This window comes from Puma concolor, chromosome C1, assembly GCF_028749965.1.
Source record: "Puma concolor isolate L17-30 chromosome C1, mPumCon1.1.hap2, whole genome shotgun sequence".
Classification (NCBI taxonomy): Eukaryota; Metazoa; Chordata; class Mammalia; order Carnivora; family Felidae; genus Puma; species Puma concolor.
In genome coordinates this window covers 190917181-190989269 of record NC_141674.1, presented here as the reverse complement: position 1 = coordinate 190989269, position 72089 = coordinate 190917181, and the positions used below count along the sequence as shown (strand labels likewise).

Here is a 72089-nt window from a genome sequence, read left to right as displayed (position 1 = left end):
ACATCTATTTTTACTAATACAAGCCAGAGACAGGAAGTTATGATGCATTTCCAATGCCTTCAGAACCCATTCTCCCTTTGTGGGCTATGAATTTCTGGAGCAGCACAGTGTCTCTATGGCTACTTGACAAAATTACTAAGGCTGTCAGAGCCAACTCCTATGTAGGGCTGAGTGTGAACTAAAATTACTACAGCCTACACAAGAGAAAGGATCTGTATCTCCAAGCCCTCCAGAGGGAGATGTTGAGCGACCAGTGAAAGCACAACTTTTCTGGCAGTGGCTATATCAAGATTTACTTTGACGCTGGCTGGACCTTCAGGCATAGGAAATAACACCATGGGGTCATTTTTATCCCCCATACCTCCCGATGCTATTCATTACTTAGGGCAACCATACTTACGGCAAAGTTCAAGTTGCACCAGCAATGGGTTTTGTTTAAATCTGCCTCCCTGTATGTTTCTTCTGCTGCTTCAACTCCCTTCCACACAAAAGCATTAGTTACTCAACAGAGACGGTCAATGTTCCCAAAAGTTTTTTTACACATTTTTCATGAAATACCTTCCGTGTCTGTCTAATTCAGACACAATGACAAAATCTTCTTTGAAATATTCCTGTTGAACTGCTATCCACACTACCTGATACAAATTCCCTGAGGGCAGTGTGGCATAGGGTTTAAGTGCACAGGCTTTGGGTTCAGAAAGACCAGAATTCAAATCCTAGCTCTGTCTGTCCCTTACCATCTGTGTGTCATTGGGCAAGTTGCTTAATCTCTCTGAGACTTGGTTTCCTTATCTTTAAATTTTTTTAATGTTTATTTATTTTTGAGAGACAGAGAGACAGAGCATGAGCAGGGGAGGGGCAGAGAGAGAAGGAGACACAAATCTGAAGCAGGCTTCAGGTTCTGAGCTGTCAGCACAGAGCCCAACATGGGAAACCTAGGAGACATGGAAGCCAGAGATGGAAGAAGCTGGAAACCATGGGGTAGAAAGTTACCTGTCAGGCACCTGCCAGGCTTTTGATTACTCATTCAATCTCCTTGTTGGTAATTGTATGTTTCCAGGAATGTATGTATGTATGTATGTATGTATGTATTTAGTGTAAGAAAGTGGTCCGGTTTCATTCATTTTGCCTGTAGCTCTCCAGTTTTCCCAGTACCATTTGTTGGAGAGACTTTTTCCCAATGGATGGTTCTTTCCTGCTTTGTCAAAAATTAGTTGACCATGTATGTGTGGGTCCATTTCTGGGTTTTCTGTTCTGTTCCATTGATCTATGTGTCTGTTTGGGGGCCAGTACCATACTGTCTTGATCACTACAGCTTTCTAATATGGCTTGAAGTCCAGAATTGTGATGTCTCCAGTTTTGTTCTCTTTTTCAAGTTTGCTTTGGATATTCATGGTCTTTTGTGGTTCCATACAGATTTTAGGATTGTTTGTTCTAGTTCTGTGAAAAATACTGGTGGTATTTTGATGTGGATTGCATTAAATTTGTTGATTGCTTTGGATAGTGTAGACATTTTAACACTATTGGTTCCTCCAATCCATGAGCGTGGAATGCTTTTCCATTTCTTTTTGCCCTCTTTCTTTCTTTTTTTTTTTTTTTTTAATTTTTTTTTTCAACGTTTATTTATTTTTGGGATAGAGAGAGACAGAGCATGAACGGGGGAGGGGCAGAGAGAGAGGGAGACACAGAATCGGAAACAGGCTCCAGGCTCTGAGCCATCAGCCCAGAGCCTGATGCGGGCTCGAACTCACGGACCGCGAGATCGTGACCTGGCTGAAGTCGGACGCTTAACCGACTGCGCCACCCAGGCGCCCCATTGCCCTCTTTCTTTCTTAAGTGTTCTATAGTTTTCAGAGTACAGATCCTTTACTTCTTTGGTTAGGTTTATTCCAAGGTATTTAATTGTTTTTGGTGCAATTGCAAATGAGATCAATTCCTTGATTTCTTTTTCTGCTGCTTCCTTATCGGTGCATAGAAATGCAACCAATTTCTGTATGTTGATTTTATATCCTGGAACTTTGCTGAATTCATGTATTAATTCTAGCAATTTTTTTTGTATAGTCTTTCAGGTTTTCTATATAGAGTTATCATATCATCTGCAAATAGTGAAAGCTTGACTTCTTCATTGCCAATTTGGATGCCTGTTATTTCTTTTTGTTGTCTGATTGCTGAGGTTAAGACTTCCAGTACTATGTTAAATAGTAATTGTGAGAGTAGATATCCTTGTCTTGTTCCTGACCATAGGAGAAAGGCTCTCAGTTTTTCTCCATTGAGGATGACATTAGCTGTGGGTCTTTTTTATATGGCCTCTATGATGCTGAGGTATATTCCTTCTATCCCTACTTTGGAATTGTATTAAGAAAAGATGTTATACTTGTCAAATGCTGTTTCTACATCTATTGAAAGGAGCATGTGGTTCTTATCCTTTCTTCTATTAATGTGATGTATCACATTGATTGATTTGCTGAATTAAGCCTAGGAAAGAGTATTAATGAAACCCTCAGGATTCTAGTCCCGACTATAGTCTTCTGTCTTGATCCTCTGATCACATTCGTATCAATGGGCTATGTTGATCCATATCCCCTTCTTGCACCAAATCTAATAGCAACACGTTTACACCATATTACCAGTTTCTTTGCCTTCTAGAACTTCTATTTTAACATATACTTCCTAATTCAACCACTGGCTTCATTAACTATGACTCTATTGGTGTAGCTCATTATGCTCCTATACATTTTTACATACATCCATGCAAATGTTGAAAATACAGTAAAGCTCTGACAGGGAAATATACTCTGGAATATTATCTGCAAATGGTCGCCTACAAAAGATCTCTATAAAAATGTTTTCTGTATCTATAAATATTATATTTTTAGAGATCTCCTTACTTGAGTCAAGAGAAAAGTATGGCTTCTGGGCACATTGTTCCCCTGGGCACATTTCTCCCCTCCATTCTTTATAAGTCTTTTTTTTTTTCCTTTTCAAGATTATTTCTTGATTCATGCTGTGAAAAGATCTCCTACACTTGAATTCAATAACTGACCTTAAAATGAGGTTTCCCATGAAGATCTTGTAATCTAACTGTATTGTGCTTCATATGGCTGTACAAACACATTCACACATGCACACACATGGAGGCACATGCATATGTATTAGAGATGAAACCCTTGATTTTGAGAACAGTATTGTGAAATTTTGAATTTCACATGCCATTAAGAATTCTTGTTAAAAACTTTTGGGGGCGCCTGGGTGGCTCAGTCGATTAAGCGGCCGACTTCGGCTCAGGTCATGATCTCACGGTCCGTGAGTTCGAGCCCCACGTCGGGCTCTGTGCTGCCAGCTCAGAGCCTGGAGCCTGTTTCAGATTCTGTGTCTCCCTCTCTCTGACCCTCCCCTGTTCATGCTCTGTCTCTCCCTGTCTCAAAAATAAATAAAATGTTAAAAAAATTAAAAAAAAAAAACTTTTGGATGTGACTATTTAGAAATCCTTCTGGGAGTTAAAAGTTTTATTGCCCTTGTTTGATCCGCGATCCAGTTACCAAATACGGGGATAAAATATTCTGCACTTCAGTAGTGGTGCTTTTTGTGTCCTTTCCTCCCAATGATTAAAGTGTTTAGTTAAAAAAATTTTTAACTGAAAAATCCAAATCATGATAAACATGGAGTCATTATGGAATCCATGTCAATAAACAAAATAAACTATTTTTTCCAGCGTCCATTGGAGATATTGAAGATGGGTGGATTCTGCACCCTTTGGTCTGAACTTAAAGAGTAGCCTGGGCTACTTGTCTCTCCTTAAACGACTTTGGTCTTCTTTTAGATCAATCTCCTGGAGCAAAATATTGGTCTACAGAGAACAGGAAAGCTCTCCACATCCACACATCTGCTCCAGCAGGGAGTGCTGGTTGTCCAGAGAAAGACTAGGACCTTCACTGATGTTTATACAGTTGCACACTTCTCTTTCCTTTCGTCCCATCCAGTTACATATACTCAATCAAGTATATAGATTCATTTTCAAAATTTATAATCGTGTGGTCAGTATGGGTTTGTCATTTAGAGGCAGAAGGCTAAGGTTCAACTCCTTTCTCTTGTACATGTGCTACCATAACAACTACTTAAACCCTCCATGCCTTACTTTCTTCATCTAGAAAAATGGAACAATATGTCTACCTCAGAGTGTTGCCATGAAGATCAATGGAGAAAGTATATGTGACAGCATTTTATAAGCTGAATTGTGCTATAGATCTTTAGTATTAGTATTGGTGTTTTAATTCTCAACTCCAAACCAGATAAGACAAATATTAGCAAACTTCTGTAGAGGCCAAAAGTAGAAACAAAGAGAATCCTAAACTAGCATCCCAAGATGTGATGCAGAACACTAGTTCCATGAGTTATTAATAGATATTGTATATTTAAAAATAACCAAAAGGATCACAATTAGTTGGGAAACATTTGTCGAAAAGGTAAATCAGTTTTTGGTGATCATTAGCATGACATACAGAGTTGTCAAATCACTATGTTATACACTTGAAACTAATGTAACATAGTGTGTCAACTATACTTCAATTTTTCAAAAAGGTAAATCCATTTTTTAATTACAAGCTTCTCAAAACCTTTAATATGCTAACATATATGGTGACTTTCTGAAGGGAATATTATCTGTGGTGTTTCCCCAAATTTTTTGACCACCTTTCTGTTTCCTTTTTGCAAAATCCTATCTTTAACAAGCACAACTTTACCTTTTGCCCATTCTTTTCCATTTCCATACTCATATTTTTGTTACCTTATTCTTAGAACACACTCTCTAATTTTTTGCTATGTTGAATATCTGTTAATATGTGGAGAATAACAGATTTTCCAAAACAATGTTTTGTCGGAGCAAAGACTACATGAGTAAGCCCATTCTATGTAATATAGAATAGCAGATAGGAATGCAAGGGAATAAAGTATTAACAGGAATCCAAAACAACAAAAACATGAATTATACTGTAGTGATACTTACCCCTTCCTGACCTACATAGCAAGTTTTCATAAAGGTAAATAATCATCATAATTTATATTTAATTATTCTGTCTTGTGAAATAATACTATGATATGAAGTCTTAATTGTAGGTCCTTTTACTATAAATTTTCAAGACCCAACATGAAACTACATGGTAGTTTCAAGTTGTATAGTAGTTTAGATGCCTATACTCTATGATATGGGGTTTAAAGGCATGGTTTGCATGCTAATATAAAGACAGAATGCATAGTAAGTTTTTTCATCCAGCACATATTAGGCCTTAGCATAGCTCAAGTGGCACTCAATTCCTTACTGGGGGCATGATAAAGTTCCAGTATGCTCTCAAAGCACACATTTGCTATCCTATATGTGTGCATTCATATCTGACTGAAGCACACATCTTCCCCTTCTCTCAAATGTTTTCATGCCTGTATGAGTCAGATCATAAGTTCTTGGGCCAGACCCTACCCCTCTTTTTTCCTTTTGTATTATATGTAGTACTTGTAATCCTTCCCAAACACCCAGAGGCCACCCAGGTGTAACATATCTCTGACTGTGGTATTGTCTTTCAAAAGATTGCCCACACCTCCCCCAGTATGACCCCCACACTCCTACAGACCATCATGGCTCATTCTCTCCATTCCAGCGAGGGCAGCCAGGCACAAGCTCCACCTAATTTATAAATGACTACATTCTGCAAAGACCCATCTACAGTCAGAAAACAATCTTGGGTTTGATTTGAGTGTGAAAACCACTGTATTCACTTGTTTGTTAAAAGAGTTATGGAGATGTATTAATCACTTCAATTTCTGGACTATCCCCTTCCCCCCACCAAATTATGAAGAAGAGAAAAACAAGTGGGAAGGAAGCCTCATACAGTATTATTTCAAACCCCTTTACTACCATGCTTTGACACAAAAGTTCACAGACTTGTAGAATCTCTGAATTAGAAGAGATCTTAAGGTCAGGATGGTTTAAGCACATAACCCATAGTGACATTAACATGAGCACTAGTGAAAAGAGAGGAAGCTTTGAAGCTGGATGAAATAGTTGGCCTTGCCATTTCTTGTCACATGGCCTTAGACAAGTTACTTAAGTGTCCTGGGTCTCCATTCCCTCAGCTGAAAAATGCTGAAAATAGACAGTGTTCGGGGCTATCATGAAGATGGGAAGTTACATATTTAAGATGCTTAACATTGTGCCTAGCACTAAACAAATAATAGCTATGGTCTTATTCATTTACTTACTTATTTAATTCCTACATACTCGACAAATGATCATCCAGCTGTCTTAACTTCAGAGATGAGAAACTCCTTGCCCGCCGCATCAGTCCATTCCATCTTTGGAAAGTCTTCCAAGAATTACAAAGTATGTCCTTATTGTTGTTGCCAACTGCCCAAGGAGGAAGAGACTGAGGCTGGATGGTAGCAAGAGCTATATTAATGACTGATAGAGGAGGCTGTGGATTCAGATAAATAGGAAAAGAAAATAAAAATTCAGCCTCAGGTCAGAATGCACTCATTAGCCCTCCTACATACACATGCATACCCTATCCCCAAGCCCCATAGTCTTGTTCAGAGAAGGTTGAAAGAATTTGACTATCTAGTTGCTAGCAAAAATGTGAAGAGGCTGGCAGTGCTAAGCACTTGGGAACCTGCAATATCCAAGCAATTCTTAGCATAGTTCGTTCTCTAGGTAAGTGACTTGCCTTCACAGATGAACCTCAGAGAGGAAAATTTCAGATTCACATCTAAGAACAATTGCAGTTTACCACAAGTCACGGACACCAATGAGTTGCAATAAGTTGAAAGAAATATGTAAAGCAAAGTGATTAAGAATGTGGCTCTGGAAATAAATTCTCTGAGTTTGAATCTTTGACAACACACTTAAATTCTCAAAGCCTTAGTTTCATTGCATCTAAAATGAACAAAATAATAATAAAGGCAATCACATAGAAAAGTTGTGAAGATTGGATAAAACCGTGTATACAATGCATGTGCTACAGTGCTTGGTGCTTTTAAGCATTCTCTAGACATTGGCCATACATTATTATTATAGAAAATTCAACTATTAGCTTTTTTTTTTTTATTTTTGTTTTTTAGAGAGAGGGAGAGAACGTGTGCAAGCAAGGGAAAAGGGAAGAGGCTCCACACTCAGTGCAGAATCCCAAAGTGGGGTGAGATCCCAGGACCCTGGGATCATGATATGAACCAAAATCAAGAATCAAGAGTTAGTATCTCAAATGAATGAGCCACCCAGGCACCCCAACTATTAGCTCCTTGAATGCCAACATATGAAAGCTACACACATATATATATTTAGAAGGAATTTATAAGTAATATAGACTACAGATATTCTGAATGCAGATGAAGGATTCCCAACAAATACTGACATTATCTTCCGACATCTTCATTTCCAAGCGTAAGAGAATATAGAATGTTAGGGAACACGCGTGGCTCAATCAGTTGAGCCCCCGACTCTTGATTTTGGCTCAGGTCATGATGTCATGGTCATGGGATTGAGCCCTGAGTGGGATTCTCTCTCTCCCTCTTCCTCTGCCCCTCCCCTGCTCTTTCTCTCTCTCTCTCTCTCAAAAAAAAAAAAAAAACACTACATTTTAAAAAAAGAGAATATACATTTTTAAAAAAGAGAATATAGAATATTAAAGTGATCGTATATAGCAAATTATTCACCAAGTCAAGTCTCCTAATTCCAAATGTTATACCCTTTCCACTTTGCCATGCTTTGTTTCACTACATTGTTGTTGACTTGGGATTTGGGATATGGCTATTTTAAAATTCTTTGCCCCTCTTCCCATCTTGAGTTAGAGTTTAATTCTCCTCCCTTTGAAAATGGGTTGCTCTAACTTCTAAGGCAAACTGTTTCTGCTGAATCTCTCAAGGGATCCTTGCCCTTGGCCCCCAGCTGCCATACTATTAGGAATATTAGCCATATAGAAAATTCCATGTAGGCCAACAGCCCTGGCTAACAGCACCCCTGGAATTCCTAGCCAGACACCATCAGCTGACAGACTACATGAGAAGCTTTCAAGATGGAAAGCCTTGGGAAGTTTTGGAAAGCCTGGAGGTTTTCAGGTTTTCAAGAAGCTCCAGAGACCAAAGTGAGGATCAGCAAGCTTTGTCAGTCGACTTTCAAACCATAAGATTTATTTTTATTATTATTATTATTATTATTATTATTATTATTTATTGGATTGTTGTTGTTGTTTTGTGCCATTAAGTTTGGGAGGGTTTGTTACATACCATTAGATAACAGAATGAAAACAGGAGTACCTTTGGGTGTTATTTGTAGGTATAGGCAACAATCTTCAGAGAACCAATTGATCCCATGTAGGGAATTGCTCTGTCCACACATAAAAGGAATATAGTGCAAGCTCTGATGATTTGTATTTGCCTTTCTGAAATCAAGTCATCCTGTGCATTTTGCACTAAGAGAAGAATTGAAGAGCTTGCTTTGCAGAAAACAAATCCCACTCAGTCCATTTCTTTCTATTTAGTGCATAGTGCAGCAAAAAGATCAGGAATAGATGGTTGAAATGGCCTTTCCCCACACTCTAAAAATAATGGATGCTCAGGGCATGCTGTACAGATATGTATGTGTAAAAGGCAACCAGAATCACTCTCCAGGCCAAGATTCGGGGCTCTAGCCAACCCTAGGTCCCCATCCCCAGCACTACCACCCCATTTTGGTAAGGATCTTTCATCATCCATGACTTTTTCTCTTATCCTTTCAGCTCTCATTTCTCTCTTTCTACTAGCTGCCCTCTTTCCTTAAGCAGCTTAAATTTTTGCCTTCTTACAACAACAAAACTTTCCTTTCCTCTTGCTCTCTAATCAACAAACATTTGAGAGACTGTCATGGACCAGTTACTACATAGTGTGCTGAACTTTGGAGATACCATCAAGGAGTTCCCAGACCAATAAAGGAGCTCAGATGTCAAGAAGCTTCTCTTCAGAAGGAAACTTCTTGCCAGAAATTCACTCTCTTGACCTCCCATTTTTCACTATCTGATAACAATTTTTCCTGCTAGAACTTCACTTCCAGCCCCACTTTTTAACTGCAACTAGTCTTACCAAGGCCCCAGTTGCTAAATCCGAAGAGCTGATTTCATCACTTATCTTACCTAATGAACACTGCTGACCGTGCTGTCAGACTTCAAATTTTCTTCTCTTTTAGAGTAAATGTAATCATTTCTCTTCTTTACATTGAAATGTATGAAGTAACTATCTTTAGCTCAAAAATAGGCAAATAATCAAGACCTTGAGGAAGAAAAGGATGATGGTAGAACTCAGGGAATTTTTTTTAGCAGTCTGAAACTATTCTGTATATTATAATGATGAACACACATCGCTATATATTTGTCAAAACCCATGAAATGTACAACACCAAAAGTGAACCCTCATGTGGACTATGGATTGGGCACAGGAAGAAATTGAACTGTGATGCAGTTACAGTTAAAACAAAAGCCTCAGTCAATTCTACTAGAAGTTGTGGAAAAGGGATGGTTGGCCCTGCTGAGTTGTCCCAATGGTGGCACCTCCAAATTGACCCACCATTGAACAAAGTCTGTTCTAAGGGAGAAGGCATAACTCTGGGTAAAGCAGAGAGCAATTCCTAGAGAAGGTGTCATCTGAAGCAAGCACTCTAGCAGCTCAGAAATGAAGCGTTGATTCTGCAGGGGATCTGGACCGCACATCTTCGTATCCACCACATTTACAAGGGCAACTAAATGGGCATTACATGGTAGAATTGCAAAGTATGTAACATTTATAAAAATATTAATACCATTTACTCAAATCTTCAAAAGAAATTAATAAAACAATTTTATTTTATTTTATTTTATTTTATTTTATTTTATTTTATTTTATTTTATTTTTTGGAGGGAGGGAGTGTGCAGGCACGTGTGCATGTGTGTTTGTGCACACAGGCTAACAAGAGAGAGGCAGAGGAAGAGCGAGAGAATCCATGCTGACAGCGTGGAGTCTGATGGGGGCTTGATCCCATGACCCTGGGATCATGACCCGAGCTGAAATCAAGAGATGGATGCCCAACTGACTGCGCCACCCAGGAGACCCTAAAACAATTTTATTTTAATAAATTTTTCCAATTGTCAAAAGAAAGCCTATGAGAATGACACTAACATGGTTGGAAAGAAAAATGTAGATAAGCCAGAATTTTTGGCCCAAAATACAGAGGTCACATATGATTCATTGTTTTTATTTGGCACTATATGAGATATGGCTTCAAATATGCTGAGAGTGAACTTTCTTTGAAAAAATTCAAAGATTATACACAATATTTTATGGACCTGTCAAAAGACAGAAATCCTCATGGAACAGATAGCAAATTTGACCTTACAACTGCTTCTGAGTACATGATGGGAATGTCAACTAAATACTGTTAAAGCAATTAGACTTAGCTTAGACAAGACAGAGAATCCATTAGAAGAATGAAGTGAAATAACAGAAGATCCTCAAATAAAAAACAAATTGTGGTTGTGTTAGAAAGTGAAGTTACTTCTGTACTTGTTCTGGCTACAGTTATTTGTTATGGACTATTCCTTGTTATTTATTATAAAAAATAAATAGATATAAACATGGATATTTTCTTTTTAAAATAAATTGAAAGCACTTTTTTAGAGTAAATTATTTTTCCAAATGAAGAGAAACTACATGTGCAAAATACAACAAAAGTGGCATTTTAATAAAATAAAAAGAAATGGATATGAAGAAGATTCACCTATAAGTAATCCTATAACAAATTTCTCTACAACTATATTCTGACCATCTGAGATCAAGGCATCATCTCAATTGAGACAAAGAATTACAGTGAACACAGATAAGTTGTCCCATTCAACATTACAGTCAGTGATACACAAATTGTGTTTAAAGTCTTGATTATAACACATATGATTTTTGCTGAAATAAAAACAAGAAAAATAGAATTATGACATAAGTATATGACAAATTCTTAAAACTCTTTGCTACAGTGTAACAATACAGAAAGTACACAAATCATACATGTACAGCTCAGTGAGTTTTCAGAGCAAATAACCAGCACCTAGTTCAAAAAACAGAGCATGATATGTGTCTTAATTTTATTGCTCATTCAGACACCTCAACCCACTAATGGAAGACCAGCCATATGTGATAATAGCAGAATTAAGCTGTAGTCCATAGTTTGCTCTGTCTTCACACTTATTTTTATATTTTGTCATCATGAAATTCATCTCAGTCGGGGAATAGAACATATTTATTGACACTTTGTTGCCTTGATTTATGATGTTTAGGTATTTAGTACTTTATCTTGAGCTCCACGAAGATTAGGGCTTGGCCTGCCCATGACTTCAACTTTAAAAGGCCCTCTGTTCAAGACCTCCTTAATGCTTGGCACTCTCCAGGTCTAGGTATAGAGATGACTTACCTATGCATAATTTCTCCCCTTGTCCCCCCAGTCTAAATTTGTTTTATGCTGTTATTCTAGCTCATAAGCCTTATTCTTTCCTTCATAGCGCCTACCTCAGACTGTATGCATATTTTTGTAAGTTTATGTGTTACTGTTTATCTTCCACCTTTTTGAAAGTTCCAGGAGGAGGAAATTTGTCTGCTGTCATTATTTTATACCCAGCGTGTAGCTCATAGAAGACACTCAACAAATATGTGTTGAAGGAACAAATGAGAAAATGAATAAACTGTGGATGGATGCCTGACTCAAAAATCTGTCTACTAGCCCAGGTCTGACTCTTGAATGCCACAATTCTATGGCCAGCTGCCTCAGAAGGCATCTCTTCCTGGATTCCCAGAAACATGTCCAACTCAACATATCCAAAGTGAAATTCATCATCTTCCTTCCCTGCTAAAAATCACTGTCTCCTCCTACATCTGTGTCTTAGATTGCAAGTACCACCTGCTGTAGCACCAGTCAGCACCCAGAGAGCAACTCTCTCCCTCCCTCCAAAAACTCCTAGCCAGCCACCATCTTAACCTTCCCAAGCACCTTCCGCTAACCCCTCCCTCCGTCCCACATTCTTGTTCCACTTACTATAGCAGCTACCAAACCACCCTTCACACACTAGCAAAATTACCTTTCTAAAATGCAAATCTAATTGGGTCCCCTGTGCTTAAAACTCTTCCAGAAAGTTGGGAGGGTAGGAGTTAGTGTAAATGAGCTAGATCTTCATCTTTCACTGTGGAAAGTATTTAAGTACCATTAAGTTTAATAAATCAAGAAATATGAATATACACATATTTAGGGTTATGAAAATAAATAGAAACTGTAAAAAAATGAAGACTAGTACTGTAGCAGAGGGAACAAGGATGAGGAAGACTTTTAGTGTTTATTGTGTGGCTTTCCATAAGGTAAGGTTATTAATCATAAATTATAATAATTTAAAATGAAGATTTAAAAAATATATATATTTTATTAGCTTTCCAATGCCCTTGGGATAAACTCCAAATTTCTTGGCATGGGTCTGTCATAATATGAAGTCAGCCACACTGCTAGTCTCATCTCTTACATTCTCCCATATCAACCTGCTCTCCAGCCACTCTGAAATCATATGCGGAACTCCTCAAAGGCACCATGCTTGTGTTTTTGCACAAGCTGGTCTCTCTACCTGAAATGTAAATCTCTTCTCTGTGATCTGGTTAAGTCTCCCTTGTCCTTTAAGATTCAGCTGATGTCACGTGTTCCACGAATACTTCCCTAAGTCTCCCCAACTCCTCCCATGCGTAGGTGGTGCCACACCCTTGAGCTCCAATAACTCCCTATGCCTTATTTATAATAGACCAAAAAAACATGGGACTGGTACTGTGTCTCCCACAACCCGGAAGCTTCCTGAGGACAGGGGCTATATCTAACTTCGGTGCCAAGTTCAGTGCAGGCGCAGAATGAGTATTTCGCAGATATTGATGAGGAGCTTGCATCTGCTCATCACTAAAATGAAGGAGTTACAAGCAAAAAGCTACTTTCCTTAAAGAGGTCCTACATTAAAAGGCAATAGTACAGCTGAAAACAAAATGGACAAAAAATGTGAGTAGATAGTTCACAAAAAATGAGATATGAACGACTCTTAACCATATGAAAAGATACTGAATCTGATTCACAAAAAAGGAAATGCAAATTAACTCTGATGAGATACCATTTTAAGCTACCAAATTGGCAAAGATCAAACTGTGATAAAACTGTGTTATTGGTAATAAATAGGATAACAGTCTCTCTCGTACAAGGCTGATGGGAATATATATCAGTATGATCTCTATGCAAAGCAAATTGACAATATTTCTAAAAATTGAAAGTGCAAATACTCCCCCTCAAAGCAATTCTACTTCACACAAGTTTGAAAAGATATATATACAGTAACATTCATTCCAGTCCAGAGCCAGATCTGAAATTCCAGTCCACCATGATCTTTCACCTCTGAATTTGAATTGTATAACATTTAGTTGGAGCTTAGCATATACTGTTTATGTAAATCTCTTCTATTTACCCAACCAGATAGTAAATTTCTGAGATCAGGACTATGTGTTAAACCTCTCTGTCCTTCTCAGTGTCTATTACTATACTGAACATATGTGTGCTGTTTGCATTCTCTTCACATGACACAAGGCTTCCTCCAGGAAAATCCCAAAGCTACTCTAGAAGTTAATGTGTCATCCCAAGGAAGATTGGTGTTACCTGAGTAGCCACTGCAGAAACTAAGAGATACTGAAGTAATCAGGGCTAAGCCTACTAAGCAAACCTACTTTGACCTTTCGGTAGGATTTCAGTAGAAGAAAAATGGGAGAGGTTTTTGTTTTGTTTTGTTTTTTAATTTTAAGCTGCTGGTCTAAATCAACAATGTAATTTTTTAATTATATTTTTAATAAAGTACATTTTGAATTTTTAAATTTAAAATATTTTTAAATATTTATTGTTTTACACCTACTATGACCTCTCTCTCTCTTATTGGTCCCCGGAGTTTAAGGAGCATTAAAAATAGTTTCAAACAGAGAGGGAGACAAAACATAAGAGACTCTTAGATAAAGAGAACAAACTGAGGGTTGATGGGGGGTGGGGAGGAGGAGAAAATGGGTGATGGGCATTGAGGAGGGCATTTGTTGGGATGAGCACTCGGTATTGTATATAAGTGATGAATCATAGGAATCTATTCGCGAAGCCAAGAGCACACTGTATACACTGTATGTTAGCTACCTTGACAATAAATTATATAGAAAGAAAGAAAGAAAGAAAGAAAGAAAGAAAGAAAGAAAGAAAGAAAGAAAGAAAGAAAGAAAGAGTAGGGGGACCTGGGTGGCTCAGTCGGTTAAGCATCTGACTTCAGCTCAGGTCATGATCTTCCGGTCTGTGAGTTTGAGTCCCGTACTGGGCTCTGTGCTTACAGCTCAGAGCCTGGAGCCTGCTTTGGATTCTGTGTCTCCCTCTCTCTCTGCCCCTCCCTCGCTCATGCTCTGTCTCTCAAAAATGAATAAATATTAAAAAAATTAAAAAAGAGAACGTGTCAGAAACTTCAGTTTTTGGCATGTTTATGTAACAGAAAACAATTATTGACAATAAAGGCATAAACAGGTAAAAAGAGAAACAAACAAACAAACACAGGGATAAAAAGAGACTAGTCAGCTAGATTTTACTGGCGTGTAGTGTCCTACACTATAAGGAAGCAAACCAGTGTTCTTATATTTCACATATATATTTAATTCAAGCAAAAATAATATAAAAACAGGGAGGGGGACAAAATATAAGAGACTTTTAAATATGGAGAACATACAGGGTTACTGGAGGGGTTGTGGGAGGGGCGATGGGCTAAATGGGTAGGGGGCATTAAGGAATCTACTCCTGAAATCATTGTTGCACTATATGCTAACTAATTTGGGAGTAGATTAAAAAAGTAAAATAAAATAAAATAAAATAAAATAAAAATATATGACTATAAGTTCCCCAGACTCCTTGTAGGAGGTGCTCCTTCTTATCAGTTAAGTCTTACTGATCTCTTGTGAGTTTCTTGTATCTTCAGCTATTCTGCAATCTACAACACCCCAATAGGCAGTGTGTTCAAGGCAGCAAGTTTCCCAAGTTTCCCATGTCAGCAGGTATGAATACTGTCGTAAGTATACATCTAGCATAACATTTAGTTATTCACAGTTACCAGAGACTAATTACTGAGCATGTCAACAAGACAAGATACTAGTGAGTCAAGTTCTGTGTATACCAAGTAATATAATCTGAGTGTTTATGAACATCAATAAGCATAAAGGAGTTACTAGTTAAATGCTTTAAGCTTCATGCAACAGAAAAGCCAACTCAAATGCCTTAAATGATAAAGTTATTTATTGTTTCATATGACAAAAAGTTGAAGGAAGAACAGCTTCAGTGTTGGTTCATTCTACAGCTCAACAATGTCATCAGAACACAGGTTCCTCCTCTCTTCCCGCTCTGTGTATCTCTGCGTGTTCTTTTTGGGTTAACTCTCCTCTCCTCACAGTCCTAAAATGACTGTTCCAGATGCCACTTACAGACACAACACTCTGTAGCAGGAAAGAGACTGTTTATTTCCACCGACCTCTTTTAAAGAGCCAGGAAAAAATTTCCCAGAGACCTCTTAGAACACACTGCCTTGGCTCTAGTTCAGAATGTTGTCACATGCCCATGCTTAAAACAGTCACTAATGAGAAGATAGGACCACTATTCCGGCTTAAACCAATTATTACCCACTCCCTGGAACGCCCCAGAAGCACAATGGGGGTAGATACATGAACACAATTAGAGTTCTGTTTGTTGCCAAGGAAGGGGAAATGGGTTTTGCTTCTGAATGTCTAAACAATGTCTGAAAATGTATATATTAATAGAATACATTTTGACAATTTATGAAATTCTAAATCTTTATCAGTAGTCCTCAATTTTCCCAAGTCTTTTCACAGTAGCTAGTTCATCTAATCTGTCAAAGGCCAAAACAGCTTGCAGATATTTATCAAATGACAGATGTTCATTCATCCATCCATTTATTCATCCAATTAAGATGTGCTGAGTGGGGTACCTATGTGGTTCAGTCAGTTAAGCATCTGACTCTTGCTTTTGGCTCAGGTCATGATTTCATGGTTTGTAAGTTTAAGCCCCACATTGGGCTCTGTGCTGATAGCGCTGAGCCTACTTGGGATTCTCTCTCTCTCTCTCTCTCTCTCTCTCTCTCCCCCCTCCCCCCCGCCCTACCCGGCCATCTGCTGCACAGGCATGCTCTCACTCGCTCTCGCTCTCTCTCTCTTTAAAATTAAATTAAATTAAATTAAATTAAATTAAATTAAATTAAATTAAAACAAAATGTTAACAACAAAAAAAAAAGATGTGCTGAGCACGTATCATATTCAAGATAATAGTTCACCATGGAAGACTGAATAATGTAAAGTTTATGTCATCAAGAAGTTTATTATTTGGAAAATGATAAACTCTAAAAATGATGTAATAGTTTCTTGTGCTATAACATGAAGGTGCTTTTAAGATTAAATTCACACAAGAAATCCATAAGTTCCAAAAAGTTTTCAAGATTTCTGACCTAAAATGTATGAATAAAATTCATGATTTTAAGAGAAAGTAATGGAAACCTTTATGATCAATTATTGAATTTAAGAGTTATAGGAAATTATAGATTTATTCAAATAATCCTTACTGAAAAATACCAAACATAAAATATTTATAGCTATAAAATAGGAATGTGGTGATGGAAAAAAACCCAAAGCAATGAATTTATTTGGGGATGATTATTTTGGCAGAGTTATAATCAGGAATATGATTATACCATACCTATTATAGATATCAGACTTGAAGTCCAAGCCCCTCATGTACTGAGAACTACAAAATAAGAATACATTCTGCCATTAACAGAAAAGTTCCAAGGACAGCCCAGGAAAGAACTCCAAACCTGGTGTTCTCCAGGGCACAGGTTTTTTTCCTCTGAGATCTGAGCCAGGAAGTTTCTTCTCACATTACTCCTAAACCACCCTCCCCCCACCAAGAAGTATTTCAGAGAAAACCACCCAACTGAATTAAATTGTGCAGAAAAATAAATAAATAAATAAATAGTGAAGAAAAGAATAAAGAAGGGACCCAAGAGAGAAATTTTTATGGTATTAAGAACAATTCCACTTTTTTGGTTGATTTTTAACTCTTGCTCATCCTAGATAATTCCTGTTTTGAGAATGAGGACCTAATTTATTCTATAAGGAATTCAGTCACCAAGTAGCAGAAAGGTAAGCATTCTGTCAGGACCTCAGCAGTCCATATGTGTGGGCAGTAGAGAAAGGCACTCTCTGCAGGTGGACATAGCTCTTGCAGGTGAGTAGCTTAAGGGGATCCAAAGGGATTTCAGCCCCCTCCACCCCCTTTGGCTAGGGGCCCTGTGCAGGGCACACAACACATAAATATACACAGTGGGCCTACATGACGGAAAAGAAAAATCTTGGAATTCCTGAGGCTGTTCATGTAGACCCAGAACTTGAATGCCATATACAAAGTCAGGATAAATTCATTCTGCCAGAATCTTTATTCATTACTGACATGCTAGACTATTGGCACAATGATCTTAATAATCTGACCTTTTAGAGGCAATTTCCTCATCTTGGCTGGACAGATCAGACTAAATGCTACATTTGGCTCTATTTTTAAATTGCCCAGATGGGTGTATGACTTGGGGTGCCCACATATGCTGGACTGCTTCCAGAGACTGTTTGTACCTTGGGTGTAACCAGCAGCTGTAGACAAGAGACATGAATGGAGATGAGAGAATGGTAAGGGCCAGGTCAGTGTCCTTCTTATGTAAGTAAAACTGATTTTACCACTTCCCTGTGAAAGTTTGGATTCCAGGGGGTGGTCACTCTTGGTCCCCTATAAAATGGCAGCCAAGTGCAGATTGAAATCATGGATGATGGGCAGAAAGTAGGGGGCCAATTCTGAGACAGCTGCTTCTGATCTCTGTTGCACCTACCCCATGTTGGATTAGATTGTGCTACGTGTGGAAGAGTTCACCGTGAAAGTGGTCCTGTTCATTACACTAAACAAAGCCATATTTTTTGGCCCTACCTGCTGTGACTCAAAATTTGCTTTGTTTCTTTGGAGATTAAAAGGATTTGATGCTTAGAAAAGAGGAGAAAAGGCAAACTGGACTTGAGAGAAGAGTAACCATAATTCCTAAGATTTTTAGGCTTTTAGCAATAATGTACAAGGGACTGCATCATCATTCAAACAGCTTCTCCTCATCTTTACTTTTAATTTCCCATTTCTTCTACCTAAAATGACTTTCCCTCAGATGAAGTTTCTTCTTCCTTCTTGCATGATCCATGTCCTTTCAAAACAGATGCTTAACATTCACCACTTCCAAGAAGCCTTTTTACACATCCAAACTGATTGCTTCCAGCCCTAAAAATGCAGATGGTGACTGGAACTCAAAGACATAATTGCAACTAAAATTGTGGCGTGGGTCTAAGTCAGCAAACTGCAGCCTGCAGGCCAAATGCAGCCCACAGCCTGCTTTTGAACAGCCCATGAGCTAAGAATGGATTTTACATGTATATGTGGTTGGGAAAAAAAATCAAAAGAATACTCATATTGTGTAACATATGAAAGTTACATGATATTCAAGTATCAATGTCTACAAATAAAGGTTTATTGGAATGCAGACATGCTCATTTGTTTACATATTGTCTATGGCTGCTTTTGCACTACAGTGGCAGAGTTGAATAGCTGCAAGAGACCATGTGGTTGCAAAGCCTAAAATATTTACTATCTGGCCCTTTCCAGAAAAAGTTTATCAATACCTCATCTAAGACATTAAAGGTGCTAGAAATGTTAAATAAGAACATCTCAAAGAAATAGATTTCAGGCAAACCAACAGAACAGAGGTTATCAAACAGCCACATGAAAGTCTGAGCCCATAATTAAGACTAAATGGTTACCAAGAGGAGGAGCGTATTTAAAGAAGAAGGAAAAGGGCTATATAAAGTCTACCTTTTACATTTAGTAAGTGTGGAGATAATAATGTCCGTGTTGCTCACTGCCAAATACCCAGTATCTACCCCATTTCTTAGAGCTGAGCAGGTGCTCGTTGAATAGTTATTGAACGAATGAATAGGAAGGAAGGAGGAAGAAGCATAAAACAAGTGAAACAAGAGTTGCACAGGGTTGGGAGTGAAAAAGGGTCCCCAACAGCAATCTCAAGTTTGTCTATCCTTGCATAATATGCCACAGGTTCTCAAAAGTTAGAAGCTAACATATCAATTGTTAATCTGTGCCCAGGAGACGAAAAAATGACCAAATGACTATAGTAATGGCCATGATCCCCATTCAAGCCCACCTTTCCACCCCTTCCTCAATCACCAGACACTTATATATTTAGTCCAGAGACAAAATTGAGACTTGAAGATTAACGAGGGGAAGGAAATCAAAGATAAAGCTCATGAAATAAACATCACCACTTGTTGATCTTTGATTAACTGGCTCTTCTTTCCGAAACAGGGCCTCTTTTTCTTTCTCTCTCTCTTTGCTTGCAGGTGACACCCACACATATCCTTCAGTGTTGGCAGAGATGCTCACTCAGATAACAACTGGAGTTCATGCTGCACATTTTCATCTTCATGTGTCATCATCACCAAGTAAAACCACAACTATAGGAAAACAAAGCTGTTTGCTGCTCTTCTGTTTCAACTGACATTTCCACCCAGCTCTCACAACTTGTTCTTTGGAGCCAGAGGAGTGTTTAAATCTGTCATCAAGACAGCACTATCAAGATGCAATGTAAGGAGAATCTAGTCCACCCCTACTCTAGGATAAATTCACCCTTCTGTGACTTTTCGTCCCCTTGAATTCCTGGCACTCCAACACCTTTCACAATTTAATCAGGCAAACAGGATACGAAGCTGGTCTTTGGAAAGCATACATTCTGGCCTTTTGAGTAGTCTCAATAATGAGGTCAGCTTAGAAAAGACAAAATATTCTTGGATCGCCTGTATTTCATCCCGAGCATTTTTCAAGTATGGAGCCCAAGTGTCCACACACCCTGAAAAGAACAAAAGAAATACCGCGAAAGTGTACTACATTCTGCTCTGGACAGTGGTCTGAGTTTCTAAGATGTGAGAGCCTGTGAATCTTCGAAGGGAAAGCATCCATTCATTTGGGATGCCATCAGAGACAGTGGAGAGATCCACCCATGCAGATTTGTTCCTTAAGAACCAAACTTCTGAGTATCACTGACGAAAAGTCAAGAGTGAGGCAGTGCCTCAACTTAGGAGACACAAATAAGTTACCAAACAAGGGTCTGGTAATGACTCTCAGACCATTCCAGTTGCTGCTGCTGGTGTGGTGGTTTGGCCTCCATTATGATGGATCTAGAAGTTTCTTTGATTTTTCTCACTCATATATTATCTCTGTTACAGGCAAGATGAGAGAGGAGAAAGGATACTGCTTTAAAAAAATCCATATTTTTTATCAGACTAGAGAAAAAAAGGTAATTCAGGGCTGTGAGCAATTATATCATTCAATAGTTATGTAGTTAGAACATGGTGGGAGATCTGTTAGGTAAAGTTATTAAGTTTGCATTTGATTTCACTTTGAACTTGGGTTTCAAGGTGCTAGAACCTTTTTACATAACTAGGTTACACTATTTTTATTAGCCCAATAAAGGAGCACTTATTGAGCAGATACATTTAATGGCTGGTTTTTACCAGTCTTGTCCCTTTCTGATTGAATTGGTTTGTCCAATTGAATTCATGAGTGATTAGCTAAGTTCAGGGTTTTTTGGAGTAGGAGGATGCATATAAACTCATCTTTTTCAAGTTTACCTTTATTAAATTTAATGAGCTCCACTTCAACAAGGAAGAGTCACTTTGGAGAAGAACTCATGGTACACCTATCTAACTTCAGGCCACCTTCAAAGAAGAGTTTGCAATTAAATAAATAGGAGCCGCTATGTAAATTATCAGACAAGCTCTGTGTCTCTTTTTCAAGGGCCTTCCCCTACCTGCAAGATGATAGCCGTGTGTGTGTGTGTGCATGTGTGTGTGTGTGTGTGGTGATTAACATATCTGATTTGAATTTTCAATTTACTAAAAGTGCCACTATTTTGTTTGTTGTTGGTCTTTTATTTTTAAACTGTTACAAGCCATTAGAGTGTTCAGTTATGAGCATGACAGATAAAGAAGCTGAAATTATCTATCCCCAGCATTCTCATCTGTGAGCTCTTTTTGAATCATAGCCAGGCAAGGCATTTATAGAATTTGCTGGGGTCAAAAAAAAAAAAAAAAAAAAAAAGAGAAATGAGTAGCAGTTCATAGTGAGATGGGATTTTAACTACCAAGGCAACAGTGTTAGAAGTCTCAGTCTAAAGTCATGTTTCAAACATGGTCGATACTCTGTTAAGAGTAAATTTGGGAACTACAATGGAAAAGCAACTTACTCTTGTCTGGGGCTTATTTAGCATGACCTTTTAAGATGATTCTAACAGTATTGGTTTTCATCACTGCACAGAAATTTCTAAAATGTGAATGAACTTCTATCTATCAGGTTTTCTTTCATCAAGTTTGGCTGTGTATTATATATGTTTTACCTCCTGTTTCACTGATAAAATGGATTTTTGAACTTATTAATAGAAAAGTAGAAAACAGAGCTGACTCTCTCCTTCTCAGAGTATGATTAGTACATTTAAGCTGACCATTACTACATAAGGTGTATGCAGTTCATTCATTTAATCAATAAATATACATTTCATTCCAGGTACTTTTCTAGGCACTGGGGATATGGCAATAAACAAAGCAGACAAAGTTCCATCCCTCATGAATCTTACATTCTACTTTGGGGAAACAAACAATAAACAAATAAATAAGTTTTTAAAAATCTTGCATAAGAGATGGTGAAATGCTATGGTAACAAGGCAAGCAAGGAAAGTATATAGGGTTGGTGGGGCAAGTGGGGGTATTAACTAGGGCAGAAAGTAACATTTGAGCAGAGGCCTGAAGGAAATGAGGGAGCAAGCCAGATAGATACCCAGAAGAGAACATTCCAGACAAAGGAAAGAGTATGTGTAAAAGCCCCGAGATGGAAACATGCCTGTGATGTTTGAGGAGAAATATGTTGGAAAGTATGCATATACCTCTAGGAGAGATTTCCTGAGCCTCAAATGTGCTTAGAGTGAGAAGTCACTCAGCCCAGGACTTGAGAAAATCCTTGCCACTGTCCTTGACTTGGGTCAATTACAGGTCTACAGCAGTGATGACCCTAGTTCTGGGTCCATCACTGCCACCATCTCTAACCTCCAGAATGTATTTGAATTTAACACTTTGGGTTCAGTCCCAGGTGGGCTGTGGCTCTTATCCAGCAGAGCAAAAAGCTGAAATGAGGGATCTAACATCCATTTAACCATCAACATCCCCATTAAATTAGCCATGATAACTAGTGGATCCGTTAGTTAACCCAAGGGACTGATGGGGTCAAGACTAAAGTTTGATGTCTCTCGTAGAACATTCACATCACACAAAATGCACAGCCTGACATCTCAAAGATCTAAACCATTGGTCTGATGAGAAATTGTGACTAAAGCCAAGTAAACAAACCAGGAGTGTACCTTGCTTGAAATAAAACTACTATCTGAAAGTTTGGGTTTTTTTTAAAAAAGCTAAACTGGAGATTTACTTTAAAAGATTTATCCCACACCATTTTTAAATAGCAAGTTTTCTCCAGATTCATGGCCAAAACTGAAGCATACCTGCTTTGAAAGACAAATACTAAAGCATAAATTTAAAAACAGGTACGTGACAGTTCAGTAATTTTACCACTGAGTACACAGAACATAATGTACACTTGGTCTCTTTAAACTGGCATGCTTAGTCCAACATAAGTGAGTTCACAATCAAAAATTATAGAAATACTGTTAACTATGAGACTCTTACAATAATAGCAGCAAATGGCATTATTTTCTTCATAATTACCTTATGTGAAACTGTAAAAGCATTGCTCCAACCACTGTTTTTAAACCATTTCTTGGCTCACACTAATAATGAAAATGGACTTCCCTGTTAACATTTCTACTTTGGCTCTGTTCAGAGTGAGTAAGAGAAATCTAAAGTGTGATTCATCTTTAGTAGACCTATTTTTCCCATCAGAAAATAAAACCATTTTTTTTACCAAAGATCAAATCTTTCCATTTTTGAAATTTATGTTTTGACATTGCCCTTTCTAAAAATTCTCTAGCTCTATCATTTTCAAATCCAATCCAGTCACTTGGATTAAAGAACTCTGTGTGCCAAGAGGCTGGCAATGCAGCACACGTGCCAGTAAAAATTCAGGAGTTTTTGTCACCCAAGTACTAGCGAGTTTGACCTTCTTTGGGTTAATCATATTCATGGAATGGAAGCCCATTTCAAAGTCAACTGAAGTACAATATTTTCTGTCTGGAATCATAGGATTCCTATCCCTCCCCACATCACACACACACACAAAAAAAAAAATTAAAGAAGACTTCTTTCTGTACATAAAAGTGGGGGGCAGAATGCTGTACATTTCATTACAAGCTAAAATATTCCAAAACAGGAAAATGGCAGAAGTTAAGAGATTCTCAAATTTTATAGCACCTTATCCCTGGGTAGTGGGTTTAAATTTGTGTTACAATATTCTTCCCCTTCTCGGGACATTTCCCAGTTTAATCTTTATACATAATTTATATGGCAATAATAATAATAGCTAACATTATTTGTCAGGTATGGTACTAAGCATCAGGGACAAGCATGAAAAAAGGACAAATTTGGGCCACGCCCTGATGGAGATTATAGTATAGGGACAGAGCAGTACATCACTGGTCCAGTACATTATGATCATTACCTCCATTTTATAGTTGAAAAGCCAGAGTCTTAGAAAGTCAGCAACTTGCCTGAGGCCAACTAGTAACGGGACTTGGACAAGATCTATTTCATCTGCTTCTACAACCTAGACTCCTCTAACGTCTGAATAAATCGAGGCACTGAACAAATTGTAAAGGCAGCAGTAAAGCTCTTCTTCAAGGTCCCCAGGCATACTCCATTTGACCCAAACCGGAGGCAGAAAAATATCTGTGCTCATTACAAGGTCAGGCTTTACAGGGTCAGGCTTTGTTGAGTATCTTGAGAACTTTGATGTGGACTCAAAAGACATACTCCAAAATACTTTTCCATGTCATTGGACCTCCAGGGTAAACACACAGCTGAACCCACAGAGTTCTGGAGCGCTGAGCCCTAAAGCACATAAAGTCTCTGTAAAGGAGTTCTTGCCACATTTCCTTTTGCCTGTTGTCTTCTGGAAATCTTCCACCAGAGGCCAGCCACTCCCTGAGCACACTGGCAAGAGTCCCATCATTCCCTTCTATTCTCCTCCTTTAGAAGAAGCATCTTGGGACTCATCCTCCATATACCCTAATGAGTACTAACACCCCTTTTTCACAGTATCATTGCTGCTCTGGATACGCTTTCAGCATCCCACTTTAGATTTCTGCACAGATAACAAAGAGACCAACCCAGCAAATCTGAAATATATGGAACAGAAAAGCCCCCTCTATGATGTGACTGGAATGATCTGCTAAAGAAATAACACTTCATAGTATTCAAATAATTTTGACATCGGGTGGTTTCATTTCCTGACACATTCTTCTGTGGTTTGGGGGGACTGCTTTATTCTTTTCAAATCATATTGTCAATACTACATTGAATTCCCATTGCAGGGAGTAAGAAGAGCAAGACTGCTTCAAATTGCTTTGAAGGTATTCCACTGGTCCAAAGGACTAAATATGACCAGAATTCAAAAAACAAAAAAACAAAAAAACAAAAAATACAATGTCTATATCTTTCTTAACCAAAAGTATTAAATAGGAACTAGTGGCTCATTTCATGAATGAGAGACAGTGTTTTAATGATTTTAAAAATATGAAGTCTCCCCCCCTCCCCCACCCTTACCTACCCCCACCCTAAACCCCTCTTTAACCAAAAGGAATGGTTTTGTAACCTTTCTTCTCCATCTAAAAAGTCCTTCCATATGACACTCCACTTGGCCACAGTGTTCAGGTGAGTGAGATGAAAAAGAAGTGAAATGGAAAACAGATTTCAAGGCTAACAGAATCCACTGGCTTTTTGTTCTCTACTGTAACCTCTTGATCAAGTCAATAAATACATGGTAAGTTGAAATTTGGGTCATGGCACTACAAGATAGAGCCTGCCACAGCAATATTCTTTAACTTCATTTCAGAGCCTCAAAATAATGTTATTTGGTCTAGTCATTCAAGAAACATTGGCATCGTTGGCCTAATAGGAGCCCCTAATGGGAGCTGGTGGCCGGCTGAAGACGAGGCAGTTTTTTCCTATCCAGAGCAGTTGTGTTGAGCAGGTGAAGCGCTGCCAGCCGGCTTGCATCTGGATAGGCGTCCATGTCAGGAACGGTATGCCGCAAAGTCGCGTGCTGGGGCGTAGGGTTGGTAGTGCCTTCGGGTGGGCCCTGGCCTCCGGGGGGTCATGTTCATATAGTCACTCTGAAGGATCCTACTCCTCTTGGTCTTCATCTGCAGAAAAGAGAAACATCACTGTGAAGGGGGCGGGGGCACAGAAAGAGACGTCATGGGAGGAGCTCTAAGACTTGGGAGCAACTATTCAGAACATAGACTGTCAAATGAAGCTGAATACACCTGACTTCATTGAGCGCCTTGGACCTGGATAGTGACTAATCAAACCTAATTACTTTGGACTCTTCCAAATTGCGAAATCGGAATCAAACAACGTATTTTAGATAAATGTACCCATGTTACCCTTAATACAATCATTTGATCTGAATTCCAAAAGCATATCTAATTAACGTATCCTTTGTTGATATGTAAATACTCTTTAAGGCCCTTCCTCCTATGAAAAGGTTGAGCTTCTCCACTGCAATCTTCTTACATTAGTCATTTGGTTAACAAGCTGTTTTTCCTTAAGTAATCCAAGAGGACCTTAGATTCTGAAATGATCATAAAATTCATAGCAGTGGAGTCCAAATTAGTGGAGAGTTATGGTTCTAGACAACTACTTACATTCCTATTCTTTTATATGCACGTACATTTCTGTAAAGACAATAGTGTCCTTCATCTCTGTTCCTCAGACTCTGCTCCTTCTTCCCCTTTCTATCAGGGGTAAGGGAAGAAAGTAGGGGCAATCCTAAACCCAGAGCAAGAGCATACTTGCCATAAATCTTAGAAAAGTTTTGATTGGGCATTAGGAGCATCTTTTCTGAACCAACGTGATGGTAAAATTTACATATTTGATAAAAGTCCCATAAAAATTCTAGAAATAGAAAGCTACCCAGATTTCTGAATGCAGAATTCTCTATTATGAAAAAACAAAATGTCTATTTCTTGGCACCTAGGCCTGGTGCATAAGTAGATATATTGCATGTGAATGGAATGAACACTTGAATAAATACGTAAGCAAGTGACTTCTGCCCTGGCCTATTTCCATGCACTCCTCCATGAACCATTCATACCTTCGTTGTCAAATGGGCAGGAGCAAGTGTTGAAGGTTGGAAAAATACTGACTCCCACATTACCAAATACAGCTAACATGTTTTCAGTTCTCATCATTTGAATTCTCAGCCACATTCTACACTAATGATTATTCTCTCCTTTTTGAAACACTCTTCCATTTGCCTTCTGTGAGATGGTACCATCCTGGTTTTCATCCTACCTGTCTGGCTACTCCTTGCCTGCTTCCCTTGCAAGCTCATCCTTCTTTAAGTAGTCATTCAATGTGAGTTCCCCATAGACTTCTACTCACTCCTTCCTCTCTCTCTATAGGCAATCTCATCCCCATTTGCAACTATTCACCCAAATTTATATCTCTGACCTAGACCTCAAAGGCATTAAAACTCAACATGTCCAAAAGGAAACTCAAGAGCCTCCCCTAAAGTCTGGTCCTCTCTCATTGTTTCTGATCTCAGCGGGTGATATTACCATATATACGGTTGCCCAAACCAGACGACCTAAGCCTCATTCTTGACACAACCAGCTCCCTATCCCCTGTTCCAGGGGACATTTGACAATGTCTGAAGATATTTTGGGTTGTCACATCTAGGAAGAATGCTATGGCACCTAGTGGGTAGAGGCCAGAGATGCTGCTGAATACCCTCTGATGCACAGGGCAGCCCCCTACAACAAAGAATTATCCAGCCCAAAATGTCAATAGTGCCAAGACTGATAAATCATGATCGAAGGAGTCTGATCATGAAAATGAATGGAGTGAAAGGGAAGTAATGGATACAAAATATGTGACCAAATTTAGAATGAATATTATTGGATTGCTTGTCCCTTCCTTTTTGCTCATACCCAGAGATGACTGATGATTTGAGCCTGGGAGCCTGGAAGGATGCTGCTCCATCCATAGATATAAGACAAGACAGTAGGAGAAGTAGATTTGTAAGAGAAGGTTACAAATTCAGCTTTGGTGATTTGGGATTTGAATGATGGGTGAATGATCCAGCTGAAACTAAGAAGACCATACCATTAAACAGACATAATTGGGAGATTCATTCAAGAGAAGTAGCCATGGAAACCAAGTGGGTGAGGGAAGTTGCTCTTCAAACATCTTGGCTCTACATCCTTTCTATAAATGAAAGACTAGAGTTCTCTTGGGCACAAGGTTATGACACGGCAGGAGTAAGGGCAAGGAAACGTCTGCCCCCAAATAAATGTGGAAGGCTGCTAATGATACCCTGGCAAGAATTTTAGCTCTTACTGCAGCTCTGAGGACTTCCCTTGACAGACTCCCAATGGCAGCCTTTGCCTTCAGACACCCAAATAAAACTATAGCTGGCCCCAATAATGAAGATGTCTTGAGTCTGAGGCTCTCCAGGTTGCACAAAGACTATGAAAGATCTGCTCAATTGGCTCCCATGCTTACCCTCATGCTGTTAGCATATAGTGGACTTAGTCCACTTAGCCATAAACATGAAAGTGGGATGGAAATGACACGTGCATGGCTGGGAACACCATACAGAACCCGTAGTGTCCAGCTGCATCTAGCACATGCCTATATGTGTGGGGAGTATTTGCCTTATGTGTCTGTGTGACTGGGTCATCTATTCTGCCCCTTCACCAATCCGCTGTGTCTGCTAAAGATGTGTGACTTCACAATCTATCTTCCCTTGCCCTTCCTCCACTCCCACTCTTACCTCCTTATTTCCTCAAAACAACAGCAAGACAAAAGACAGTTCGCTTAAAGACACAGTCTTCAAGAACACACTGAATTTAAAGGCAGATACTACCTATCCACATACTATCTACGTTCCCTACATTGTGATTGATAGTGGAGAAGACCATGTTTTTTAAAAGGCTCCTTTAAGAAAGAGAATAGGTTTTACCATTCAGCTGAGTGAATGGTGGATTGAGTGACAGTAACAGGTGCTGTTCTGCAGCAGCCTGGCAGAGGATAGCTCTTTATTTATTCAAATGTCAGCAACAGGTCAAGAACAGAGATAGAATGTGCAGCTGCTCCCAGAAACCCACTCAACCTACAACTGCCTACGGTAGCACATCACAAGCACTCAGGAAGTTCCGGGAAAACAGCAGCTACACCAAGGCACAATGTAGACCAGTCAAAAATAGGATCCCAGAATAGGACCCAGGAAATGGCTGAACTCTAGGGATCCCTAATGCCCTGTCTAGCTTAGCAAGTTGGTGGTTGCTTAGATAGTAACAGCAGCAAGAAAGATGAGCCAAAGGTAAAAATGCTGTATTATTCTACAAAATATACATATATATTTATTTCACACCCTTTTGGTCAGAGAGTATAAAGATCTAGGTTGAGATGCAAATAAAGAGTTCTTATTGGACAACCTGACTACAAGAGACCACAGGATATAAGATTATGCCAACAACTGGCTCTTCCTAATTCACGGGGAACCTATGAACTAGAATAAGACTAAAATAAGTTTTATCAAGACAAAGCAAGTAGTGCTACTAAAGAAAAGCCCATAGCATCTATGATGTTTCCAATTTGAAAGTAAACTATTTAAATTCACTGAAAAGGAGAAGCAGGCTTTGTTCCTCTGGGCAGTCCCAGTCACTGAGCCTGGAATTAGTGCCTGATAATAGTAACTGATATTCTAATGCGTATTTACAGTAAGTTTTAAATGATGAGCAACACCCTTCTGACCACTGAAAGTTAAAGTAATTCTCAAAACTACCTCCTGGGAAGCTGGTAAATTACATTGACCTAAGTCAGCATATTATAGGGGAGCACCTGTCTTGGAGATGTACCCAAAAAGCCGCTGCACCTATATTTTAGATTAAGACATTGAAATTCCTAAGGGATAAAAATAAGGACTAAGGTTCTACATTCTAAATCATTGGCAAGTACCACAGAGGTTCAAAAGTGGGAAGGTACCTTGTATGAAAACACCAAGATCCAGAAAGATGAGGGACTCAACTGACATCAGAGGAAGAATTTAGGCAATTTTCTCTACATAAAAAGCTCTCAGGGTTGGGCAACTTAGAGAAGGCAAGACAGGTAAATATCAACTTGATATCTAGTATAAAGGATTTCCAGGAAAAAGTAGCCACTTTGTTCCCTACCCTGCAGAAGGTACAGATTAGGCAACAGGCAGCTTAGCAAATGTCCATCTGCCCTTAGAATCTCTCACAATGCATGTGGGGAATGGGAAGGATGGAGAGGCAAACTTTGGTAATAGGCCAACGAAGTTTAAAAGGATCTCGGGCTGCATCTATCATTGACATGACCATGAATCCGGGGATGCCCTCCTCACCTCCACCTACCACCACCACCCCAACACTATAACAATGCTATAGTAAATAGGATGATTCCACTTGTCATGGTTTTCACTGACCCATGTGTAGATTAGTTAAATGTGTGGAATATGCCTTAAAGACCTTTATGGGGGTTATCAATTCAACAATCTGACAAGCGCTCATTAAGCATTAAATATGCTTAATACCAGATGGATGGTGAATATCAAGAGAAATAATCCTTTGTCCTGGAGGAGTAACATTTCTTATTGAAGACATGACTCATACATGCGTCTGACTTATAGAAAAAAATTCAAAGACAACATGGAATCAAAGCAGGAGATACTCTGTCCCACACCATGTACATGAGAATGGGAGGTTTCTGAGTAAGGGGAAAGACCCTTTGGTAAGGGAGTCCCAATGTAACAGTAAATACAGTCATCAAGATATGTTCAAAACTTCAATTTTGAAGAAGGTAAAGAAAAATATGCCAAGTTTGTTACTTGAACATTTGCACAAGTTGGCAAACTCTAATTCAGTGCTGAGAGCTCAGAAAAGTCTAACTCCCATTATAGTTTCATAATGACAGCAACCATACTTGGCCTCACAAAATTCAACTGCTTCAGAGGAGATAAAAATATGACTCAGATAAACAGACCTAGTTTCTTTGCTAGGTTTGAATGCAGAATGCATAATTTCAGTAGCCAAATTTCTCACAATTTTTGACCCTGAACCAAAATTGTTCATTGGTTTCATTGCCTAGATTCCCAAGTTGCTTAGATTCTTATACATATATGTATATTAAAGCTATTTTACGTGTCATAATGATATTGCAAAATGGGGAGAAGAAAAGTACCTGGCCCTAAGACTCCCAACCATCACCCTCAATGTACCCATTTAGCTTCTTATTCTGCCTGGCCACCTAATTAATGCCTTCTAAAAACTAGAATTCACATTAGGTTTTCATCTCCAATACAGTTGAAAGCTAAAAGAGAGCCTACTCAAACCTAGCAGGGAAAAAATAGCAATAATAGTAACAATCACATGCTAAACAGAAAATAAACCACACAGGCACAGTTCTTGAACATGTTCAGATTACATGTGTAGTGGAAAAGGTACACAAAAGCAGTGTTGCTTCTCTTACCCAGCAAGCACCAAGAGCCACTGTTGCTAGCAAGCTATAGAAACCTAGGATTCCACCAACCACCACCAGTGCCCAAAATGGCTTGGAAGATTCAGGAGACAGCTGAGCTGGACAAAGATGTTTCTCTGAAAAATAGAATAGAGTGTGTTAAATGACATGGGAATGGCACTTGAGTACATTTCCTTCCTTCTGAACATTATGGAAGAACGGGAGATGAATCAAAATATGCAAAATATCACTAGCTTAGAATGTGCAGACTTCCTCTTTGGGAAGTCACTGATCATGACCTAGTTTTCAAGACTGCCATTGAAAACCATTACTTTAGAGTGGTGCACTGGTAGATTTGCGTGTTACCTTTCACGTGGATAATGGTCCCATTGCTCTTCTCATTGTCTATGTAAGGAGGTGGATACATGACTTCAATTTTGCAGAAGTAAATATCCGTTTGGTTAACAAACAAATTTCGGAGGTAGAATGTCACTGTTTCATTGCCCAATTTCCCATCACAGTCGAATCCTGTACTTGAGTAGAACTGAGGCTGATGGGAGTAATTTCCATTCACAACGCAGACTTCCACAGCACTATCTACTCCCTTATAAAGGGATGCCCGGAACTCCTTTGAGAAGAGGTTGTGAGTATACTTGCAGCTAAGGTTGACCTCATTGTTGTACACCACAAGCCTGGGCAACTGCTTCACCAAAATCTTGTTTTCTGAAGGAGGAAAAATCATTTGCTTAGAACAAGGTCATGAGGACTTTTTTATCCCCCTGAAATCAAGATATATTAATGAACAAAATAAACAGATCTCCAGCAAAGGCTTTCTCTTGGCAGAAGAAGATGCAGGAACTCTTCGGAAGACAATACACTGAGAGTTTAAAAGTTTACATTTTTATATTATTTCCATCCTTCTTAGAATGGGACAATGGAGAATGCTTTCACTTGGAGGGCAGAAGGTGGCCTCCTTTTGGCATTGAGCACCACAGCTATGCGTTTGGAATTTTTGAATCTTGACTAAGATTCCAAAGATGTTAATCATGTTTAATTTTGTTATTTTCCTGATTGAGTGGGATACTTAGAAATGGCTTATAACACCTGACATAGATACACAAATAGATTTGTCTTTAAGTTGTGATGCAGGTTTTTGTGAAGGAATTAAAATGTTTTGAGCCATTTGACTTTATTGGGATGAAGAGTAAGAAGGATGAAGTAGGATAAAGAGTAAGAGAAAACATAACCCAAAGAGTTTAACTTACCTTCCATAGCATATTCTGAGAGAAGCCTTCTCAAGAACTTCACATATTTGTTCCCTTAAATCACAGAAGATAGAAGAGATATACAAGAGTTCCCCCTCTTTGCCATTTTTCTACCTTTATGCTATTCCAGTAAATGATCAAAGAATCTGGAGACCATCTAGTTCAATCTTTTCACTTTTAAAGCAAAGAACCTGAAGCTAGGTGTTATAACCTACATGTAGAAGAGACCATATCCATCCCATCTTACTTCCCACTATATCCCCATTGCCTGGAACACAACAATATATATATAATATATATATTATATATATATATATATATATAATATATATATATATATTAATATTATATATATAATATATATAATATATATAATATATATATATATAATGACTGTTTAAGGCCTAGAAATAATAGATGATTTGTCTAAATCACTAAAGAGATGATGAGCAAAGCTAAGACTAAAAAACCCAAGTAAACTACAATAACCTGAGAAATAGACCACTTAAGCATTAAGAATCAACTTTGCAAAGTTCTCTAAATTTTCCATTATTCTAAAACAATGAATTGCTTTGTGTCTCTGACTCAAACTTTCATAAGAACCAAACATTTTTGCCATTATTTTGGGGTATGCTAATAATTGTCTACCTATTTTCATTTTCTTTAAAAAAAAATGTTAGGGGTGCCTGGGTGGCTCAGTTGGTTAAGCGTCTGACTTTGGCTCAGGCCATGATCTCATGGTCCATGGGTTCAAGGCTGACATCAGGGTCTGTGCTGATAGCCCAGAACCTGAAGCCTGCTTTGGATTCTGTGTTTCCCTCTCTCTCTCTCTCTCTGCCCCTCTGCTGTTCATGCTCGTTCTCTCTCTCAAAAATAAACAAACATTAAAAAATATTTTTTAAGGTTATTTGAAGCAACATCCCACACACCCATACTGAAGAGCCAAATAGAATAAAAATCTATTAAAATAAAACCTACAATTTAGCCTGGATTTGAATTCAAGTGCTCAGGTGTTTTGTTTTTGCTTTGGGAAGAAGGAAGATGCATAGAACTAAATCACTAAAAGCTTTTCATCACCTATATAGTTCTAAACACTAGTTGTACACCAGGAACTTAAAAAACAAAAACAAAAACCTATCCAGGTCCCATTTCCAGAAATTCTGATGAAATTTGTCTATGCTGGATGGGAGAAGGGATTTGTATCATGTATTTGCATTTTTTAAAACAACTTATTGGGATACAAGTCATGTACCATAAAGCCACTCTTTTTTTTATAAAAAAAAGTATACAATTATACTTATAAAGTATATTATAATTATACTTTATAATAAAGTATATAATGTATACAATTCAGTGGTTGTGTTTCATTTTGTTTTCTTTGTTTATAGTTGACACACAACGTTACATTAGTTTCAGTTGTGCAACATAGTGATTCAACGAGTTTATACTTTATGCTATGCTCACTACAAGTGTAGCTATTATCTTGTCACCATACAACCATATTATAATATCATTGACTGTATTCCCTGTGCTGTACCATTTATTCCCATGACTTACTCATTCCACAGTTGGAAGCCATATCTCCCAGTCCCTTTCACCCATTTTGCCCACCACCCCCACCTCCTTTCCCTTTGGCAGTGGTTTTTTTACTATACTCACAAATTATGAATGGATTGCCACAATCTGATTCCAGAATATTGTATTTTTCTTACCCCAAAAAAGAAATCCCATGCTCATTAGCAATGACTCTCCATTCTTCCTTCCCTCTAGCCCCTGGCAATCACTAAACTGTTTTCGATCTCCATGGATGTGCTTATTCTGAGCATTTCACATATATGGGATCATACAATATGTGGCCTTTTTTGTCTGGTTTCTTTCATTTAGCATAATGTTTTCAAGGTTCATCTATGTTGTAAAATGTATCAGAACTTTATTCCTTTTCATGGCCAAATAATATCCTGCTGTATGGATATACCAAATTTTTTTCTATTCATCATTTGCTTTCACTTCTTCATTATTATGAATAATGCTGCTATGAATGTTCGTGTGCACATTTTTGTGTGGACATGTTTTCAGTTCTCTTGGGTGTATACCAGGAGGGGAATTGCTAGGTCATATGGTTTAACTCTGTTTAACTTTATGAGGAACTGACAAAATATTTTCCAAAGCAACTGCAGTATTTTACATATCTACCAGCAGTGTATGAGGGCTCTGATTTCTCCACATTCTTGCCAACATTTGTTATTGTTCATCTTTTTTATTATAGCCATTCTAGTGGATATGAAACCGTATCTTATTGTGGTTTGATATGCATTTCTCAAATGACTATGACGTTGAGCATTTTTATGTGCTTATTAGCATTTGTATATCCTTTTTAGAGAAATGTTTATTCAGATTATTTGCCTACTTAACTGGGTTGCCTTTTTACTGTTGAATCATCAGAGTTCTTTACATATTTTTGATGCAAGTTCCTTATCAGATATGTGATTTGCAAATATTTTTCCCATTCTATGGATCATCTTTAGTATTGCCATAAAAATTCCCCCCTTTGATTCTAATATTTAGTTAGGGTTGAAAATCACTATCGTGTAACAGATTTCTTAAGCTGACAGCATATTAGAATCACCTGAAATTTTAAAAACCCTTGATTCGCAGGCCTGTTCAATCAGAATCTCTGTGTACAGGATCCAAACATCAGTACTTTCAGTTTCTCAGGAGATTCTAATTTTCAGTGGTTACAGAACCTTACAGTTGAAAACTCATTTCTTATCCTCAACTCATAGGCCTCCACGGGCTTTTCCAACCTCATTTCCTCAAACCCAAGCCTCCATTAGCCAGACTATTTAAGTCAACATCTCAGCAACGTGCTGTGTGAGCATTGCTCTCTCCATACTTTGTTAACTAATTTCATGGCCTAGAATATCTCCTTTCTCAGGTCTCAAAACGATTACTATCTGTATCATTTGGTCAGGTTCTACATTTTGAGCATCTCCTGTTTCATATGCTTCAAGCTTTTGACTTGTGTGTATTTCCTCTAGCCTTCTAGTTTCCATGTCTTCTTTGAGCAAGGACAACCTTTTATGTTTCTTTGTATGGTACCATGTGAATAATAGGATCTCATTAAATAGTCAATAAGTGAAAGATGGTAACCTGACTGTATCATTGTTATCAGCAGCTAGGTCTGATTACCATCTCACTAAATCCTTATTCAAAATGTGTGTCTCAGCAACTGAGCTTCATTTATGATTCATTCAAACACTCCCTAAAAGCACTGAAAAGCACATGTAAGGAATCAAAAAGTTCAACCTGTTATGATAGGGAAATGCAACTTGTGTTTTGTTTTGTTTTATTTTGTTTGGTTTTAGACTTTGCTTACCTAGAAAGAATCATTGAGGCATTTCTGACGAGAAGAACCAAACCCAGCAAGAAATGCCAGCATCTCCCCTCCTTTTCAAGGAGTACAGGTTAGCTATTGGTATTTCCGCTTACTGAGCCCTCCAGGGGTTGTTTCTCTTACTAATTATTTGGATTCTGTTTTAAGAGACAGTCAAATTCTTCCTGCTCTGCCTTCAAGAGCTGCTATAAGGAAAAAGATGACAACAGGACTTCTTTGCCAAGGTAATAAAAGGGAGAATAAGCAGATAAACCAAGAAAATCTAGAGAGAAACCCTGGAAGGTTAGCCACTTTGGCTTCCTTCTCCCAGCACCCACAGTGAGGTAGAGAGAGGAAGGGAGACGGAAGAAGGAAGAGACGCTCTAGCATTTATACTCCAGTAGTTTGCTTAATATTCTTGTGTAACTCAGAATATGACACCTTCCCAAGATGCACACAGAAGAGAAAATTTCATTTCCCAAAGATGAACAGGGCGCAGTTTCTACCCTTGGGCAGCTTACAGCCTGATGGGAAAGAAAGATACGTAAACAAACGGCTACTTTTAAAATACTGGCACAGTGATCTGCACAGTGTTTCTGGGTGTGACTGGAGAACCAGCTCAGGATTTCTGAAAGTGAGTGCTGACCTAAGTGTTGATGTATGCATACACTTATTCAACAAATTTGTTAAGTAAAAGCCTAGCTAAGATGAGCCTTTGTGTCAGGGGTGGGGTGAAGTAGGAGAATGTGTGGTAGGACACGGGGCATGAAGTAGTGGACTGCAGGGAATATAAGACAAAGAGAGAAAAAGAAGAGTCTAGGCAGAGGAGATAAGGAGGTGAGAAAGAGTATGGCAGAGGTAGAGAATTATAGCTACCTCAGTTTTGCTGGACCATGACTTGTAAAAGACAAGATTGGCAAACAAGCAGAGTTCATAGCTTGGGCTCTCTCTTGCAGGTGACGAGGACCTATTGAAGCATCATAAGCAGAAAGGTGATTTCATTTTATAAAAACTATGGAGGGGCGCCTGGGTGGCTCAGTCGGTTAAGCAGCCGACTTCAGCTCAGGTCACGATCTCGTGGTCCGTGAGTTCGAGCCCTGCGTCGGGGTCTGTGCTGACCGCTCAGAGCCTGGAGCCTGTTTCGGATTCTGTGTCTCCCTCTCTCTCTGACCCTCCCCCGTTCATGCTCTGTCTCTCTCTGTCTCAAAAATAAATAAAAAAAAATATGAAAGGTAAATTTGAAGGGCACAAGTAAGAAAACATGGAGACCATTAGGATACAATCATAGTAGTCTAGGCAAGAGGTGATAAGGGCCTGAACTACAATTACAAAGAAGTGGATGAACTCAAGAAATATTTACAGGTTAAAATTGGCAGAACTCAACCTTTTCTATGAGACGTTGACTTTGTATAACCATGTCCACGCCCAGTCTAGGTGGCCGTGTCCACACCTTGATGCCCGGATGAGCCGGGCTTTGCCTGTGTCATAGTGGAGGGGTCATTTAGGGTTGGGCTTGCCCCACTCCCTTTTTCTGGTTTCTTTTCTAATAAAGATGGAACAGTTAAAAAAAACTGGCAGAACTCAGCATTGGCTTAGATGTGGTGAGTGAGGGAGAAGGAGGAGTTAAAAATGATTGTCCTCAGGCCCACAGACCAACCAAGTAAGTAATACTGTTTTGCCTACATCTCTTCACTCATTATGCTCAGAAACTGAGGTAAAGTTTATACATCTGGGCTATGAAAAGACGTTCTTCCAGCCTAAGAGATCGCTGCAAAGAAAATGTGAGTTACCTCCAAGGTTCCTGGGAACACAGTTGACTGCCTGGAACTTTGTTTGGTGTTTTCTGTTTTCACAAAGGAGAAGTGGTAGTCTTCCTCTCCTGAAAGTGATTTTCCTTCACAAAGCATAATATAGTGATAATATTTTCCTTCTGTTTATCGTGGAGCCTCCAAAGTCAAACCTCAGCATGTTTAAGACTGCTGGGATATCTCCTGAACATATTCTACCTCAGCACTACAAATTGAGAAATTTCTCAGGGAAAAGCAATCCAAGATCCCAGTGTCTTGGCTGGCTGTTACATATTCGGTATTCTCTCGGTTGATGGCACATCCAACAACTGCAAGAGGGAAGGAATAATCCTTTTGTGTGTGACTCCCTGTACTAATACTGTGTCAGGAAAAAGCTTGAAAAATATTGATTATGTGGCCATTTGATGCAAGAGACGTCCAATGTATTTGTCAATGTTTACTTTTCTCTGTCTTCCATGTCATCACATAATTTTAAAATTAGGTGCTATGCTTCAAGTGGTTTGCCAAATATGTGTGAGCATGTGGCTATGATTTCTAGCTTAGGGTTCAACCCAAGTTAAGGATTGGCTGATAGAACTTCTTGTTTTCAACATTTATATCCTGATAGCCCTTGGTTCCACCTTGGTTCATGTCAATCATTCAGAGAAGCCTAAGTGTGAAACCATCTCATAGGACTTCAAAATCTACATCTGCTTTAAAGAGACACTAAGTGAAGGAAATTCACTTTTGGTGGTAGAAAAAGATAACCAATTCCTCTAAGTGATATTGAATATATGTGATCATTACAACTTACAGTAGACACCTTAATTCTGATTCCTCTTATTTTTTCTTAAAATGGAGCACTGTAAAAATGCACACCCCTTCCTCTAGGGGAGTGGGGCAATAACATGGATAAGTCATAGCAACCAATAACGGAAACAACAAATGACATTGGACTTTGATACGTATTTTGGTTCTCTGAGTTTCAGGGAATCCACACAGTACTTCAAATAATTTAAGAGCACATTGTAAAATTTAAGAACATACCTAGACTCACAAAAAAACTAGAGAAATATCTAGCTTCCCCATACTAACATTTATTTGATTCCTTTTTGCTCTTTAGTTCATGCTAGGAGTGAAAAGCATCCTTGTCAGGTTAATTTGGTCTTAGCAGACCAAGCCTTTCCCTGTGGATATTTGGTTTCCTTCTTGCGAGTGCTTAGGCAAGGTCCACCTAGGTCAAACCTACTACATTAAAAGAAAAATACTGTAAATTCAACAATTGTATTTGCTTCTGGTTTCAAAAGATCCGCTTGACTGACATTTCTCTAACTGAATTGACAAGTTGTTTTGATGATGAATTTAGTGCTTTGCTTTCAAAGCCTTTCCTAGCAGCTAAATCAGCTAAAGGTGTGGGGACAGGAAGCTATAACCTCAAACCTCTCTCCCTCACAACTCCTCCTTAACAACAGGCAACATGAAGAATAAGATTGGAGGCGAAAATGTACTTATCTGTTCCTTATAAGCAAGGCAGTGAGAACTAAAAGATTTCCCATAGATAATCTGTGAATCTTGTGATACAGTTGACTTTTGGAAATTTGGAAGTTACATGTGCTTCCATGAGAACTGGTTACAAAAAAACAAAACAAAAGCAAAAACAAAAACCTTTCCCTTTTTCCCTATTGTAAATGGGTCAATTACTACATTAATAGCTGTCAACTCTGCACAGGTGAACCGGATAACCATCTCTAAGGTGTGGTTCCAAGCACCAGAGAAGGAACCCTGACCCTGGAAGGACCCTTCTCACCAGCTCAGTTAATGCTTGGATTTCAAAAGAAGATGAATCCTAAAATGCCATGTAGGGAACATATTGACTTCAATTAGTAATTGTGGCCTACAGTCATAGGACTACAAAATGCTTTTTCCTATTTTATCTCATATGAACTCCATATAAACCTCTGAAGTAAACATATAGGACAGCCATTTTTATGCCCATTTTATAGATAGGGAAACTGAGGTTAAAGAGGCCAAATAAGTTGCCCAAGTTTTAGGACAAGTGACCTTAAGGACGTGGCTCATGCTTCATGACTTGTAATGTATTGTTCTTTTCCCTCTGGGTTGCGTTGTGTAACACTTTCAACACAATTTCGGTGAGTGATCCTAGATCATCGGAAAGCAGGACTGGACAGTTGGATGGTACTAGAAGTGAGAATTAGGGAGGAAAACACAATTGAGTAGGGGAATAAATGGAGTGAGATCAAGATAAAACCAAATTAAATTCAATTTTCTCCACCATTTTGCTGGAGTACCATCATGCAAAAAGTGCTCAGCTGGAAGGAATGTTGGAAATAATCCAAGCCAACCCTTTATTTTATAGAAGAGATAACTGAAAATGAAAAAAGTAAGTGACTTTTTAAACAAGGTCACACAAATAGTGGAACAGCTAAGATTATTTATTTATGTTTCTAGAAATAATGCTTTAAATCATGAATGAATAGAAAACCAACTTTGTGCATTCAGCAGATTCACGTGATTTCTGGTGATTCATGGTCATATTTAGAAAAAGTGTGTTTGGTTTTTTGGGGTTTTTTTAAGGTTTATTCTTTTTTCAGAGACAGAAAGAGACAAAGCATGAGTGGAGAAGGGACAAAAAGAAAGGGAAACACAGAATCCAAAGCAGGCTCCAGGCTTACCTGTCAACACAGAGCCCTATTGGAAGCTCAAACTCACAGACTGTGAGATCATGACCTGAGCTGAAGCCAGGCACTTAACCGACTGAGCCACCCAGGCACCCCTAGAAAAAGTGTGTTTTCAAACTTTCTTTACCTGTAATGCACTTGCACAAAACACTTTGAACATGAACATTAGGTGAAACATAGTCACTTTTCAGTTCAAACCTTACTGGGCAAATTCTTCAGGACACCTGTGAATTACATATATGTATCATGTTTAATTTATGATATGCCATCTTTCCTTTTCCTTATAGCACCACAGAGAAACAGAATAGCACCTAGGGCTAGTGAACTAGAGAGTAGAGTAGACAGCACTCAAGACTGGTATTTGCATTGAGACGTTAAGGAAGCAGTAAGTAGAAATATAATACATCTTTAATTGGCAATGTGATTTTCTTTCAGAACCTCTCAAGAACTTTATTGGGTTCCATCTCTGCACATCACAATCAGAGGTTTTTTTTTTTTTTTTTTTTTTTTTGCAGCTTAAAAATCAGATCGTAAGATCCTAATCACGTCGTTTCCTTTTTTAAAATTCTGACTGAACAGAATTTAACGTGTCAGGCAGGAACCCAAGAAAATGAAAGCTTTCTATTTTCAACTATCTTGCTCCGTGGTGTTTGCGAACGCAGTATGAAGGTGACGCTGATTTCCTTGGGGTACGGCACCTCCCTCCTGACCACAGAGCCGGTGAAGTTACTGTAACTTTCCTCTGAATATATTTCCTCTTCAGGCCTAGGATACTCTTTAACACGTGGCCATCTGACCACTTGCTCCATTTTAGGCTCCATTAAGGGCAGGCTTGCTCACAGGCCAATCCAGTGTTTGCTCAGGGAACTGTAAGACAAACTGTGCTTTCTGGGAGGAAAGTGGCTCTTTCCTCTGTCTGTGACTCTGATAACTCTAGCTGGTGGCTTTGCCTCATACAAATGTGAGAAAGAGGACTACAAAACACTTAGCAGAATTTTGCCATCTTCTTTGAGCTAAAAACAAAGCTAGGAATGACCTAGCATACGTTGAATGGCTCCAGACTCTCTGAAATTCATGTTAAAATGAAAAAGAAAAAAATACACATTACATTTTCAAAATCACGTTGTGGTTGTTCCATCTAGTTTTCTAATGACTGTTGTCTTGAAAATTTCCCCATTTTCACAAGGAATAAAGATTTAAGGAAAGCTCCTCCAAAAAAAGAGCTTTGAAAAAGCATGTTGTATTTTCAAAGCCAGCCATATGTATGTATGTGTATAGAGAGAGAGAGAGAGAGAGAGAGCGCCTCATTCAGGATCCCTGCGGAAAACAAATGGCACGATCAAAATTGGGCAATAGGAGGAAGGCTTATTTATAAAAGGACTATTGTCAAAAGTGTGGAACCACAAGGCAAATGCTAGAAACTGGCTCACAGCAGCAATTATGACCACCCTTAGGTCTAAAAGGGCATGGGCAGGGTAAGCCTACCAGAACCAGAAGGAAAGAGAATCATGAAGAGGAGGCCACCATGACAGATGCAATGACTTTTTTCAGAGAAACCGGCCACGGGACCAGCCCTGCCCAAGACTGTGTGTGTACAACCATCAGTTCTGTCAAGCATATTTACTCGTATCAAAAGGATGATTTGTATACAAAATCCAGATTCCTTAGTTCAAACAAGTACAATGATTATAGGTAGCAATAAAAATAGAAATAGAAACCTGATTAATAAATGTACTCAACTAGCTGCTGTTAACCAGCACCAATCTAAGCTCCATGTTTCACCCTCATCTTTTTATACACAGGCTGGACACTCTAGCATAGAGGACATTTGTTCTTGTCCTTTTGAAAAACTATTGTGCTCCATGCAATTGTCGGAAAGTAACTCAGAGGTCAAGTAGTTCAATAGCAAAAAGTCCCATCTGAGCACCTAGTCATTAATTCTGAAGAGAGAAAAATTATCAAAACGATCAATGAGTACTTTCTGAAAAGAAATTTCAATGTGTCAGAAAATTGTTCTTTGGTATTCTGACTTCTGCCATGACAAAGTCATGCATTTATTCAGCAAATAAGTAATAGAACAAAATGTCCTAGGTTCCTGGGAGATGTAAAAGACTCAGCCTCTTTCTTCTAGGTGAAATCCTAAGGCAAATGCACAATTAGCTATACTCCAAAGCGCATGTGGTGCAGGAGCCCTGTCATGGACAGTCGCATGAAAAAGGCCTTATTTCCAGATGAGATGATTCTGGAGGCTTCTGTACAGACAGACTGACCTTTAGCCGGGCCATGAAGTCTGGGGCAAATTTAGACAGACTAAGATCAAGGGAATGACTTTTAGCATAAAGGTTCATTGGTGACCAGCAGAACATTCCTTTTACATAAAGGGGAAATAGGTAAAGATGGCTGATAGCAATCATAGAGAGGTTTCAATGCCAAGAAAAGGCATCTGGATTTTACTAGAAAGGCAACGGGAGGTATTGAAGACAGCTGAGTTGAGAGCGGTGTGGTAAGTGCTGCCGTGCGGGGTGCACTAGCTGGAGGAGGGTGGAGGGGAGGCAGAGACCAATCAGGAGGCTGTTGCAGTAGCTCTGATGTGAGCTCATGGGGCCAGAGCTGCGGAGGGGGCTGGATGGAAAGGACGGACGTGGAGTTGGCGCTTGGTTGTGCTCACTGATGGTGAACAAGAATCAGAAAGGACACAGAGTTTGTGGGGAGGGGGAGGGTGGCAGTGGAGGCATTGTTAACAAAATTTGGTAAGTGAAGAGCGGAAATTTGTTTGGAAAAAAAAGCCATAGGGTTCAGTTTTAGATACACTGGGTTTGAGAGGTGGGTAAGGCATCCTGAAGGAAAGGTCCAGGAATTAGATGTGCCGGACCAGAGCTCAAGAAAGTCGGAGATAAACACATACATCAGGATGTCCTCTGTATGAAGATAACAGTTAATGTTAAGGCTGCCGAAAGCCATTGCCTGCACTGTCGTAGCCATCCCCATCATCCATCCCCATTCGGACGCTGCCCAGGAGTGCAGAGTGTGAGTGCTCCAGGACTGAAGCTTCCTAAGCACAAAGTGACATAAATGAGTGTGATGTGACCCAGCCCTACAATTCAGAAGTCCTCAATTGTCCTCTCAGCTCCAAATGCTAGAAGGAAAATCTAAGAGGCCAACCAGGAGGAGCACCTTAACTTATACAAACACTGCCAGACCACTCCCAAATATCCAGTTTTATTACCCTAGTAGTAATTACCTACTACTACTACAGTAGTTACCTGTAGTCCAAGTGGTAGGTAACCAGTACTTCACAGCTTTCTACATAAACAGTATGATGATAATTCAATCTTACATCTCCAAGGAGCCTCCTCGAGGCCACCTTGGCACATACACAATCTTCTAGGCAAATGTCATGACCTGGAAGTTTGAAAGTAATTACTATGTTGAACCTTAACATTACACAGGAAGGTGGAAGAGAGGGAGCAAAGACCAAGTCCTGCCATAATTTCTAAGCATCTTAGTACTTAATGTCCTGGCTTGCAGTCTCTCCAAGCAATTTCAGAGATGTCTGCTCTGCAGTTCTTTGTATTTTCTCTCTCAGATCATAAGAGCATCCACAAAGGGGCGGGTGGCTGAGTTGCCTCATGAGGGCAGATAAAAGCCAGCATTTCTTATTCCATGTAAGAAGCATTTTTAAACCAGAAATAGACCTGAGATGTCTTCAAATCCAACCTCCTCACATATCAGACAAGGAAATGAGGGCCTAGAAAAGTTTTGTCACAATTCAACAGACTAAAACTCCTAATCACATCCCCTTTCCTTGAGAAATCAGTGACTTTAGCTTTTAAGTTTGGGGAAAATAAGGGGGGAGGGGGGTTGTAGAATAACAGACATGTCCTCCACAAAGCCAAGGTCAAGCAGCTACATCCTTGTTCTGAAAAACACATGGAGATTCTGAGATTAACTTCCCTGACTGGAAATTGGAGCCCTGCCCATGATGTTGGGCAAGGTTGTTCTGAACCTTGTGACCCTCTTATCTCAGGCATGAGCTGAGGCCAAGTCTAGCCATATTGTTCATTTTTGAAGGCTCAAGCAAATTTAAAATACAAATGGGCTAAGCCTTCAAAGTCAAGGTATGTATTATCCAGTAGCTCTTGTTGATACAGGTTTAACACCAAGGTCTGTTCTGAAAGAATTATACACACACACACACACACACACACACACACACACACATTTAATAAAAGTTTTTAATGTCAGGTATGCCAGCATGGAATCACTCATCTACCCTAGCTCCATACTAACATACATATCTCTGCCCCTATAAATCTCTTCTTTTCTTCCTCATTCCTCTTAGACATTTATCCTCCTTTCTCTAATACTCCCATCCTCTGTGCCCCAAATCTCCCTCCCCATCTGGAGAAAACTGCTTCCATTCTCCTTTATTTTTCTCCCTCTTCCTCTTGTATTTCCCAATGGTCTTCTTTCCCCTCCACCCCTTCAACACTGCACATTCACTTATTCACTCCCTCCCTCAAGAACAGCATTTGGCTTCTTCCACATGTCAAACGTAATGAAGTCATTCAGTTTGCAAACATTTATTACATACCTACCATATATGAAAAAATGGTAGACATTATAGGTGATATAAGCTCCCAATTGTCTCTAATCTAGCAATTTCCTCTCTTTCCACTATCTCTATTTTGTTCCCCTCCACTTTTTCTTGACCTTTTAAAGTGCTACCTTGCTTCCCCACCATTCTGTCTAAGCTCCAAAATTCCAACTGGTCTCCTTTGAGCCAAAACCAATACCTCCCCAAGTCACTATTCACTTCTCCCCTTATACAATTAATGCTATTAAGCACTATCTCTTTTTGAAATTCTTTCCTCCTTTGGCTTTAGTGGTGTTCTATCGAGCCTTATTCTTTTCTTATTTCTCCAAACACATTCTATGTCTCCTTCACTGGCTCCTCATCTTTGTTAGCCAACTCCTAACCAGAGCTGTTTTCCAGGTAAGATTCAACTCTGCTTTTCTATAGTTATACTCTCTCCTTTCTAGTGGCCATCCATTCTCATGACATCAGCTTTACTCCAAAGATGAGGATCCCTAGATGTTTTCTTCTTACCCAACTCCCATAGCTTCAGGTTTGTACTGGACACTTTTCTGCCATCTCAGACCCTTACTTCAAACTCAGTGTGTCTAAAACTAAACACTATTTGGCTCCCAAACTCAGCTGCACAGCAACACCTTCATCTCAGGTGGTGATACCACCATTCCCCTGTTAAGCCAAAAACCTTGGCATCACTCTTAATCCCTCCCTCTCTTTCAGGCACTAAATCCTGGAGTTTCTACTTTTCAATCATTTCGCAGAATAGTTGTTTCTTTCTGTTCCCACCTTTGCTACCCAAATTCTAATCTACCCCTTCTCCTGGCAAAGTGCAGAGTGTTACAACATGATCTCCTTACCATTAATCCCTAGGCATTCTAGACCATCCTGCTTCCAAAAACTTTCCAGCTGCTTCACAAGGCCTTGAAAATGAAGTCTGAACTTGGGTTATCAGTATTCAATCCTTGGTTTGACCTGATTCTACCCTAACTTTCCAAGCCTCCACACATTCAGACTGGCCCTTTGTTCCAAGAACACGGAACAGTATGCCTTGTTTAATTTCTTTATTTGTATTGCTTCTCCCTCCTGAAGTAACATGGAATTGGTAAGAATATGAAGCCTGGAGCAAGAGTGTCTGGATTTACTCACTTATTAGCTGTGTGAGCACAGGCAAGTCACTCTATTTGCTCCATGCTTCAGTGTCCCCATCTTATAGATTAGATAATCATAGTAACTGTTTCAAAGGATTTCAGGGAAGAATAAGTGATATAATATAGGGAAAACCGGGTAGAGCAGTGTCTGGCACATTATAAGTGCTAAATAAGCATTAGCTAGCAATTTTATTAATAACATCATCCATTCAAATCCTATTTTTTAATATCCACTTCAATTCCCACCTCTCCATAAATGCTTATATTCTGCATTAATCTTACTAGCATATTTATGTTATGCTTCTTCATTTTAGTAGTAACTCATTCATTTCCTTCTTCAGGTATTTGTTGAACACCTATAATGCTTCCAGCACTGTGCTGAAATAAGTTATAACTTCAGTGTGTTGTTAAGTTATCAGGATGAATAAGACATGATTCTTCCTGCAAAGAGCTCACGGTCTAGGGGAAAAAAACAGATAAAAAGATGTATAAATGCATAATAACAATTTTGGGAAACCTGAGAAGGAAAGAAGTCCCTCACTTTGCCATTTAGGGTCTCAGAGAAGGCTTCTTCAGGTGAGAGGTGTAAGGGACACTTCAGATTACAAGAATAATATATGCAAAATCATTAAGGCACCAAACAGCATGAGGAAGTTGCCCCGAGTTAGTTATCTGTTTCCAGCTGCCATATCCTGTCATGTATAGTCTTCTCAACTGGATCATAAAGTCAGAGAGAACTTGGTTAATTACACAAGCAGCTCTTGTGTGCTAAGTAAGTCTTTATAATGCTTTTCCTCTTTTTATATTCCTTCAGACTCCAACAGAGATTAAAAAAATAACAGAGGTTTACTAAATATTTGTTAGATTGAGTTATGTTCCCATTGGGACTCTTCTTACAAGTCCATAACATAGGCTGGATGCCCAAGGAGAACTTCCTCAAAGGAGGTGAATCTTGCACTGTATTCTAAAGTGAAAGATGAGTAGGATTTGGATGGATGGAAAGAGAGAGAGAGAGTTCCAGGAGGGATGCAGCATCAGAAAGGGCATAAACACAGAGTTCAGGTAGGTGTGACTATGAAGAAAGCTGCAATATTGGGTTTTAGGATCCTATATTAGGGAATGAAAGAAAATAGACTGGATAAGTGAGATGGATCCGGTCTAAGATCATCCAAAAATGCCAGGACACGTTGCAAAGTCACCTTTCTATGAGCATCGTCTAGGAACCATCAACACAACTTGCTTTTCTATAGCTGGAGAGATGTCTAAGTTCTTGCCCATCTCTAAGTATCTGTGGTTGAATCCACCACTTGCATGGAGAATTCTGTTTGTAACTGTTTGGCATAAAATAAATTACTGTGAACAGAAAATTATTCTCAATGATACTAAATTGAAAGAAAAAAATTCTAGAAAGATTTCACAATTCTCATTTGTACTTCATTGAAACTCAAACTAGATTTTTATATCAGTCACAGAACCTAGAATAGCACATAAAAGATATTAATAAATACCTATAGAATGAGTACATGAATGAAGACCTGTCTTGCTAAAGCACAAGAAAAAGCAGGCACTTTACAGAACAGAAACCTAGTAACAGCCTGGTTTTAGTCCTCCCAGGAGCTCCAACGTGAAAGGAAACAGTCTTTTTATACGTGCCCATTCTCTCCCAGTTTCTATGGGACAGAGTCTGTGGATCAGAAGTGGAACCCTCCTGGACCCGATGTTCCTAAAGCTGGTCTTAAATTATGTGCCCTCTTTTTTAGTAGTGTTCAATATCAAAGAAAGTCATCACATCACATGAAAGCTGCAGATCTAGCAACAGTGATATTCTGCCACTTCAGCATCTGACAAGTGTTCTTAATTAAACAATGAAGACTACAACCTCTACCATCTCAGCAAATAAAAACAACAAAAAAGAAAGAAAAGAAAAGAAAAGAAAAGAAAAGAAAAGAAAAGAAAAGACCCACCCACCTCAGTTCCTAACAAGGGAATCTATGTCACTGTTAAAATGCAAGATATGTCAATAATTCAGATTCTTGTGTGAATGAGTGGGTGAATAGGAGTTCCTGCTATAATCAATACATTACATGGTGAATCATGAGCCACAAAGTTGACTTAGATACTGCAGAAAAGGGGTCCTGATTAGATCAGAGGTCAGAGTGAATTATGAGTGGGTGACATTTGTGACACCATCAGGAACCATTAACCCAGTTACCTTGACAGCTGAAGTCCCACAGATAATGAAGATGATGACAAATGAACAAGATGACGGTAATGGCGATGCACAGATAAAGTTGCAGCTCATAGTTAAGAAATTCTCCACCAAAGTGCAGGTTTCCATCCAGCAATGAAAATATAAACCCACGTAACATGTATGGTGACACACAGACTAAATCAAGATGCCTATGACGTGAGTATTGAAACACTAGGCCAAAGAAGTCTAAACTCTCTTTTTCACATCCTCTAACAAGTAACCAAGGAGCCCTTGACTCCATCCAATGTTCCTCTTTTCTAATGTTCAGAATCATCAAAATGAGAGTGGCAAGCAAGAAGTTTGACCCCTACTTTGCAATCACTTCTCCCTGGGGCCTGGATTGCCTTCTCTCCGGCTTCACGGACCAATTCTTAGGCAACGATTCTCAGACTGAAAGCTCTGGGTAACTTTTTTTTTTTTTTTTTTTTTTTATGACAACACCATGTTAAGACCAAAAGAGTCAAGAAATGACCATAAAAGAGACATAGATTCCTTAACACGTCTTCAAAAACCAGAGACCCCTTCAGTTAGTCACAAAACCACCCAGATGTCATTTTTTCCAAGAGTTCAGCTAAACCATCTACTAAGGAGAAAAGTACCAGCCTCTATGAAGTTACATAAGTAACAAATTTCTTGAAGAAAAAGGCAAGCAAAACTTTAACCAAGATGAAAGGGAAAAATGAAAGATTTTATCCTTTTAAGTGACCTGCTGTAAAATAACTGCTTCGAAAGATTGCCCGCCCTCCAATTTGTAGATGAGAAAGTTTGCAATCGTGTATCCTTATCAATGCCCGTACTAGTTAATAAAGAGCTATTGTTTTAGAGATGATAAACCACAATGGAATTGTCTTCTAGGATATTGGTGGCATAAAAATTTTCATTTTGTAAACGTCAGCACACTGCATACAGGAACTACTTGGAGGAAAATAACCACATGTTGTAAAAGCTGAATGGTAATCATGTGGCATTTCTCCACTCAGGAAAATAAAATGAAGACATTAAAAGGGAAGACAGTCTAAGTCTAAAGAAGAGGCAGCAAGATCCCCACCTCCCATCCATAAAAAGGGTTTTAATGTGAGAGCTTCAGAGTTACAACCACAGATTGATTTCTCTTTCTAATCAGTCTGTGAAAATGACTCATTCTATTCCTTGGTATTGATATATTGATATTGGTTTTATGGTCCTTGCTATAAAAGTCCTGTCTGGATGGTTGTCTTTAAAAAAATAAAAAGTAATAATCCTATCGTATGTGTGGGAGTAGAGTCAAATAAATTCTTAAGCAATGTCTGTACATTTGAAATGTCCATCAAATTTACTTGAGATGACAAAACACCCAGTAGATTCTTTAACAGTCAGAAAAACGGGCTACAGTATAGTGGATGTCATGAGATACAGCAATCTGCCGATTATATAGCATTTTCAATGCTCATCTCTCTATCTTATCTTTCCTAAGCCCAGCCTCACAGCAACACTTTCCTGTGAGAGGTCAATTACTTCTTGTTGTGGACAACGACCTCAGAGGGGTCATTTGCTGAACTAAAAATGAAGTCTTTAATTACCTTGCTTCACTGATGATTTAAAAAAAAAATCATCTTCCTCCTGCTTTCTATGCCTCTCTCATAAAAAGAAGTGCCAAGGGAAATGCAAAAGCATTGGAGAAATCCACTGTGTTCAAACTGGACATTTGGACAGTTTATTTGTGGAGGTTTGGGGAAAAATGAAAAGAAATCCTCACATACAAAAATAAGTGGTGTTTTCCTGATTTTTATCTTCATGCTGGATGATTAGCCTTGGTGAAAAATAACCAATACTGGCTGAAAAATCTATGATCAATGCCATCTACGATATGCACCTTCCTTCTACCATCAATCACAACTTGGTTCCCTTTCAAGGACTGCAATTCTAAGTTGGACTCTATTTGAAAGTCCAACAAAATCCTCTCAATTTGTAGATCTCAACTGCACAGTTGCCCAAATCTGGTAGGAAACATGTAACTTTCTTAAAGGATTTGTCTAAGTTAAGGTTTCCTCATGCTTCCTAAATTATATATTTTTTTAAGTTAGCTGTAAAGATCTTTCTACAGTGTCATTAAAATCATGAAGAATCAGGTTAGGTTTAACCTTCATAGAATAAACATTTTAAGCTATGCTGTGAGCCAGTGAGTTCAAATTTTTTAAATAGTGGAAAAGAACAGTTCTTCACACACACACACACACACACACACACACACACACACGCTTCAACACAGACATACCAGTAATCTCTCTCAATCCTAGGGAGGACAGTTACAGTGTGACAAGAGAATTATTTTATCTATAATTTCTTTATGGAAGGCAAATACAGAGAGGCAAAAAGCATATGGCAGGTTTTGCATCATTGATTAGAATGGATCATGCATCTTTTTATGTTGTATTTTTTCTCATAAGTTTTCTTACCGGAAGAAGCATTTAAAAGCATTTCTACCCCTACTTCATTAGACGGCCACTCAGTATCAAATCTTAAAAGTTATTATGGGGGTGAGTTGGCATTTGAAATGCAGATATATCTCCAAGTAGAAAACAGAGGTCCCACATGTGTATATCCTTAATGACAGTTTTAGCTACTCCTCTTTCAATAAATGTTCTAAAGGAAAAATATAAAGCTTTGCATCTTACAAAAAATACCTTCAAAAGAGATTCAGTGAGTTGATGACAGATGGTTGTCCACAAAGCACATCAGGAGAGTATTTTGTGTACAAATACTTGAATAGTTTCGGTGAGAATAAGGCTTGTCTTTCCTTTCTGTCTATCCTTGACTGTGTAACAAATTGAGAAATTTTAAATATCTTTAAAAATAAATTTTAAAGATCCCTTAAAAATAGTTTAAAGACCTTTTTCTAAAAGAAATTTTTTAAATTCTTTTAAAATATATTTGGTAGTTTTAAATGCTTGGCACCAGATACTGGGGCATAACCTAGCTCATCACCAGCTTATGTCTTTCATTGTATCGGCACGTTTTATAAATACACACAGTTTGTAAATGTGCTCACTGGCACAAAAGGCAATGGAATAGATGGGTGTATATGTAACTATTTCACTTGTGCAGGTTGGGAAATTATACCCTTTGGAGTTCATGCACATGATGTTAAGAACAACATCAAATAATGCAGTCTCCACACCACCAAAATAAATGAGAAAGAACATTGAAGATACTGGCTAGTCAACATACCTTAAAGGAAAAATAATTATCCTATTTAGATGTGCTCACTAATCAGTACAAATCCTGAGCCAAGCGGGACATTTTTCAAATTCTGAGAACGATTCGAATACCCGTCCCCAGCCCACCAAAGCAACAAGCTCTTTCTGTTTGGAATTGTGATTTTCAAAGATAATTTAACCCTGGATATATCTGGAGCTATGAAATCATAAACCACATCACGTCAGGCAGAATAGTATAATCGTCAAGAGCTGAAGAGTCAGGTTAAGGTGGTTCAGACCCTGACTGCAGTAACTCATATCTGTATATCCTCGGACAAATTAACATCCCTACCACCTGATCTCTTCATCTGAAAAGGAGTTCCATTATAATAGCACTAAGTGTACGATCTTCATCATCATCATTGGGAATTTAAAGGATTTTAATCTAAGGTAACAGATTTCAGCCAATTGTAAAAGAAACTAATTCTCCATTAGCATTTGGATTTTGGATTGTGCCACCTTCTGCAATGACGCCAGAATTCATTCCGACACACTGAATTCAATCTGAGTAGACATAGGAACTACGACTAACATTCATCTTGCAAGCCAAGCACTGACTGTGCTAAGAATTTCACACAGATTTTTTTCATTTTATCCCCACAGTGCCCTTGAGATGAGGTTGTTAGTATCCCCATTTTATAGACATGAAAACTGAGACTCATACAGTTTACATACTAGCCTAAGCTCAGCTAGTAAGAAATGGATCTGTGATATGAACCCTAGCAGTCTAAATCCAGAGCTTTCAGAACCAACCCTCTTATAGCAATCGTCTTAATTTTTTTCAAAGCATAATTTTTAGAGCTCCCTGAAACATTGTCAACTACTAGCTAAATAAATCTTACTTAATTCCAAACAATGTTTCTTAAAATATTATACTGTAGACTGAGAATCAATGAGTTCCTAAATAACAGGTTGCCATATTAGAGCAAAACTACATTTCAAATAGTTGAAAAACTACATTTCATCAGTTGTCTGAAATTTAAGATGAGCCAAGCCAATCGAAAACTTGAAAAGAAAAACTGAGAGGAGGAAAGAAATCAAAATTCTTTACCTGTTACTTGAATTGAGGGGAAGAAGTTGAGAGCCAGAAGCAGCCTGAGGATCATTGTGCTAACGGTGGGCCAGGGCTCCAGCCCCTCCTCCCCGAGGAGCCCAAAGTGTGAGGGCAGCTGAAGATGCACCTGCCAGAGTCTGAGTGTCTCCGTCATCCACAGCCACCACCAACTCAGGGCACATGATCAAGGGACTTAAACCACAAGGCATCATGACTGCAACATTTCACACAGGATATTACATTGTTTTGATGACTTTAGACTTTTCCTCTTCTTTTAAAGACAAGCTTTTCTTGTCATTGAAAAAGAATGTCAGTTACTCTATGATGGGCTGATGAGAATTATTTTCTGTACACAGGTATCAGAGCTTGTGGAATAGGTGCTTGAAACCCACCAAGAATTGAAGGGAAGACAAACAAAGTATTCTCAAAAGAGGAAGAGAACCAACCGCAGCAGAGAGATTTTTTTATAGCATGAGTAGAGATTGTGTCCAAAAGACAACAAGAATTACAGGGTTTGGGAAACATCCCTATCGGTGTTGGGAGGAGTTATAAATATTAGGAATTGAACTTTTGTGTTAGACATAGGTAGCTCTGTGGAGCATTCAGCACACCAGCCTTGGTTTATACCAAGCCTCCCCCAACTCCCTTCCAAGAACTTTGAGGAACACACCCCACACGCAGGTGCCAGCCCAGTGAATATCTGGAAAGGGTTCCCTGAGCAGCGGGAAAGTCAAAAAGTTTCACATATGACACTAGTGTAACCAAAAGCCCCTTTGTATCTCCCTAGGTTCCTCAAGGAACCATTCAAGGTTAAATAAGAGGCATGAACACAGGCTCTCTAGAAGGCTCCCCAAGACCAGTCACCATGCTTCCACAACCCTCTGCTGCTGGCCAGGCCTTCTGCATATACGGCCAACCCACTGGTGGAGCCAACACTGCTCTCCTCATCTGGCCATCCAGGTCAAGATCTTGCACTCACTGGCTTTCTCAAGACCTTTCTCGTAATTTTTCTCCTCCTTTCCTGATAATCTAAGCTTTATATGACTACCCTAATTTGGGCTGTTATGTATTTTTTTAAGATAACCTGTCCTGCTTTTTATTCTGTGAAAGGACATATTTCATATATAAAATTTATTAAAAGATTCATTTTACCTTTTTAATTATTAAAAATAATTATTAAAACAAAACTCATCCATAATCTTACCACCCTGATATAAACACTGTTAGTATTCTGGTCCACTGCCTTCCATAGGTTTTTCTATTAAGAGTTTTATGTATTTAATATTATGTTTTATTTATATTTTCAACAGATATATACTATTATCTGTTATACCATAATCATTTTCCCATGACATGTAAGTATTCTTTATAAACATCAATTTTTAATTGATATATAATATCCCGTCCTATGATTATATCATAAATTATTTAAAAATCCCTTAACGTTCGGGATGCCTGGGTGGCTCCGTCGGTTAGGTGTCCAACTTCTGCTCAGGTCATGATCTCACCGTTCGTGGGTTCAAGCCCTGCATCGGGCTCTGTGCTGACAGCTCAGGGCCTGGAGCCTGCTTCAGATTCTGTGTCTCCTTCTTTCTCTGCCCCTCCCCTGCTCAGGCTCTGTCTCTCTCAGTCTCTCAAAAATAAATGAACATTAAAAAAAAATCCCTTAATGTTCTTACCAACTTTTTGCTATTTTTAAATGCTACTGTGAACATCTTTGATGATCTAGCTACAAGTGGAAAAAGTCTTCATGTCTCTTCCTCCTCATCTGGTAAATGACAGATCAAAAGTATTTTGTCTCCGGACAGACCCTCTTTGTCCTCATTTCAATTTTCTCACAAACAGATCTTGGTGACCCTTTTGTACTGACATATTTCTCTGCACTTTGGAACAATTTGGCAGCAGTTCACTTACACTTCTGAACTAAAAGTAAATGATGAAGTCGTGTCCCCAGTCCTGGAGAAAATTCACTTCTAGAATTTGACCCAGTATTCCTGGCTCTGACCCTCTAGATCTTACCTAGGGCCTGATGTCTTTCCAGGAGCAGTCATAGAAGGCAAGGTACCCTTCTCTAAAAGATAACCCCTATTCTGGAGCCACCAGACTACACAGATCTAGAATTTGAGGCTCTGAAACTCATTACCAGGGTTAAAAATATGTATAGTAGAAACGAAGACCACCCAAACTTTCCAATGACTGATAACAAAGGCTAAGATGTGAGTTAATAACTATTTTCAAGTATACCAAGGATGACGGTATAGCATCTAGTTAATATTGTATCTACGGTAGTGTTTAATAGAATCATATTAAGTAGAAAGAAATAGTGCAGTTATCTGGTCTAATGCCTTTATTTTGCAAAGGAGACTAAAGCCCAGAGAGGATAGATGACTTAATTAAGTAATTAAATGTACTTGATTTTATTACTTGACCAACTTTATTTGGTTTTAATTCTTTAGAATAAAAAGAAACACAAACTTTGACTTCTTGTTTTCAACATGTATCACACAAAAAAAGTAAATCATTTTATTAGAATCCTTTCATATTTCCTCCTGAAATTCAAAAGCATTCACATATACTAAGAAGTAGAAATGATAGAGGTCAAATAAGGGACCCAATTGCAGTACATGGGTACAGTACTGAGACTCTAGCGCATTTCCAATAATAGTAGCAAGCGCTAATGTACCAAGCAGCTTACATGCCTGATCTCATTCAATACTCACACAAACTATAAGGAAGAGGCTATTATTATCCCCATTACACAGATGAGAAGACTGACCCTGAGAGAGGGTTAGGAAGTGTCAGGAAGCAGTGCAGCCAGGATTTGAACCTAGATCTTTCAAACTTGAACCGCTATTCCTTAACCACGGCACTTTACTGACTCCCTGCTTTCAACCCTCCCCAGTGTTGTAAATTCCTTCAGGACCAAAGAATAGGGAATGCGTGTTACGTTTCCATTGCAAGGCATATTTAAGAAGATGTGTTATTAGAACCTGTGTGACTGGAGTATGGAGAGGAAAGGAGCTAGTGGGCCAAGACGGCACTGGGGATATATAAATCCAACTGTGTTTCATAAAACAGCACATGTACTTTTCTGGAGAAACTCCAGATTCCTTAAATCCGTACATGCTCTTGAAATGCAAGGACATATGCAACGTGATGAAACAAATGACCTTACTCAATCAACAAGTATACTGAAGTCCCAACTACATGGCTTGTAGAAAAAAATATAATACAAGTGTCCAAATTATATAGGCTATTTGAAACCTAATAGGAAATAAGGCTAGGGGTAAGAGCCTGGGGGGAAGAAAAGAATCTCAGAGCATGTAAGATTGTGATGTAATATATATTTTGGTCTTTGTCCTTGGCTCCTGGCAATAGCTCCTAAAACTCTTGTGATTTCCTAATCAATGAAGTTGCTAGGAGCATCTTCTGTTTTAATATTTGGGTCTTTGACCCTAGTTTCTGACACACAGCTCTTAAATCCTGTGGAATTTCCTGGGTGGTAGGAGCATCTTATATTCTAAGGAGGCAACTTTTGGTAGGTTCCTGGATAGTTTTAGGATGGGGGCAGTTCACCAGAAAGATCAAGCTATGATTAGAAGCTTAGCCCCTATCCTCTGGGGAGGGAAGAACAGTTAGAGATTGAGTTAATGATTGGTTATGCATATATGATGAAGCCTTTGTAAATATCCCTGAAATTCAGGGTTCAAGGAGCTTCTGAGCTGGTAAACATATCACAAGCAAGGAGGGTGATGCACCCTAAATCCACAGAGACAGAATCTCCAGAACTTAGAATCCAGGCCTCACCTTATATATCTCTTCATCTGGCTATTCATTTGCATCCTCTGTCATATCCTTTATTACATAATAAACTGGTAAGTAAGTGTTTTCCTGAGTTCTGTGAGCTGTTCTAGCAAATTATTGACCCTAAGTAAGGAGTCGTAGAAACCCAGTTTACAGGCAAGCCAAACAGAAGTACAAATGGACAACTTGAGACTTAGAATTGGCATCTGAAGTGAAGGAAGTCTCCTGGGACTGAGTCCTTAATTTGTAGGATCTGACACTAACTAAACAGTGTCAGAACTGAATTGAACTGTAGGACATCCAGCTGGTATTGGAGAAATGGTAGGAATAGGGAGAAAATCACACATCTTGAATTCCAATGGCTAAGATTTGAAGTCCTGTGAGTTTAGGGGTCAAATACCTCAGTTGGGCCACTTTGTAGCTACATGATCCTAGAAATTCACAGTCTGAATTCCTCATGTGTAAAATGGAGATGAAAATACCTCACTCAATAAGCTGTTTATATCTCACATAATGTGTAACTCTTCCCACCATCAGGATAGAAATCAGATTTCATGAATCTCCATTTCACCACATTTATAATAGGCTGAATAGATGTTTGTTGGATCAACCAAAATGGATCATTGAATGTATGTTCGGTATATTTATGTGGATTGATTTTACTTCATAGCATGAGCACCACCAGAACTCTTATTTTAGAAATTAGCATAGGGGCGCCTGGGTGGTTCAGTCGTTAAGCCTCCGACTCCAGCTCAGGTCATGATTTGGTCACAATTAGGTCATAATCTCAGGGTTCATGAGCCCAAGCCCCACATCAGGCTCTATGCTCTCAGCATAGGGCCAGTGCTTCAGATCCTTTGTCTCCCCTTCCCTCTCTCTCTCTCTCATTGTCTCTCTCTCTCTCTCAAAAATAAAAAAAAAAAAACATTAAAAAAATAATAATGTTTAAAAAAAGAAATTAGCATAGTATTCTTCCTTGATGCACAATGCTTTAATAGTAACATATACCAGTATAAACTACAAAGTATTACTGAAGAATATAAAGAATTATAGTTGTCAACCCAAACAACGATGAGAAGCCCTGTGGCTCTCTCTAACTCATATAGAGCAAGCCTACCAGGATATTATCTTCTTTGATCTAAATTCCAGCAAGAAACTTGCCTTTCATTTTAGTTTCTAATTCTCCCCAAAACTCTGACTTACAGAGGTTCAAATGCTCACATGGTGATTGTGGGAAAATAATGAAGCCTGAGATTTTCTCTCTGATCTGTGTACTATCACCTCAGCTGTTGGTATGAAAAACTTTAAAAAAATAGACAACAATGACATTAAGAAAGTCATGCATGTTAGCACAAGCCAGCAGGACCAAATCTTGAAAAACATTATGCCTAAAAAAAGGAAAAACAAAAAAATAACTGCCATATTTGTTGACTAATCCCACTGAGTAAAGAGCTATTACAAAAAGATCTTTTTGCAAGAACCATCTAGGAGGTTTTACCAAGGATTACATGAAAAATATGGTAAAAAAATAGCCAAAAACAACTATCTAAAAACCTTTTGAGCACTTAGAGAGGCAGGTCTACCACTCCAAGTGGTAAAAGCTGGAGCTAACAGGGGTGCCTGGGTGGCTCAGTCAGTTGAGCATCCGACTTCAGTTCAGGTCATGATCTCATGGTCCGTGAGTTGAAGCCCTGCATCGGGCTCTGTGCTGACAGCTCAGAGCCTGGAGCCTGCTTTGGATTCCTTGTTTCCCTCTCTCTGCCCCTCACCAGCTTTCTCTCTCTCTCCCTCTCTCTCTCTCTCTTTCTCTCTCTCTCTCTTTCAAAAATAAATAAACATTTAAAAAAATAAAAAAAATTAAAAAAGCTGGAGCTAACATTTCCTGGAGACTTCCTGCTAGTAGCTAAGCATTACACATACATTATCTCATCTAATCTCCACAACAACCCTAGTAGGTGGGTACTATTAATATCTCCATTTTATAGATAAGGAAGCAGAAACTTAGAGAATTTAAGTAATTTACCCACAATCACACAGTAAGTAGCAAACCAGGGATAAGCTCCATTTGGTCTGGATCCGTACATCATGGTAGAAACAGACATAACTCTGGTCAACAGCAGCTTGAATATGTAATTGATAGTGCAGTGTTTAGGAGCAAGGATTTTAGAGAGAAATGTATCTTTTTATAGGCACATCTGACCTTTAGCACCAACTTCATAAAGAAGCAAAGAAACAGACAAAAAGACTCTTAAACAGGAGGAACAAACTGGTAATTGCCCAAAGGGAGGTGAATGGAGATGAATGAATAGATAAAGGAGATTAAGACGTACAAACTTCCAGTTATAAAATAAATAAGTCACAGAGATGAAAAGCACAGCATAAAGAATATAGTCAATAGTACAATAATGATGTTATATGGTGACTACACTTATCTTGGCAGCAACTAATACATAAAATTGTTGAATCAGTATATTGTACACCTGAAACTAATATAACATTGTATGTTAATTATACCTAAAAAAAAAGATTCAGTGACAATTCTCTGTGACTTGCAAAGTCTTTCTTCAATCAGGAGTGTGTGGTTCTCATTACTTTTCTGCTGACCCAGTCGAGAGGAAGAAATAATATGTGTAGAGTTTTGACATCGTCAGTAAAGGAATCCACCCTGACGAAACCAGGAATCTGTGTCCCATCAGCAAAGATACATGGTGAGCTTAGGCAATGCTAATCTCAGCTTTAGGAAAAGGTGTTTTCATGAAAACAGGTTCATTCACTTGGTAATCTGGGGGAAAAAGAAGAGTGGCAAGTACAGAAAATATCGATCACCATCATGAAAGTTTGAGAAAGATTACCAACAACCAGATTCTGGCTAACCCATTACGACCATGTAAACTTACAGGTTTTAGGACCTAAAGGTATTATTAGGAGGGAAGTCTACTGTGCTTTTCTCAAATCCTATTATTCAGAAAATCTAACAGCCTCATGGAGCCACATTCTTTCAGTCTTATAGAAGACCAGCTGTCTGCCTTATTTCTGGCATTACACAAAGGTACCAAGGACCTTGAGTCAGGCTGAATTTTTAAGTTTTTGAAGCCACTGGGATATTTGGATATTTCCTGGTAACAGGAATGTTAATTAAATATGACTGGGGTTGGGAGAGCAAAGTAAGGAATGTATTTCACTCCACGTCTTGTATTAAACCTGTTTTGACCCTCTTCTATTCCCTACTGTGCAATCAGTGGAATGGTAAGGAGGAAACCTCTGACCTCTTCAGGAAGTGCACTCTTGTCCTGGCCTTGGGAAAACTGTCATGCCTGGTTTTCCTCATTTTAGAAAAAATTTAAGGGCCTTCATCCCCCTAACATGTTTTTAGCCCAGAACCTCCAGGAAATAGAGCTATTCACTTCAACATTATTTTCAGTGGTCTCTCATATTACTGGGCCCCAAGGGAACCTTCCCACCCTCCCTGCTACAGTATCTCCCCTCCCCCTACCCCTTCCCACTGGTTCCCACACTCACAGAATAGGGAAGGTCAATGTGAATACATCTGTCCACATCTCCGGAATGCCACAGAGGAGTAGCAGCTGTTGACCTCTGTTCCAAATACATGATCCTGTTTGTCCCAAAAGTAGCTTGGATGAACTCCAGAGAATATATACAATCTCTACTTCCTATGGAGAGTGTAGGGCCAGGAGAGTATATTCCCTACACATGCTTTGGTGTAAAAACAACCTGCTTTCAAGTACTGGATCCTATTATACTAATAATATTAAAATTAAAAGAACAATTGTAGCAAATGTTTATTAAGTACTTCCTATGTGCCAGATATAGAAATAAGCTAAAAGAACTCCAAGTTTTTAAGTTCTATTTTTTCCTTTAAGTTTTAGAAAAAGTAGGATTTTTCCCTTCTAAGTCACTATACCCCCACATCTTATACACTCACACACATTTACTAACCTTCCATATGTACTGATGATAAAAATGAAGATTTTATGTTTTCTCCTAGAAATTATGGAAGGGAAAAAGGAAACATGAGAAGAAAAGACTATAACAAGAAGCCTAACAGTAAGGGATCAAGAATGTTATACGGTGACAGATGGTGACTACACTTCTCTTGGTAGCACTGAGTAACACATAGAATTGTTGAGAGCAAGGCTATGGTCTGAGGCAAGGTCCAGACAAATGTAGTATTTATGAATCCATCCAAGTCACCTGGGTGGCTCAGTCAGTTAAGCGTCCGACTTCAACTTGGGTCATGATCTCACGGTTCAGGAATTCAAGCCCCACATCGGGCTCTGCACTCAGTGCAGAGCCTGCTTGGGATTCTCTCTCCCTGCCCCTCCCCAACTCACACTTTCTCTCTCTCAAAATAAATAAATAAATAAACTTAAAAAAAAAGGGAAGAATCCATCCAGAAACATCCATTTACACCATAGTGTGTATGTCTTTCATACACAGTCTTGAGGAAAATTTCAGACTAAACTGGTTTGTTTAGTTTCTGTTATATGATAGGTGATTAGATATAGATATAGATGATATAGATACATAGATATATTAGGCTGCTCAGATTTGAAGTGACTAAAAGCTAACTCATCATTCTCTTCATTGAGGGGCCAGAATCAATATTGGAAACACAGGGAAGTCTCATCCATGTCAAGAACCTAAACAATTCTGATTTCTCATGCTGCTGTTCATTGTGTGAAGTTTATCCAGCTTTGCTATGCCAAATAGGACTTTTGTAGAGAAATGGGAATTATTTAGTGGGCTTCAAAACAGAACAAACAACACTAGGAAGTCTGTAGTGACCTTGAAAAGGCACGTGTTCACCCAATAAACCCATGTTTGGTGCCCACAATAGAGAAGGCCTTGTTCTACGTGCTGAGAGTCCAGGCGAGACTCAAGTCTGGAAGAAACACTGAAGAGGAAGCCCCTAACTTGCTTAGAGAAACTTCTCTGGGCAGGGATGCTACAGTTTGGAGGATAAGCAAAATTGGCCCAATCAGCAATGGGGAAGAATGGGAACTTCCTTCTAGGAAAAACCCTGAAAGTTCATGGCTTGTTTAAGGAACCATAAGGAGCTCAGTGTGGCTGGAGCAGAAAGAACACTGTGGAAAGGCACGGGAAGTGACAGGCATTCAGGGCAGTCATGCCATGGTAAGAAGTTTGCTCTTTGCACTGAGAACAATATGGGTCAGCATGCAGGTCTGGGCTGCTGACACAGGTTTAGGAACATAAGCATGCTAGATCCAGGCTGTCAGATAGGTTTAATTTCTTACATCAGTTCCAACTGATTGATATCAGCTGCCTGAATCACGGTGGTGACCAGGATTTCAGTAGGAGCATGGGAAGGGCCAGGGGAAGGATAGGAATGGCTCTCTGTGGCTCCCTGACTGGGATTATAGTAAAGCCATGAACACAGATCAGATTGCAGGCTACTCTTCCCCCATCTGTCCCTTAAATCTTGGCATTTTTACATTGTTGGGGTTGGAGGAGGTTAACAAATTATTCCCTTCTACTTGCTAATACGGTTTTAAATCAAGTAAGACTGAAAAAGACAAAGGAGTCAGGCTTTGGTGAAGACGCAAATATCACTGGTAAGAGTACTACCAGAGAATGTGGCTAAGATGGGCAGCCACAACAGGCTCCCCAGAATTAGGCAGATTTACCCCCCCCCCCACCCCACCAAGTTAGGTCATTGCTAGAAAACCAGAGGCCCCACCTACAGGAGCAGAGTCTTTACCACTAAGCTACCACTGGGGCCAGAGCAGAACACTGTTCTCTGCAGGCAGATGGGTCCCAATCATGCGGACAGGAGGCAGCAGGAGCCAGAGGGAGATGTGAGGTCAGGAGGAGGGTCTGTTTAAGGTAGAAGATACAGAGAGGTAAGCATGTTTTCATGATCCAACAAGGAAGATACTGCAGAAAGACTGAAGAGGTAAGATGGGATAATTTGTAGGGGGAAAAGGAAAGAGGTGATAGGAAATAGGCCTAGATCATAATCTAATACCTAGCATTAATTAAAAAGGAGGGCACTTCTTTGAGATTGGCACATTCATCTAGGGAAACGGAAGTGAAAGCAGTTCCAGATTAATGGCCATTGACCAGGCACCTTTCAATTTACACACATTATCTCATAGAAGCCATGGGGAGCAGCCCTGGCTACTGGGTCATTTTACAGATGAGAAGACTACTAGTAGCAGAAAAGAACCGAACCGCTCTGTTGCTGCTCTGAGACTGATCCTGGGAGAGTTGAATTCTCTGATTCCTTGCTCTTCTCAATTAAACCATCATCTCATTAAACCGTCCCTTTAGAAAGAGCTTCCACTAGACCACGAATCAACAGAAGAGGCACGTTCAGAAACCATCATTCAGTTTGTGGGGTGGAGGGCGGAGGCTGGGAGCAAGTGAATGGCCTCGTAAGCTTTAAATCCGGTTTCTGAAATCTCTGAAAAAGTGAACAAACATCTCCTTTTCCTTTTTGTCTCCATCGCCTCAGGGTGCAGAAATAGAAATATTTTAATTTCGGGGCGCCTGGGTGGCTCAGTAGGTTAAGCGTCCGACTTCGGCTCAGGTCATGATCTCGCGGTCCGTGAGTTCGAGCCCTGCGTCGGGCTCTGGGCTGATGGCTCAGAGCCTGGAGCCTGCTTCCGATTCTGTGTCTCCCTCTCTCTCTGCCCCTCCCCCGTTCATGCTCTGTCTCTCTCTGTCCCAAAAATAAATAAACGTTAAAAAAAATTTTTTTAATTAAAAAAAAAAAAGAAATATTTTAATTTCAGCAGAGGGGCATGAAAGGATTTCTTCTCTCTGGGTGCCACCTCAGACTTTTGGGAAACCAGGCTGACTTCTCAGGGCTTTTGGTGTTACGTCCCTGCTGAGAAATTAGACTTCCTAAAAATAGCACCTGTTGGGTGGCTAAGCCACGGGGGGTGGCAGACTGGCTAACAATCTGCATCATGCACTCTTGCGGTGTCACCTCTGAGGACCCTGGGTCTACAGCCCGAGGAAATGGGGAAGACTCAGGCTGACTGAATGGCCTTCCTCCAGGAGGTCGGAGTTGCAAGATTATGTGTGCTTTTTTCCAGCCGTCTACTTAAGAAACGTTGATGGAAATGCAGTCTTTGTACCCAAGATTGTGGGCACTTTCCCTCCTCTCTCTCTTTCTCTCTAAGTCTCCCTTGATTAATCCCTCTCTTTTTATTTCTCAGAAACTCAGTCTCTGAATTGATCCACAAGCTGAATAAAAATATGTATGCATTTGCACAAACATGGGGTTGATGAGTAAGTCTTGCCTCAGTATTTACTTCACATGGCTTGATATGCAAGAGGACGTGTGGACATTCTGTCCCCAACATTCCTATTACATCCAACTGTCGAGACTGTGTCCATGACATCTGACAGTTCTTAACTTTTTTGTGTCAAGGACCCATTGGTGGTCCAAAAGCCTAAAAACCCCTCTCTTAATCATGTGATTTCTACTGATGACAAAGTCATGAGTACTGCTAAAATTACTGTGATTTGTGGCCTAAGTATATTGTTGCAATGCTAAGTTTCAGGGGTTAGTGAAAACGAAGATGTAATTTCTCTCCTGCCCGAGATTACATCAGACTCCTGGTTAAAATCCCAGAACAAGCCAGCCCATCCACCAACCTGTGGGGTGCACACAGTGCGCGCACACACACACACACACACACACACACACACACATGCTCTTCAGCCTCAGCTGGAATCTGGCAGCATCTTAATGACATTCATAAAGGACACATCCCAGATGTCTTATATCCTGAAAGGTCAAGGAGCAGAAAGTGTGAATAACATTAGAGACCTCAATATCAGTATGCTCTTCAGCCTCCAATTCCATGCCTGACCAGGCACAGATGGCCACTCCCAACCATGGTTTTCTCATGTGGTCCTGATACTGGGCCAGAATCACAAGCTCGACCGTTCCACCTGTGCTTGTTTTTCTCCTGCATTTTAGATGAATTCCAACATTCCATTCTACTCACTGTCCCTCAACAGGGTGAGACATACAGTGCTGAGACTTTCAATATACAGTGAAAGGACCACACTCAGGCTCAGACCTCTTGCTCTGCATGATAACATCAAGCCCCCTGACCACTGCAGGCACTCCACATCTTCCATTTGATAGTCTGTCCTTGACAGTAAATCAAAAAATTCTTGGAGAATTTCTGTCAGAGCACACTCCCTCCCTCCCTCCCTCTGCTGCAGACCCATGAGTGTTGTTTTTAATCCTCTGAAACACCAGTTTCTTCTAGGCAGCAGGACTTCACTTGAGCTTTCTCCTGGAATCTTCTTCCCCTTGGCTCTTCTGGAGGCTTGCTTCTCCTCCTGACAGTCATTTCTGGCTGCCATATTTAAATTAGGTACTTCTTTTATTCCCTACCTCAATATCCAGCTTACTTTTTTAAATGCTCACAGTTTATAGTTATTTTATATATTTGTACTTTTGTCCATCTCTTCCATTAGAAGCTAAACTTCTTAAGGGCAAGGACCACATCTGGCTTCTTCACCTCTGTATCTCAGCACATAATAGGAACGCAACAAAAAATTTAGTAGTAGTCCATCCAGCCTAGTTCGATTGTCTATCACCTATTGATCTGGCTGCCACAGTTCACTGTACCTGCTATGCCAGTATCTAACAACTGGTGTGGATAATTCCGTGCCTTATTTCTCTCAACCCGGGGAATATGGTAGTAGGAAGTACAGAATTGTTTAATCTCTGGAACCATAGATTTTGGTGCCTTAGGAATACGCCAATTCTAGCTGGCCAGGAACTCCTTCTGAAAAACTCTCTTATCTCAGTGTCATAGTTCCAGGGACATCAGTTTTAGAATAGTAGTCCCCTCCCTGAAATTCACTTCCTTTACAAGCCATACGTTCATCCACAGATGACTAATGAGCATTGCACTCAGTGATGGGCCTGTTAATGTGGGCTAGGAAGACACAGGCAAATGAAGCATGCCCTCAAGACAGGTAAACCATTAACTACTTTACAAAGTAAGTTTCAACTTTTACATAGAAAGGAGCAGATGGGCCACATGGGTGGCTCTGTCAGTTGAGCATCTGACTTCGGCTCAGGTCATGATCTCATGGTTCACGGGTTCAAGCCCCGTGTCAGGCTCTCTGCTATCAGTGGAGCCTACTTGGGATCGATCCTCTGTCCCTCTCTCTCTTCCCCTCCCTTACTTATGCTCTCTGTCTCAAAAATAAAAAATAAATTTTAAAAAAAGAAAGGAGTAGAGAGCATTATCTTGGTTCATATAGACATTCTCTTTGTAAAACATCTATAAAACTACTTAAATGAATCAGCATAAGGGCACCAGAGATATGTTCGTGTGTGTGTGTGTGTGTGTGTGTGTGTGTGTGTACATTTATACTTGCCATCTCTTTCAAGGTCCTGCAAATATTAATTAGAAAATGAATCTCCCTCCTAGGGGTATATGAACAAGATTTTATCATTCAACATGGTTACTGCTGCTTTAAGGGAATGTCTGGAGTTGTAGCACTGCCCAGCCCAGTAAGCACAATGGAACATTTTCTTTGGAATTACCTCACTCCCAGTGACCCACACAGGAAATAATTATTTTGGTAGTCGCCAGTAAACAGTGAAACACACTTACTTGAAAAATAAGCTCTTTTTGACCCTGCAAGACAGTGGCTTCACAAGCATAGCTGAGCCTAGTTTCTACCCAAATTCAATAATTTTGTACGTAAATGGTGCCTTATTCTTGGATCGTGGGTTCCCAGATCCAGGCCACGCTTCAGAGTTCTGCCAAAATGCTACAGCAAACAGCGGTTGCCTTGTATTTCTGGCTAAAGAAGAATGTAGCATCAAAGAAAAATTAGATTTCTTTCCTGGGATAGAATATGGAAATTCCATGGATGTCCTAGCAACAAATTTAAACACTATAGTTGTGTCTGAGAAAGTACTCCTGCTCTTATAGACATCAATCACGGGGAGTGCCAGAGAAATATGGCAGCGTTTGGAGTAAGTGACAGTTCTGGGCAGGATTTCTGAGTCTAAATAAAAATTCCAGATCTCTACTCTATTTTAGCAGAGGCCCAATTTCACAGGGCTTTCTTTTTCTATGTACACCCCAAAAAGCAACACCCTACATGAAAGCTATAGAGCTCTGAGAAGAGTCATGCTACCTGTTGAAACAGATGAATTGCAATAAAAAAGCAATGTTCTCAACTAAAACTGACTCTATTCTACTGAAATCCAAAGTCACACTGATTTAGGATCAAGTCTTGACTGCTTTGACAGAGACACAAAATAATAATGGTTTAAACTCAATCGGTTTTTCCTCTCTCAGCTAATGGTCTGGGAGTAAGCAGTCCAGGACTGGTATGGCAGCTCAAAGCTCAGAGGCCCAGATGCCTTCTATTGTGTAGTTCTGCATCCTTGAACCCACGTGGTCCAGGATGGATACCTTCACACCAACATCCCAGCCAACCAGAAAGTAGGTCGAAGAAAGAGAGGGCCTGCCCCTCCCCATAGTGGGCGTAACCCAGAAATAACACCACTTCCGCTTATATCCCATTGGTCAAAACTTAGTCATATGAGCAGCAGAGCTTTCAAGGCTGTTCCCAGAATCCCAGTGTTAGGGATTCTGTTACTATGGGGGGGGGGGGGGGGGAAGGGAAGAATCAATACCAACAGGCAGCCTGTGGTTTTCTACAATTGTCAATTTTCATATTACTCCTTTGGTGATGGTTAAATCATCAGAAGACACAGCCTCTTTTTCTGCAAAGCTACTGTACTGTGCCCCCCTCCAGAACTGGCCCATTTGTCAGACCACCCATGCCAGCATGGTACACCAGTAGTATGGAAGGAAAGGCCATGAGAGTAGAGCCCCAGCACCTGTGCGCTTTGTGTGGTGATGTCTGGCCAGATCAGAAAGCAGGGCTGTACCCCCACCTGGGAAACTCCTCTGCTCTAGTTGGTTCTGAGTATTGTCATCATTTGTTCTATAAACCAAAGACTACTTTCACCCAAAGGTTATCCCATGGTTGTGAGGATCACTTTGTCTCACAATGGCTTCTCGACGGCCCTAGAAGGAAAATAAGGTAGGAATGAGTCAGGGGCACAAAGCTCCCAGGCGATTTTAACTTTGGACAGGAGGGAGGATTTCTCCTACCTTGCAACCCTGAAAGAGTAACCTAGTACAAGAAGGGATACATGTTAACCTGGGCTTTTTTCTGTGAGTTTCTGAAGAATAGAAATAGGCTGTGAATAAAGGAGGCTTGGGAGGAATTGACCCAGCCTCTTCTTGAGTCATTTTGGAGTGAGATTATGGACTTCAAAAGGTATAGAGAATTCCTGAGCAGGGACTTCCCAGAGATTTTCATTCATCAAGAAGGAAAGAGTGAGGGGCTCTGTGCTGAATGGATTAGAATCCCACCTGGTGTTTACACCAAAATGCAGGATGTACTTAATATCCTGACATGAATGGACCATCTCTTAGAGGCAGACAACAGCACCAGTTTATAGTGTGCGGTCTGGTCATATAAACTTAATGATACTTACTCTAGTATCAAATGATTAAAAAACCAAAGATATGGATGTTCATTAAAAAGGGCCAAATTGAAATAATTCCTACCTAGAGTGATAATATAGAAAAGTGAATTTGTTTTGTGTTGTTAGGAGAGTTTGTGATATGTTACTACTAACTTATGATAAAGTCATAGCCAAAAAAAGTGTTTGAGGTGAGAAAATCCCACATTATAAAAAAAAAAATCATCATCATGTAACATAAGACTTATAAAGTATAAAGGTATAGAAATTCAATCTCACAGAAGATTTTAGTGATTTATAAACTGTATAGAATATAGTTGATACACACAAAGGTATAGAAATTCAAACTTACAGAAGATTTTAGTGATTTATAAACTATATATAGTTTATATATAAACTATGTGTGTGTATACATATACACATATGTATAGTGCGGGACAATAGAGTCTTAGCAATGATTTTAATCACAAAACTATTCCAAATTCCAACTCAAATCTCTAGTCAGGGAACATTAGGACATCCTCTTCCTGTTTCTGCCTTGTCCAAAAGTTGGAACAGAACCTTGGAAGGGATCCAAGATGTCAGGAAGAAATTATTTTAAGTGCTGTTGTGCTTGGGAGAAGCAGAAGGACAACATAAATTGAGCTCTGTATCTGAATCCATGGATAGTAATAATAAAGCATGCCCTAAAAAGACTCCACTATGTCAATTTCTGGCAATGGACAAGGGAAACTGCACAGGTGTCATGCACTCAGGCCTGTTTAGTCACTCCTTCCTCTGCTCTCTTAGCACATTGTACATCCCTCCAGTAGCACTTACCTCATTCGTGACACTGTGACTAGTTGTGCACAGGCCTGTCTCCAGCACTGGCCTGTGACATGGAAAGGGGTTAAGAACACTAGCTCTGGGACCAAATGGCCTATATTTGAATCCCAGCTCTTCTACTAATTTCTGTGACTTGGAACAAGTCCCTGAAACTTGCCATGCCTCCGTTTCTTCATCTATAAAATAAATTTAGCAATGGTATCAGTCTGATACGATGGCCATGAATCTTTCACGACAAATGAACGAAAAATACATCCCGCCTTAAGGTACATCTTCAATAACTGCTAGCTGCTCTTCTGATTACTATCCAGGGATAAATCACATCCTATTCATCTTTGCATTCTCAGCATCTCTAGGGTGCCCAGTTCCTGAAAGTTGTGTGTAAGTTGAATGAACTGGTTAATGAGAAAATGTGGTCAACAAAAGGCAGTTCCCTCCAACATTCTTAACTCACCCTGCTGGCAGGCAGTGGAGAAAATTCTCTGCCTGGTAAATTTGGGGACAATAAGTAGGCATGTGCAGCCTAGTCTCATCCATCTTCCTCTTGAGAAGGAGCTGGCCTCAAGAGGCACATGCTGGACTTGAAGCCTCCAGCTGCCCTGGTGGGTAGACCTAATCTTTCCTCCTCTTCTTCCTTTGGGAAAGTGAGGCAGATTGCCCACAGGAAGCTGGCATTCTCTGCTTTCCCCCAGAAACAGGTTTTCCCCCACAGGGTTTGGTGCCAGAGAAGACCAATGAATTTTGGGCACAGTTGGTAGATTCACGGGTCCTCACACTAAGCTGTTCCCTCCAACATAACTTAAGCAATCACAAACATGGTATTTTGGCTTCCACCTGCCATTCACTTGGACTATTTCCTAATATGTTCTATTTACTGATCCCTCTTTAAAACCCTAAACCTAATTTAATGACAAAAATAATTTTTTTCATATTTTTAATTTTTCAGAATCTTTTTTTTTTTTTTTAGTTTATTTATTTAGAGAAAGTATGCAAGCAGGGAAGGGGCAGAAAGAGAGGGAGAGAGAATCCCAAGCAGTCTCTGCACTGTCAGCACAGAGCCCAATGCGGGGCTTGAATTCACAAACTGTGAGATCATGACCTGAGCTGAAGTCAAGAGCCCGATGCTCAACCGACTAAGCCACTCAGGCGCCCCTAGTTTTTCAGAACCTTAAAGTGTTGCTCTTGGGAGAAACTGAAAACACATGAAACTCTGGAGAATTGAAGAGTTGAAAGAGTAGAGTGCTGGTTGTTCTTCTTTTTTCCTCTCCAGATCTAGTCTTGACTTTTCTCTTCTTTGCTGGACCTCGAGAGGCTAGCCACTTTGGCTGCATCATCTGAACTCCCTTGCCTTCTGGATTCCACTTGGGTTCCAGATATTGGAGAAGCCTGAGGGTGCGGAAAGTGAGACCAGAGTGTTTATTCTGTCTGCTCTTTCCCCAACTCGTGACGTTTGGGCAGGGGCTGCAATCCTCTGCTTGTGGCCACAGCTCTTGTTGGCCACCCTTCCTGTGGCTACACTTGTGCTGGGTTCTCTAATACCACTTGCTCTCTGTGTCCCTTCAGGCCTAGGAACAGTAACAGAACCCCAACATTGCTAGTTCCCTGGGTGCCTCATTATCTTTGTTAGTACCCTTTATGCTGCCTGCACCCCTGTAAAGAATCCCTTCGTTAAAGTCTCTTCAACGAAACCTTTGAGTACGCGATCTCTTTGCCCCCAGGACCCCGATTGGAATAAGTGATGAAGAGTAACAGAAATCATTGGGCATTGCATAGCCTGATGTCACTAAAAAAAAATTACCTTATTCTGATTTTATATCACCTAGAAACTTTCTGATAACTTAGCTTTAAATGTTGTTCTAGCTAAAGGAAGAGAAGACCCTGGTCAGACGGTCTCCACATACACATTCTCTGTATGGTATAATATCTCCTCTCAAATCAGTAGATTGTTATTGTGCTTCATAAAAATAGTGAATGGAAAGTCAAAGGGAAGTGGGGGTGGTAGAATTAACTTAGTTTACTTTTAGTTCTATGGAAAAAAAAATCACAAAAGTGAAGAAGTGACATTGTAAGATAAAGAACTCTAAGATCAGGGTTCAAAGATAAAGAATCTGAGGTTTACAAGGCACAAGCTTCTGCAAATGTAGCCTCTACGTAAACTTGGGCATAGGCTCAATTTTTGTTTTCTAACTCTCTAACTTATTTCCATTTGCCCTTTTATGTTTCAATATGTTTGCCTATTCACCTGTGTTTACAAGCGTAGGCAATTTCTCACCACCTTAAACTTCAATGCAAGAATGAATTCTGGCTCACAAGATAGCATCAGTCAAGATCAGAACTCAGAGAGAAGACAATAGCCAACCAATATTACTTTTCTGCAGAAAAAGCAAAAAGCACAAAAACAAAAATCCTCAGTCCGGCATTCCAAACTTTCTGAATCCGAAGCCACCACACCCGGTAAACTCACTGACCTCAAAAATACACCAGGCTCTTTCCTGCCATTTGTCCTTTGCTCATTCTATGACCCACACCTGAAAGACCTTCCGGTCCTCTCTGTCTATCCCAACCTGACTTTTCAACCGTCAACACCCAGGTTAAACCCATTGCTCCACAACACTTTTCCCAGCATAGCAGACCACAGTGTTCTCTGTTCTCTGAGCACCTCTGGCACTTATTGACTTGCCGCTTACTGAATTGCATGTTTCTTCTTTATTGCTTGAGCCATTTCACTGTCTCTCCCCAGCCTTATTCCTGAAGTCATTCTTGGTGATTTCAACATCCTTCCAATATAATGTGATATCCCATAACCTTTTTATTCACTCCTATTGAGGTGCCCTCTACAACACTTCATCCACCAATCCTATCTTGTCATTACTATTGACTGCATCCCTCGTGATCTCAACTTCAAGCATTATATTCTCCAATCAATTACAATCTCCAATAGTTTGGATGATTCCATTACCTCAAACCCCTCCAGTCGACCAGGACTGCCATCCTTTTTCTCCTCCCTCTGTGTTCTCATTTTCCTCCTTATCCAGCTTAAAGACAAGATCCATTACTATACTCACTAACTCACTAACTCCCTAGACCTGCCTTCTCTCCCTCCTTTATATTCCTCTGGAAAAACCCCAAGTCTAATTCAATCCAAAGCTCTACATTTTCTGTACTTGTACTTGAACATGGCTGGGATCAAGCACACAACCACTTTGACTGTTCTCAATTTAAATTTGAGACTCCCTTTATTGGCTCTTTCTAAAGTATTCAACTTGGTGTTTGTGCAAACAATAATCCTCTTTCTTTTTGCTTTCATAGGCTTACCTGCTATTTCATTAAATAAAAACTAAATATAGTAATATACGCAAGTGGTATTAGCAGGTTTGGGAATGAACCAAGCTGACTCTTAGTGAGCATATAATCAGCTGGGGAGAACAGAAGTGTGGGATATAATAGTGAGTAGCCTTTTATCCTGGGCCATGGACCTCAGCCAGAGATTATTACAGAGAGTATGGAGAACCTCTGTTAATCTGGCAAGTAAATTTAGTGGAGGTCAGATAAGACAATGTCTACTGTACAAGTACACGTGGAAACTATAGATTCTGTCC

General features: G+C 39.4%; 1 protein-coding gene and 1 long non-coding RNA gene across 4 annotated transcripts; both read right to left on the bottom strand.

Annotated features, from left to right (window-relative positions):
- Positions 1-15327: 15327 nt before the first annotated feature.
- Positions 15328-24956, bottom strand: LOC147578634 (uncharacterized). The gene is made up of 2 exons (XR_015255459.1): positions 16817-24956; positions 15328-15546 (listed from the first exon to the last, which is right to left on the bottom strand). It is a non-coding gene; the product is annotated as an uncharacterized LOC147578634 (long non-coding RNA).
- A 167-nt stretch (positions 24957-25123) lies between these two features.
- Positions 25124-52534, bottom strand: CD28 (CD28 molecule). 3 transcript variants are annotated; one of them, XM_086719397.1, is made up of 4 exons: positions 52453-52534; positions 31285-31641; positions 30931-31055; positions 25124-25577 (listed from the first exon to the last, which is right to left on the bottom strand). In XM_086719397.1, the coding sequence occupies exons 1-4, from the start codon at positions 52532-52534 to the stop codon at positions 25449-25451; spliced, it is 693 nt and encodes a 230-aa protein (XP_086575523.1). In that variant the 3' UTR covers positions 25124-25448. The 3 variants fall into 3 exon arrangements, with proteins under 3 accessions (XP_086575523.1, XP_025791169.2, XP_086575522.1); XM_025935384.2 differs by having other exon boundaries at positions 52323-52489; XM_086719396.1 differs by lacking the exon at positions 52453-52534 and adding an exon at positions 36439-36506 and having other exon boundaries at positions 31285-31646.
- Between the last annotated feature and the right edge of the window lie 19555 nt (positions 52535-72089).

Coding starts and splice junctions, on each gene's coding strand:
- CD28 (XM_025935384.2), bottom strand. CDS start 52,479: ATGACGGAGACACTCAGACTCTGGCAGGTGCATCTTCAGCTGCCCTCA. Junction 31,056..31,284: donor GACCATTATCCACGTGAAAG/GTAACACGCAAA, acceptor TCTATTTTTCAG/AGAAACATCTTTGTCCAGCT. Junction 25,578..30,930: donor TGGCTCTTGGTGCTTGCTGG/GTAAGAGAAGCA, acceptor TCTTTTCTGCAG/ATGAAGACCAAGAGGAGTAG.